Consider the following 72,089-nt stretch of genomic DNA (forward strand, 5'->3'; position numbering starts at 1 on the left):
TCCCCTAATCTGAGGAAATACATTCTTGCCATAGAGGGAGTACAAAGAAGGTTCATGAGGTTGATTCCCGGGATGGCAGGTCTTTCATATGAAGAAAAACTGGATCGACTGGGCTTATACTCGCTGGAATTTAGAAGATTGAGGGGGATCTTATTGAAACATATAAAACTCTAACGGGTTTGGAAAGGCTAGATGCAGAAAGATTGTTCCCGATGTTGGGGAAGTACAGAACGAGGGGTCACAGTTTAAGGATAAAGTGGAAGTCTTTTAGGACCGAGATGAGGAGAAACGTCTTCACACAGAGAGTGCTCAATCTGTGGAGTTCTCTGCCACAGGAAACAGTTGAGGACAGTTCATTGGCTATATTTAAGAGGGAATAAGATATGGCCCTTGTCGCTAAACGGTTCCGGGGGTATGGAGAGAAGGCAGGTACAGGGTTCTGAGTTGGATGTTCAGCCAGAATCATACTGAATGGCGGTGCAGGCTCGAAGGGCGGAAAAGCCTAACCCTGCACCTATTTTCTATGTTTCTATGTTTTTAGTCCCTGCCGAACGCTTACTCCCACCTAGTCCCTCTGACCCGCACTGAGCCAATAACCCACGATTAGAGTATTGTCCATATACCTATCCAATCTCGCTTTAAATGACAATACCGACTCTGCCTCTACCACTTCTACCGGAAGCTAATTCCACACAGCTACCTCTCTCTGGTAAAGTAACACGCTCTCATGTTTCCCTTAAACATTTGCCCCCTAACTCTCAACTCATGTCCTCTTTTTTGAACCTTCCCTACTCTCAATGGAAAAAAGCCTATCCACGTTAACTCTATCTATCGCCCTGACTATTTTAAATACCTCTTTCAAGTCCCCCGTCAACCTTCTACGCTCCAAAGAATAAACAACTAACTTTTTCAATCTTTCCCTGTAACTTAGGAGCTGAAACCCAGGTAATATTCTAGTAAATCTTCTCTGTACTCTCTCTATTTTGTTGACATCTTTCCTATAATTCGGTGACCAGAACTATACACAATACTCCAAATTCGGCCTTACCAATGCCTTGTACAATTTTATTATTACATCCCTACTCCTATACTCAGAGCTCTGATTTAGGAAAGCATTCTTCACCAACCTATCTGTCCCTCATGAGCTAAAATAAATTCCATGAAAAAATGGCAGATGAGGCGGAAGAGTCGATTTGGGGTATATTATTTGTGTAAGCTATTAGATTGCGTTCCCTATGGTGCACACCTTCAGAACGTAAGATGGACTGGGATCGAGTGAAACCTGGCTGCATAGCTTCAGAACTGGGTAAGCAAGGAAGGCCGATGAGGTAATCAATAGAGTGTCTCTGCCTGGAGGACAGTGATGTTTCTCAAGGTAGGTATAATCTTTAGTTCACTTTACAACTATATCTAGATTCTGCTCTCACAGTGTTCTGAGTGACCCGAGTTTGTCCATTCTGCAGGACTTGGATATTTCATTGAGGTAGGGCCGATTTTGAAAGCAAACTACTAAATTCGGACTGAAACTACACGCTATCTAAACTGAAATCATGTTTACTTACTAAAGGCAGATAGTACTGTTGCTTCCGAACATGCTATTTTCCCAGGGAAACCCTTCAACACATGATCAGCATTTGAAAACATTCCCCAGCATCCTTTGTTGCTTTCCAAATGAACCAGTCTCCCAGAATGCGAACTTCAGATTTCCAATTCCAGTAAACACGAATTTGTTTTATGTCAATTTACCTTTGAACAGCGGCTTTATCTTACCCGGAATTGATACACTCACATCTCAATCTATTTAACGTTGATTTTACGTGTCCAGTGTGGAATCCGTATCTCCCTCTGAAATCAAAACCAGAGCAAACAAACGCAAGAACTCACTCGGAATACACAGGTATGGCAAAACAATAATCTAAGCTCCAACGTTTCTTCCTTCAAACCTCTGTCGCTGGTAACTGCCGTATGTAGAATAAACAGTTAAAACCTAGAGCGAAAATACTTACCAAACATTCTGAAGAACAATGGGAACCCAGAAGTGTGTGATTGCGGCCCCCGTACACTACGACTTTATACAATTTCAGAAAAGGAAGCAGTCCCTGATATTCAAATGATCCTGCAAATTTATTTCAAGTAATAAAGCAGACATTTGGAGACAGTGAAATCCTCTTTTAAAAGGAAAGATTAATTCGAACATCTTTTCAATACAATATTAACAATCACACGATTGCCTTCCGTTCATTCACTCACGCATTACCTCTGTTTCCCTTTCAACTGAACTCACAAATTTCCAGTCGTTGTGCAGTATTTTGCATTCTCAATTCGGATTTGTCCTCTATCATTGTATTTTTGGAAAAGCCAAATGTTACGAATGTAATTCTGAGGCTTTATAATACTGCTATGAGTTGTGATTTTTTGATGTGTTCACACAGCAACAGAGTACAACCAATTTATTTTCTTCCGCCGTACCTGGACATTACGCTGCTCTCTGGTGATCAGTTGCCTGTAACAACTCACCATGATTATCCGCGGGCAGTATTGACCGATATCCTGATCGATATTTCTCAAATGATAAGGTACCTTTTCTTCCATTGCGAATTTATCTCTGGTCGCAGTTGGGGAAGGGAGACGGAGCAGTCACAAGAGTACTGGGTTCTTTGCTTTTTGCTGGCAGGAGATGTCTGGAAATAGTCTGAGATATTTCATCGTCATAACGACACGGATCTGCGTCTCCACGTCCACCACCAACTTCCTGTTTCAAATCCTGACCCTGTTTATTATTTCTCTGTGAATGGGGATATTAGACCAGCAATTCTCCTTTCGGCTGCAGACACTTAATTTGATCTCCAGTGTTACATACAAACATAGAAACATAGAAAACTTACAGCACCATAAAGTTGTGCTGAACATGTCCCTACCTTAGTACTTATTCGGCTTACCCATATCCCTCTGTCTTACTAAGCACCATGTACTTATTTAAAAGTCTCTTAAAAGACCCTATCGTATCCGCCTCTATCACCGTTGAATGGCAGTACATTGCACGCATTAACCACACTCTGAGTAAAAAACGTACCCTTGATATCTGCTCTATACCTACTCCCCAGCACCTTAAACCTTTGTCCTCCAGTGGCAGCCATTTCCGCCTTGGGAAAAAGCCTCTGAATGTCCACACGATCAGTGCCTTTTGTCATCTTATTCACGTCTATCAGGTTACCCTCATCCTCCGTCTATCCAAGGAGAAAAGGCCGAGTTCAATCAGCCTGTTTTCTTAAGGCATGCCCCCAATCCGAGCAACATCCCTGTAAATCTCCTCTGCACACTGTTCATGTTTTCTACAGTCTTCCTGTAGTGAGGCGACCAGAACTGTGCACTGTACTCCAAGTGGAATCTGATCAGGTTCTTATATAGACCCAGCATTACCTCTCGGCTCAAACTCAATTCCACGATTAATAAAGGCCAACGCACCAAACGCCATCTTAAGGACAGCTTCAAAGAGCGCAGCTGCTTTGAGCGTCCTATGGACTCGGACAGCAAGATCGCTCTAATCTTCCACACTGCAAGAAGAGTTACTATTAATACCATCATATTCTGCTATCATATTTGACCTACCAAAATGAACCACTTCACTCTTATCTGGGTTGAACTCCATCTGCCACTTCTCAACACAGTTTTGCATCCTATCAACTTTTCGCTGCAAACTCTGACCGACTTCCACACTATCCACATCACCTACATTTGTGTCATCAGAAAAAATCAGACCATGTTAATTTCCGAATACCAAATCAAGTACAGCCTCTCCTCTTGAAGTCTTATCTACATATTGTGCCCGGAAATGTTGCTGAACACACCTAACAAACGGCCCCCTTCTAAACCCCTAGCTCTAGGGCGATTCCAATTAATATTTGGGAAATTAAAATCTCCCATTATGACAACTCTGTCATTATTATACCTTTCCAGGATCTGGTTCCCTATCTGCTCCTGGATATCCCTGTTACTTTTGCACAGCCTTTAAAAAAACACCCAGTAAAGTCATTAATCATTTCCTGTTCCTAACCTGCACCCACAGAGACTCCATAGAGATTTTCATTTTTTTTAACTTTTAAAATCTTTTTATTAACCATATTCTTCTATAGCTAAAAGTGATAGAAAACTTCAAGTTGATATATATACAATCAATAAAGCTGAAGAAAAAAAGTTTATCAAAAAGAATAATGTATGATAATGAAAAAAAAAATCTTATTTTATAAAGAAAAGGGGGAAAACATAGAGACCACCAACTAACTTAAAAAAACCACTAACTACAAGAGAAAGAAGAAGAAAAAAGAAAAAAAACATAAATGAAAAAAGAAAAAAAATGATGAACTCCCTGAGCAATTTGTCTTACCATCATCTATACATTAAAATAAGAGAAATGATCAACCGTCAATTCACATTGATATAAAATAAAAATGGAAGTAAACCATATAAACTAATTCAAGTGAAATGATAATATCTGTCCATCATCTGTCAAAATTGAATCGAGGATTACAAGTTCTACTGCTAATTTCTCTTCACATAGCATTACTTGAGAAAACCATTGAATTAATGTAGGGATAGAGGTATCTTCCTATTTCAATAAAATAGCCCTTCTTGCCAGAAATGTAACAATTCCAATTACATGTTGGCCTGATAATCAAATACCCTGAATATGATGCAAAACTCTTTCAAATAGAACAGTCAATGTATTAGGTCGTAAATTAATTTTCAGAGCTTTTGCAATTGTAGAAAATGAAGATTTCTAAAAAGATTATAATCATTAACATGACGAGAACATATGTGACAAAGTGGCTACTTTAGTTTTATACCTATCACAATTATTGTCTATGTAAGGAAACATTTTGGATTTTCTCTTGCTTGTTAACTCATAACGGTGAATAATTTTGAATCAAATTAAACAGTGACTGGCATGTATCGAAGAAGAATTCACCATTGTTAGAACTCGCAACCAATCTTCATTAACAAAGGTTCTCTCTCCCAATCCTGTTTAATCTTTAGAGAGTTTATCTTCTTGTAGTAAAAATAAATATTAAATTCTACAATTGCAACCTCTTACTAAAGGACTCATATTCAAAATAGTATCCAACAAATAATATTATTGCATATATGGATACAGATAAGTATTTTTTGTAAAATATGTCTAACCTGAAGATATTGCAAAAAGTGTGTATGAGAGAGAGAATATCTCTGAATAACTGTCCCAAAGCCATCAATCGACCATCACAAAATTAGTCTGCAAAAAAAAAGCAGATCCATTCATTTCTCCATAAGTAAAAATGGGATCGTTTATTGAAGGTTTTAAATTTTAAAAAATCAAAATAAAATGCTAGAAAATTTAAATTATTTATCATTCTTAAAAAATTGCGAAACTGAAACCAAATCCCTGAGGACTGTTTAATAATAGGGTAGAGATTTAAATTTGGAATTTTAGAGAGTTGCAAAGGTAATAGAGCTCCTAATAATGAGGTTAAATGTTTTATAGCTTTCAGTTATAAATCAAACTCAGCTGGGTTTTGGCTCTGATGGAGCCAATATAGACAAAAATGTAATTGTAGAATATTACCAGCCCAACAATACAAATTTAAATTAGGAAGTGGAAGTCCGCCATCTTTTTTTTGATTTTTGTAAATTATATTTATTATTTATTGGTCTTTCATTGCTCCAAAGAAAGGACGAAATGATAGAGACAATTTGATTTTTTTAGATAAAAAGGTAGCTATACGTTGACAAATATATAACAATCTAGATAAAATCATCATTTTCAAGGCATGGATACGACCTATTAAAGAAATTGTAAGTCGGTTCCATCTAGAAAATAATTGTTTCATAGAGTTCATTAAAGGAACTACATTAGCTTTATAATGATCTTTGTAGCTTTAATAAATTTAATACATAAATATTTAAAATAATTAATAATTCTAAATGGAATATCATTGTATATAAAAACAGGAGCTTTTAATCGAAACAAATCAATTTTATTTAAGTTAAGATTATATCCTGAAAATTTTCCAGAATCATTTAGTATTTCCAAAAGATTAGGAATAGATTCTTCAGGGTCTCAAATACAAACCAAATATCATCTGCGTAAAGACAAATCTTATGTATTCTTCTATTTATAGGGATCACTGGACATTTTTAGCTTCAAGGAGTATTATAGCAAAGACTCCGGTACAAGATTAAATAATAATGGGCTTAATGGACATCCTTGTCTAGAAACTCGTGAAATTAAAGAAAGGTGGACCTAAAATTATTAGTAATAACAGTAGCAATAGGATTCTTATATATCATTTTAATCCACCTATTGAAATTGTTACCAAAGCCATTGTTTTCTAATACCTTAAACAGATGTGCCCAATCAACTCTTTCAAATGCCTTTTCTGCGTTTAGAGAAATGACACATTGCGGTATCTTAGATAGTAATGAATATATAATGTTCATCAATTCAGAATATCGGAGAACGAGTAACGGTCTTTAATAAAGCCTGTTTGATCTATTGAGAATATTTTTAGTAAAAATTTTCCAAATGTCCTGCCATTATCTTAGAAAGAACTTTTGCGTACGCATCTAAAACGATATAGGTTTATATGATGAACATTCAGAAGGATCTTTATCTTTCTTAAGGATTAAGGAAACAGATGATTCATAAAAAAGGAGGTAAACTACCCTTCTCAAAAGATTCATGAAATATTTCCAAAAGATATTCAGAAAGTAATTTCTCAATTATTTTGTAAACTCTTACCGAATAACCATCAAGTCCAGGAGCTTTACCTGATTGCATGGACAACAAAACATTCTGAATTTCATGCTCAGCAACTGGAGCATCAAGCATCTGTTGATCTTCAGCAGTAATTTGAGGAAATGTTATCTTATTTAAAAAAGCCTTCATGTTGGAGGAATCTGAAGGGAAGTGAGATTTTTCAAGATCAGAATAAAAATCCTGAAAGATATTATTAATGTATTTATGTTTACTTAATGTATTTCCATTATCGTTACGAATCTTTAATACTTCTCTTTTATTTCTAGCTACCCGTAATTGGGAAGCTAAGAGTCGATTAGTTTTATCCCCAAAAATATAAAACTGACTTTTTAATTTAAGCAAACATCCTTCAATAGGACAAATTAATAATAAATTATATTATGTTTGTAATTCCACTTTTCTTTAAAATAAATCAACATTTGGAGATGTTGCACTGATATTATCTAATTATTTAATTTGTTTAGAAATTTTATCTAAATCCTTTCTTATCTGCTTCTTCAGCTTAATTGTATACAAAATAAGGTGACCACGTAAATAAGCTTTTAACTTATCCCAAATTACTAACTTTGAGGCGTTTCCTGTATTAGAAAGTGAAACATAACTCTATCTGATTTTCAATATACTCAGCAAATCCTGAAGTTTGCAACAAGTGTTCTGGAATACACCAAACTGGTCTTGTCGATGCAACATAATTCAGCTCAAATATTCGGTTTAAGGGAGCGTAATCAGAGATAACAATTGCATCATAGTCACATTTCTTAACATTAAATAGAGGTCGAGGGTCGACTCTAAACAAGTCGATTCTCGAGTATTTATTACTGAGAAAAATGAATATTCTCTAACAATAGGATGCATATGTCTCCAAATCTCATTTAAGCCATAATCAAATAAAAAGGAATTAATAAGTGATGCAGAACGATTAGGGTGTTTAAGTTTGGATGATGACTTATCCATTAACAAGTATTACTATCACCACCCACTAATAACATATATTAATTCAGATCAGGTAACAGAGCAAAAACAACCTTAAAGAATGAGGGATCATCAATATATATATATATATATTAAGCCGAACAATTTCCTGTTGTAAATTGTTCCTGCAGCAATCAAAAATCTACCACTAATATCATCTATAATATCCTCTTGGTTAAAAGGGATATTGCTGTCAATAAAAATTAAGACCTCTAATTTTAGTTTGAGAATTTCAATGAAACTGAGTATCCTTCCAAAATTTTAAAATATCGATTTTTATCACATAACCTGATATGCCTGATATGAGCCTCAATGGACAGTCCCTCCAAGGCGTCCACCTTTTCTACATCTACCAAAGCTCGATCCCATCCTCTCAAACAATCACATTCACTCTGGTTACTCTGCGTCATACTACATATGACCTCAATCTGTCTTCAAAAGAACATGAGATGTCTGGAAATTCAAAGGTCTGACCGTGTCCCACTAAGGCAGTAACTGTCGATATACTAAAATAATACTCGATTAACTATTCTAAATTCTACCGACACAGACGTAACTCAAAGTTAAATTGATCTGCTGTTGAGAAACCGCGCCCAGTAAATTGACTAACGTAATACCATTCAAAATCGTTTTCAGGACTACGTTCCAATCAGTGGAGAAAGTTCATTTTTGATCGATTGCCTAACAATGAAATTGCCTAATCGTCCAATTCGTGATTTTTGGAAAAATAATGTATAGTTCAAAACTGCAATACCACTTTTTAAGCATTCTGTAATTAACAAGTTGTTTCTATTCACTGAATTGTCGGAATGGTCTCACATATGGTAAGCCACTTTGTTTTATTTTGGCCTGTCCTAAAAAAACATCACAAAAAACGTGCGTGTTTGATATAATTTATCTTTAGTTATCCCTATTAAAATGTTTAAAACTTAATGTGCACTTTGAGTCGGAATTCCCTTCTAATTTTAGCATGAATGGGTAATTGAATATTGCTTTTACATGCCGTCAAGTTAATATGCCTGCAGACATGAAGAACGTTTTAACTCAGACCTCTCAGTCACTGTTTCCCGGAGAGCTGCTTCTCCCCAGCACAAGTATAGCTCTGGGCAAGGTGCCACTAAAGACAAGAACAATATCGAGTGGATCCCGTGAGTTAGAGGAAGAGGAGATTCAATTTCGTTAGTCGGAAAATGGGAACTACCGAAAGTTGAAATGACAGAAAGGAACCATGCGAAAGAAGAGGACATTTGTTCAAATTATGCCCCGTCGTGAACTTAAACAAGTCTCCTTGTACTTGCCCGATTATGTTGCCACGCCTTATAAAAGAGCGCGACCATTATCCTGGCAGGCAGTTTTACTTCAGCCGAATGAAGTGATTTAAACTAACATGCCAGGGAACGGAAATAAATATGACAAAACTGTGGACGAGCCAGCTGGTTGACAGGTAGACGATGGGTGTTGTGAATGTAAGTAAGGCCAAGCCATGAATGGGAAGAAATGCAGACAATGAAAGGAAGCAAATTGTATCACATAGGCAATATTCAAAAGGAAGAACTGTGCAGGAATTAGGGTGCTCCTTTTAAATGCACGTAGTATTCTAAGGTGGATGAAATTGTTGGAGCTTAGTTGGTTTGACGTCGTTGGCATCACTGCGTCGTGGCTGATAGAAGGTCACATTTAGAGCTTAATATAAAAGAATGCACGTTTTACCGAATGGACTGGCAGGAAGGCATAGACAGTGCTATGAGGGTTGGCGTTACATCTCTAGAAAAAGGTGACATCGTGTCAGAGAATTTCGTATCTTTCTAGGTGGAATTCAGTAAAATAAAACAACATTATGGGATTCATAAAATAACAAAAAATAACCAAGCTATGCGGTTGCGATCGTAAAGTGAGCGAGAAAGGGCATTTAATAAGGAAAATGTCAAATTTGTGATGAGGGATTTCAATATGCAAGGGATTTGGGAAAATCTCTCATTACCCTCAGTTGAACTTTTTCTTTTTGTGTGTTTCCCCTAGATGTTAGTCTGTGGTTTTCTATTGCGATCTGCTCCTGTCCCTGCTCCTGCTCTACTCCGACCCCTGTATCTGTGAGTACCCCGTTTCTCATCTGCTTCTTATTGTTACCTGCATCGCTGCCACCTGTGTATCATTGTGCTCCTCCTATTATCTGCCTGACTGCTGATTGCTCAGTGCATTTCTGTCCTGTGTTGCCAGTTTGTGCCAATGAATTTTCCTGAGCCTTTCCAGTCATCGTATCTATTCTCTGTAGGTCTGAATATTTACTCTGCTTGTTTCCTGTATCTGATTTTTGGATTTCTCTGGATGTTTTGATCTCTGCCTGATCTTTGATGTCGACTCTGTTGCGTCCCCCTCTCTCCCCCCCCCCCCCCAACGCACCGGATTCTCTACTCTCTAAATATCACAATGCGCACAGTACTTGGTCTGCAACTGAGTGCCTGCCTCAGCGACCTGACAAAATCAGTATAGTGTCGGATCGCAAGAGAGGGAATTTGTTGCATGCCACCGAGATTTTAGAGTAGCCGGTGCTTAAATCTACTGGGGAAAGACGATCTTAGATTGGATCTTGTGTAGTAATCCAGATCATATTATGGGTATTAATGTTAAGGAATCCTAAGGGGATACAGTAATCATAACATGATTGAATTCATACTACCATTTCCGAGGAAAAGCACAGGTCCAATGTATCAGCATTGCAAGGGAATACAGGGAATTACGGAAGCACGAGCGAGCAGCCTGCCTAGTTTAACTGAAAGTAGATACTGGCGTGGATAACAGCATAGCAGAGGTGGCTGAGTTTCTGGCAATAGTTCAAAAGGCGCACGTTAGATATGCCCCACATAAGAAAGCAAAGATGGGCAACCATTTCTGACAAGGGATGTTAAGGACAACATAAAAACAGGAAAGTGCTTATCATGTATCTAAAGTGAGTGGGAATTCGGATGATTGGAATGCTTTTAAAATCCAACCAAAGGCATCCAAAAAAAAAAAACAAAAACAAAAGAAGGAAAAAGATGAAAGGTGTGTGTAAACTAGGAAACGTGCAAAACAGGATTCTTTGTTTTCGAGTAATATATAGAAGAACAGGGAGTTGAAAGTTGATATTGGAACACTGGGAAATGATGATGCTGAGGTAGCAATGGTAGACAAACAAATGGCGGCTGAAATAAATAAGTACTTTACATTAGCCATCACTGTAGAACGCACCAGCTGTGCGCCAGATGTCCGTGAGTATCATAAATCAGGACTGAGTGCCATTGGAATTGCAAGGGAAAACGTGCCAGGCAAAGTGAAAGGTCTTAAGATGGATTAGTAACCAGAACCAGATGGACTATACGTCAGAGTTTTCAAAAAGTTTTATGAAGATATAGAAGATGCATTGGTTGTGACCTTTCAAGAATTACTTAATTCTGGCATGGCACTCTTTAACAATTGGGAAAGATAAAATAAATAAATTATAGGCTAGTTAGCCTCAGTGGTTGGGAAGGGTTGCAGTCCATTATTAATGAAGAAGTTTTCAAGTAATTGCAGAGTAATGATCAAAATAAGAACAGTCATCATGATTTCTGTCGAGGAAAATCTTGCCTGCCTAATCTGTTTGCGCTCTTCGAGGGGATTTCAAAAGCGGTGGACAATGGAAAGGCGGCGAATTACTTGGATTTTCAGAAGGCCTTTGATACGGTGACACACATGAGGTTGCTTAACAAGATGAAATCCTGTGGCATTCAAGGAAAAATACTGTCATGGGTAGAGGAAAGGCTGACAGGCAGAAAGCAGTGATTGTGTATAAAAGGTGCCTTTTCCGGTTGGCTACCAGTGCCTAGTGGTGATCCTCAGGGGTCAGAATTAAGACTGCTACTTTTCACATTGTTTGTCAATTATTTGGATAATGGAATTGAAGGCTTTGTGGTAAAGTTTGCGGATGATACGAAGATAAGTGGAGGAGAAGGTAGTGCTGAGGAGCCAATGCAATTGCACCAGCAATTGCCATATTTTTCAGTTACTGCTTCTACACAGCTGTCCCGCACCCCACCGCCGCCCCACGTAGCTCAAGAGGGAGCGGAGAGAAAGGGGTAGTAGAAGGATATCTGGTCCCTGTACTGCAATCGCTGCAGTCAGGGGTTGAGCCGTAGAATAAAACATGTTACAGTTCCTGGCAGTGAGCTCGTTCGTTCGCCCGCCAGCATTCAGAGCAGTGTGGTTTCGCTAACCACTGCTACCATTGCGTAAGTTTACTCCAATGGGCCAATATAACAACGACGTCACACTTCCATTACATGCTATCTCATCTGAAATCAATCGGCGACTTGAAGCCTCAATGTAAAATACCACCCCGTAGACGTTTGTCAATATGGTTAGCGTTTTATTTTATTTATTTATTTATTTATTTATTTTTCTGAAGGCATGTTTGACTGGCGCTGAGATGAAAACATTCACCCTGAGCGATGTCTGAGTTCCGCCGCAAGTTCCAATTGTATAGAACTGGACCAATGTCCCTTCAGCGATTCAATGTTAGTGATAGCCTCGCCAGTTGGAATAGTCATCTAATAGTAATAGAATTTGCCCTGCATTTGTCTCTGTCTGTCCGACCCAGTACCTTTATTACACCGTTATTCAGAGCTCTCGTGTACAACTTAGCGAGTTCCATATAACTTCTGGGCTTCGCTTCTGGAGCATCACCCGTTGATCTCTAGTTATTGAATTGGCTCCCACATGGCGCTGAGAATATGGGTTCGGTGTAACACTGAAATATTCCAAGAAGTAAGTGCGCTTCCAACTAGCTGGTGTGTTGTCAATGGCCCCATTTAAATTGAAACTATGGAAACATAGTTAAACATAAAAACGTAGTATCCCACTATGGAAACATATTTAAACATGCTTACGTTTTTATTATTAACAGCATCTGAAGTTAAGGGAAAAAGGCAGGAGAATGTGTATAACAGGGGTAATTAATCCGCCATGACGGAATGATGAAACAGACGAAGTTGACTGAGTGGACTTTCCGAAGATCTTTTATTTTCTTCTGAATTTTGTCACAGCTTCTCTTTCATCCATAATCATCGGACTCTGCTTTGGACTTTATATTCTACTTGCCAACATCCATCTGTAAAGCAGCGTTCCCCGTTACAGCTGAACCTCTCGTGTGCAGGGTTTGTCAAATTTGTCATGATCGCCTCCCACCCAGTGGTGACAGAATCAGTCCTATCTATAAACTTCTATTTCATCACTTCCCTACATGTGAAGACAGCGAGTCTTCCCAGCGCTCTCATTCACCCTTTTAACCTCAGCTACAAATTTCTGCTGATACGCGTCTAACGAGTTTTGATCTGTAGTTGTAACACTGCTTCTCTTTCCACAGAGGGCGCCTCACCTGAGAAAACTGTAACAAGCTCGGACTCATTTCCGATTCCCAGAATCGGATGTGCGTTTGTGTTTATATAACTCTGTTCTTAAATCAGGCATTCATCTGTTCTCAAAAACATCAAATTTCTTTGGGATGTGAAGTGGGTGATGCAAAGTTGTCAGGGTGGCCGAGCGGTCTAAGGCGCCAGACTCAGGGAATGAAAGTCCTTCCTACAAATGCGAGGTTTCTGGTCTCCATCTTGGGGCGTGGGTTCGAATCCCACCCCTGACATTATTTGTCTTAAACTTTCAACCGAGTTAATGCTATTACTGCGAAGCAAGCGTCGGTTGTTTGCGAGGATTAGGCAAACACGTAAGTAAGAAAAGATGATGTATTTGAGAAACTTGTAATACCCACCAATTTTAAGTTACGTGCGCTCTCCACCACCAATCATCCAATGAGAACTGGCTCATGGACCTCTATTTTTCCCTCTCCTGAACACCACAATCACTTCATTGGTTTTGCCGACATTGAGTGACGGTATATTGTCATATCTTCTTTAAAATTATCTCTTCTTAGGTGAAATGTATCCCTGATGGAATAAGCCGTGTCTACCCTGGGATGGAGATAATCTCTGCCATGATTATCTATGTCATCTATGCCATACCTTTATCTATGTCTCTCAAAATCTGAGAAACATCTATCAGATTTTTGCTCACCCTCCGCTACTTCAGAGAAATCATCCCAAGCTTGTCCAAAGTCTCGTTATCGCCCAAATCGTCCAATTCAGGAAGCATCTTGGTAAAGCTTTTCTGCTCTCTCGAAAGCCTCGTCAACCTTTCTATGACGGATGGCCTGAACTGTATGCACGACATGTTCCAGTGCTGTGCTGCTGTATTTTTTTTTAATTTCGGACATGCTTGGCAAGTCCGAAATGCAACGTCTATTTTAATGTCAAATCCCAGGATATCCTGTCTGTTTGTATGTGTACTCCCACACCAGAGCAGTCATTCAGACTATACTGAAATGCAGCTTTTTATGCTCAATATGAAGAGAGTACTGCAGGGCTGTCAGGGTGGCCGAGTGGTCTAAGGCGCTAGACTTAAGGCGAGAAAGCCTCTTCCTTGAAAACCCGAGTGTTGGTATCCAACTGGAGGCGTAGTCTCGAATCTCACTCCTGACAACATCTATGATTTACACGCTCATAATTCAATCACTGTAATGTTTATTGCAGCGATCAGTGTTTTGGGAGGATGGGAAAGATAAAAAAAAATTGTTTTCGTTACATTAGGCAGCAGTACAAAGTGTCACATGACATCGGACTCGGGCTGCGGAGTTTGATGAGAAGGAAGCCTCGGTGAAGAGTGCTGTGCCACCTTCTCAACCGTGGCTATTGTTTGACACAACAACACCGGGGCCATTCAGACACTCTGCTGGTCTCTATATTGAAACGGCATTTTTACATTGTCGTTCTTAAGTGTACATCTGCCGCGGAGCTCCGTAACGTGCGTTTAACACCATTCTGGACTCGGGAATATCGGATGGATCATTGCGGACTGGGTTTTATTCGCTTTCTGTGGTTTACTAGACCACTCTTCCTTTTTTTATTTGCAATCCAGGTGTTCTAAGGCGGACAGTACGGAAAATTGCCTTCGGCCCAACTGGTTCAAAGTCCAAAGCAGAAAGTAAATTTGTCATGACATATATCACCATGTAAACAACGAGATTCACTTGCTCACGGACATCCAAGAAACGCAATAACATCCACAATGGACCGCAATAACACGGCAACGTAAAATGAAATGATAGTGATCACAACAATATTACTTATTACTTTGTGTAATAATCCAGGGCGACTACGAAGCGCACTATAGTTTTTAGAGCTTAAAACCCTCTCTCAGACACAACTAAATGAATTTTACACCTTGACACAGGCTTGAACATGGTCCATGCGAAACTACTCACGTCTTTATCAGTAAAACCTTTTCCACAGTTGCAAAATGAAACACCGATCACTTCTCTGATCTAGAAGACTGTGTGTTGTATCTGCCACTGCTACGCCCGCTCTCCTACTCTGTCGAAGTTTCTGAGTAGCCACTCTTCTTCTTCTAGTTTCCCGTCACGTCATCGGCAGTCTGGATTAAAACGCCTTGAATCAACCGTTATTGCAAAAATCAAAGGAAGATGGAGGGCTTGTGTTACCAAACTTACGATTTTATTATTGGGCAATTAATATTCGTTTGGGATTCAGGGTATAGATAAACAGGACTGTTCTTCCTGTTTAGGCCTGGAGGAGAATTCGGTAACGGGGTTTTCTTTGGCTTCCTTACTGGGAGCTCCTCTTCCCATTTTCTGTTCTCTGGGATAGACAGACAAGCTCTTGGTCCTGTTTTTAAACATACATTAATTTTTTTTGATTTCAGTTTCGCAGGTTTGTTGACTTCAATAACTTTGTTCTCTCTAGTAATATCCATTTTACCTTTATTTTAAGCCATCAATTCTCGATACGGTTTTTCTAACATGGAAATCTAAGGGAATAAAAACTTGTTTTTAGATTTGTTCATAGAGGATTGTTGAATGTCCTTTTCGCATTTAAAGGATAAATATGATATATCTAAAGCACAATTCTTTGAATACTTAGAAGTTAGGAATTTTTTACGTGATTTCTTACCGAATTATCAATTTTTTCATTGACCAAACATGACAGATGCTATTTTTCAGCTAAAACCATTTCAAAGAGGATTGACAGCTATTATATATAAACGCTTAATGAATGCACGTATAATACCTGAATGATAAGGCTAAATGTGCTTGGGTATTGGATTTTCAGGACTTACTTTCAGTTGATCAATGGAATAAAATTTATTATTTAGTTAATAATAAATTAATTATCGCCCGTCGCTCCTTCATTCAGTTCAAGGAAGTGCACAGGGCACGGATGTCAAAAGAAAAATGAGTGCATATTTTTTTCTCAAATAAATCACAACTGCGACAGATGCAAAGCTAAGATGGCTTCTCTAACTCGTATGTTTTGGTCTTGTATAAAGTTAAATAGGCTTGGGAGAGGTGTTTTTAGAACGTTATCAAAAGTTATACGTGTGGACGTACAACCTGATTTACTTAAGGAAATCTTTGGGATTACTGCAAAGGAAGCGGGAAATGTTCCAACTTCCGCTCAACATATGATAACCTTTTCAACTTTATTGGCTAGGAGAGATATTTCGTTACATTGTAAAGATCCTAATCCACCTTTTTTTTTCTGACTCTCCTCCATTATGTCAAAACTTAAGCTTGAAGAAAATTAGAAGTTGGACGTTTGATACATTTTTCAAATTTGAGCAAACCTGGCGAACTTTTATTCTATATTTTCATATGATTTTTTTTTCCTTTTTTTTAATCTGTCTCTTTATATATCTCGTTTTTTTTTGTAAGTTTTCCTTCAAATAAACTGCCCATCTTTTTGGTTAGTTTAGAGTTTTTTTTTCTTTCTTCTTATAAATAGAAATTTACAATCTTTTTTTTTGTTTGAATAATTGTCAGGGGGCGTTGTGGTTCTCTGTTTATATATACTATACTAATATTATATTATACATGAATTTGACGGTGTATTTCCGTTTCTTTGTTTGTACTTTTATTGTAAAAGATTTTTTATATCTATATAAACAGATAAAAAAAAAAAACACCTTTGTCCGTTGTTTGGTGTCAAACTGCCGTGCGCTGATGTACTTTTTTCTACTATTTGCAGTAAATTAAACACTTAAACAACAAATCACCTGGGCTCTTCTTCAGGCATTTTGATCTAGTCCATCCAAAGTGGATGGAGCGGTTCTGCTCTCATTGTGGAAGGTCAGCACTGGGTGAATACAAAGTATATTCCTCCAGCAACTGCGAATAATATAAACGATTTACATGATGAAATAGATGGCATTGTTGCCAATCTTGCAGTAGATACGATGATTGGTAGAGCGGCAGGTAGTATTGCGGAAACAGTAAAATGCAGAATGACTTATACAGTTAGAAGAATGGGCAAGAAAGTGGGAAATAAAATGCAATTTTCGAAAATGTATGTCATGTACTTTGATAGTAGAAATAAAATTGCAGATTATTTTCTAAACGAGGATAAAGACCAAAAGTCTGAGATGCAATGGGACTTACAGATGTTAACTACTGGGTCGAGTCAGTGGTGAGGAAGGCAAATGCCATGTTAGCATTCATTTCAGAAGGTCTAGAATATAAGAGCAATGATGTAATGCTGAGGCTGTATAAAGCATTGGTGAGGCCTCACCTTGAGTATTCTGAACATCTTTGGGCCTCTCATTTAGAAGAGATTTGCTGGCATTAGAGAGAGTACAGAGGAGTTTAGCAAAGATGATTCCAGGAATGAAATGTTTATCATACGAAGAAGCTTGATGGTTCTGCTTCTGTACTCTCTGAAATTCAGTCTGAAACTCCCCAATTCCAAATCCTACCCCCCTGGATAAACTCATGGAGATGGTCCACCTCACCACTGTCAGGATGAAATTGTTTAATATTAGATATTCGTTAGACCATGATGCTGCGCCATAACAGATTGTGTCTCGCTCATTTTAACGGGGCATTATACAAATAGAATTATAAAAGGCACAGCGGGATACCCAGCAGCATTCGGAAGCTTCAGAATTTCGAGAATGTCTGCCTTAGCAACACAATACTGATATACAGCTTTGTCTGACAGAGCCACACCTCTCACGTTAGGACATAAATGGGAAAATGCATCTGCCTATATTTTAAGTCAATCATGATACATTTGTTGAATCTAAAGTTAGAAGTGAATTCTGGATTTTGATCCACATTTTAGTGGGGTTAACACAACTGAAACTGCGCCGTACCGACCAGATGAGCAAACTTTGTTTAGAGACGGTTATTGTGAAACAAATTGGCACAGGAAGTTGGAAAATTTCGAGACGACTCTGATAACTCATTCATTGGAAATGACCTGTTAATAAATGACTGTTTTAATAGTGATGCAGCATTTCTGGATTGTATAGTATTAAAAAAAATCCAGAAACAACGAAGGGCAATGTCAACTGCAATCACTCACTCAAAATATGAGGTTGTTGCTCTGATAGCGCAATTTTCTAAATAGTGATTTTGAATGGTAATAAGTTTTTTTCGATAAGCAGGGCAGTTTATTATCTACAAGTTATGTTTATTTTGAGTTAATTTATAACTATGCTTAAGTAACAGGAAACGGGGGATATCGTCACAGAGATGGGTACAGAAGGGTGTGGATACGAAGAGGGGTTAAGGAAAAGAAGATAGTGGATACGATGTAGGAAGGTGTGGTATCATGGAGACGTCGCCGAAGGGGGCCAATTTAGACTGGTTGTTCTACAATCCCAGAACATCCTGAGTGAAAGAATGTCCTTAACATAAGCCTTTTACTTGGCTGTCTCTTCCCCAGCTCATCACAATGTCTATCTCCCAACGCCCTGTGTCCTTCCCCCAATCTTTTTTTCACCCATCTCTCTAAACCCCCAGTCTTCCTCCCAGTCACTAGATTCAAAAGTGATCTCTCTCCCTCAGTCAATCTTCCCTGACTCATCTCCCCAATTCTATCTCTCTCCCCAGTCAATTTCCTCAACACCGGTCTCTTCCTCCGTCGTGTTTCTCTCCCTCTAATACCAGCCCCGATCACGCTTTCCCATTAAACCTCTCGCTCAGTCTCTTTCTCACTCCAGTCACTCGCTACGTCCCCAGTCTCTCTCTCTGCAGTCTCTGTTTCCTATGTTTCTCTCTTGCCTCATCTTTCTAACGTCCCCGCCTGTCTCTTCATCCCTGTCTCTCCCATTCCGGGTCTCTCCAAATCTCGCTCCTCAGTCCGATCTCTATTCATATCCCGAATATCTTCCCACCCCAGAACTCTTGATTCAAAATGCCCCCCCCTAAATCATTCTCTACACCATCTGTTCGGTTTTTCTCTGCCTCACGGGTCTCTCTGCCCATCTTCCCACCCATTGTCTCTCTCCTCAGCACTGCAATCTCTCTCTCCTCCCGTCTTCCTCCAGTATCTCCCTCCCACTCCTCTTCCCCGCCTTCTCTATCTGCCTGGACACGTTCTAACTCAGACCCTATCTCTGTCTCTGACTACGTTCTTCTACCCGTTTCCATCTCTCCCCGTTTCTCTCTCTCGGTTCTCTAGCACATCTCCACGACTGTTTCCCTCTCCTTCTCTTTCCCTGCAGTATCTCATCCACCAGTGTCTCTCTCGCCTCCGACTCTGTCTTGCCGCATCTTCTCTTCCCCGAGACTATCTACTCTGTCATTTTCGCTCCCAGTCTTACTGTCTGTCCTTTTATCTGCCCACATCTGCCGCTTTACGTCCCCTAGTCTCTCTCCTCTCTCTCGTCAGCCTTCTCTCCCACGTCCAGCCTTCTCTCAAACTCTTTCCCTCTCTCTCTCCCCACACTCTCTGCTTTCAAACTCTCTCCACAATCTGTGCCTCTACATTTACTCTCCACACTTTTCTTCCACAATCTTTTTCTCCACACTGTCTGCCTTCACACTGCCTCCCTCCTCACTCTTTACCAGTCTCTTTACCCCCAGTCACTCTCTCCCCTCTGTGTTTACCTCCCATTTCTCTACCCCGGCCCTCTCTCCTTCTTCGACGTTCTCTACCCTAGTCCCGCTCAGCCCATTCGCCCCTCGCTCTCTCGTTTCACAAAGCTTCTCTCCCGTCTCTCTCCTTCTACACATTATCCTCACCGTGCCTCTCACTGCTACTCTACCTATCCTTCTCTCCCGACTTTCTCCCCGTCTCTCTCTCTTTATCGTGTTTCTCCCCTTCCCCCAACACTGCGTGACACTTTTCTCTTCGATTTTCTTTGCTCCAGTCTCTAGCCTCCCCCGTCTCTCTCTCTCTCTCTCTCTCTCTCTCTCTCTCTCTCTCTCTCTCTCTCTCTCTCTCTCTCTCTCTCTCTCTCTCTCTCTCTCTCTCTCTCTCTCTCTCTCTCCTGCTCCTCTTTGCTTCAGCCAGCTCTGAATGTTTCTATGTTCCAAACTCCAAGCACCACACTCAGGTTGCTTACCTTATAGAAAACAGTCTCACTCTGCACTGCACAATGAAATGGATGTGCTGACATGCTGGAATGGACACGGGGAGAGCTTCAGTGTCGGTCCGTGAAGGGGGCGGTTGCGGACAGAAATGGGTGAAGTGAGAGGTAGAGGATATGGGGGCAATGAGAGTTAGAGCGGAGGGCAGCATTAGTGTGAGAGGGGAAGGGAGGAGTGCGACTGAAAGAGTAGAGTGTCCTGAGGGGTCAGAGGATTGTGAGCGTTTGGGAGGAATGTGAATACGGAGAAAGTGAGAGCACTGTGGAGAAAGGAAGGAAGAAAATGGTGAGGCAGCTGGGCACATTCAGGCAGGGTGTTGGAAGAATTCGATTCCCCCTGTCCCACTCACGATAAATATTCTAAGGATACATGGTCATCAACGAAGTCAGGATTCACACTCGTTACGGGCGTATGCACTTCTGGGAAGAAATACGCACCACCAAACAGAAAAGAAATCTCAACTCAGAAATACCACATTAGAGGAAAAACAAATAATGGTTGAGCATGACCTTCTGCATGTTCTGAGCACGCTATGTGCCGACAAGGTCGAGGGCTATGCCTGGATGAAAGTTGGGGACGCAGAAACAAAAACAGACCAGAATCACAGACTTCCCAGAAACAGACTGGTTCCTTGTCAGTACCAAGCAAGTGGCTAAAAAAATCAAAAATACCCAACAAATTACCAATAAATTAAAGACGATAAAGGCAGAAAATGCCATGTGAGACCAAAAACTATCCAATACATTACAGGGTCCGCAGCAGTTTAACTTAATCTGATTACTTACATAAGCACAGTCTAGTGGTAAACATTATTCACCAAAAATCTGGCCTTAAAATACAAACTCATGAAAGATACTATACAGTAAATGGTACGTTTTCAGAGTCAATGTCCAACCATTACATTGAAATCGATCCATTATTAGACATAGGGCAATGCACGATAGTGGTCCGGATATAATTTCAGAGGATGAACAAGGAAAAACATCTGGGTTAATAGACATGGCCAGTACGAAAACATACAACCTTCGGCAATCAATAAGTGAAAATGATCAGAGAAGTGCTGAATTGACAGTGGAAAATGGAACACTATGGTACATGAACGGGGAATGCACTGTCTCGATTGTTATATCTACAAAGGTTTACACCCCAAAATCACTACGCAATAACATTAAACTATTTGGCCGACCGGGTAATATTTTTGCAAATCTGCAGAAAGTCACAATAATGTACACCACTAGAATAGTCCGAAAGTTCCTATCAATTGACAATCAGTGTGCTTGCCTTTGTCCTAACCGCAGGTTTTACCAGATTTAGCCGAGAACAAAGACAAACATTAACAGACTTGCGATTGTAGTGGAGCCATTGAAGAAGAGATGAAGAAGAGATGAAGAGATGAAGAAGAGATGAAGTTTGCTTAGATGTAAGTTTATCAGAGATCAGGAAGTGAGGTGTCATGCTTTTCTTGGAGCATGAGGTGGTCGAGAGAAATTTACTGAGTTATAAACCGAATGGGGTTCTGTAGAGCTAATCATTCATCTAATCATTTATCTAATGCGATAGACCTCTGCAAAGTTTACACCTTACATTAAAATGTGTCACCGCTCTCCTTTGACCCAATACCGAGTGCGAGTATTAACTGTGTTGTGTTTATACTGATGGTGTTAAATGGATGAGAAATTTGCTGCTTTTTTTTTGCTTTAGACCTTAGGGTATGAAGGCAAGTAACTGGTTGGTAGTTGCTGCAATGTGCCGACGTTTAGAAACATGGGAATAATGTTACCGTGTTTTTAGCTGCGGAAGGCGGAAGGTAATTATTAGCTTATATTTATGATGCTTTACCTTCTGCTCATTTCGTAAATTCTTTGAAAAATATATAATGTTCTGTAACCAGGCTTATGACGATTGCTAATATGGTACAATGTTAATCAAAGGCGTCTTTGACAAATGCACTTCTCACCTGACAAGAAAAGTATTAACGCGAGAACTAAGAAAGAGACGGACGTTTGCTCAGCAAAGTTATGTGCTCCGGTTAAGCTTGAGCCCAAAGAAAATAAAACGATTTCTATGGATACGTCACGTTGGAATCATCAGTTAGAAAACAGGGCTTATGCACTGGAATCTGAAATTGTGAGTTGTAATCGGGAAATTAAACAGAGTGTTGCATGAATCGAGGTGGAAGAAGTTCCCAATGGGATCGAAAAGGAGCGGAGGATACTTGCTGTCCAGGTGTTGGATCGTAACAAGAGTGACGCTGTCTATATCTAATGAACAATTTCAGGTTGGCAGACATCCGGAAAGAATCAAGCCATCCTGTCCATTCTAACATGGCTAATTCATGATCTCTCTCAAATCCATCCTCCTGTCCTCTCTCCGTAACTTCTGTGTTTCGCTTGGGCTCGAAACCAGATTTCTTCTCCCGGCTGCCACGTTCTCCTATTACCGCCGGTTCTGTACAGTCAAGATGGAGAACATTTCGACCGCCGCCGAGAAAAACTTAGATATATTGTTTATTAATTAGTTGAACAATTGATGTGAGCGGATATTTCGCTGCGTTGATGAACTGGTCTCTGAACTTGGACTGTGTTACCCCATAAATAAACGTGTTTGTGCAGCAACTTAATACCATCAGCATGTATCCCGACTGTTGAAATATTATTTCAGAAGCGCTGTAATTATTTGGATCCAAGCGGGAAATGGTGTAATAAAGGACGTCAGCAGCAGCCACTGACCACAGGATGATGAAGCTTCCGGAGATGGTGAGAAGTAAGATGACAGACCTCCTCCTGTTCTCCATCTCCGGGTCACTGCAGTTCTCCGCCTTGCTTTGTCCCCTCAGCCCCTTACGGACGCGACTTGTCACTAAAATATGTCTGACTGTCAGAGCGTTGAACAGCAGTATTAACACGAACGTGAGTAACGGCATTAGAATGATAGAAAACCATCGATACCCCACCCAGCCGGGATCCGTAAAGTAGCTCGTCTTTGGAATACAGTCCCAGGGTATATTGGCAATCATTTTCAATGGATGATATCTAAAAAAGACAGGAACATTTTTAAAAAAGAGGAGACATCCAGTTGTGGTCAGAACCATAGTCGCAGTTTTCCCGGTGCAATAGTTTGCTTTCCGCTTCTGGCAGCAGATGGCGACAAACCGATCAAAGGTAAAAGTGACGGTGAACCAGACAGAACAGTCAGTGGCTGCCAGTCCCAGCGCAGAAATCGCGCTACACACGGGGGTGATATCCAGGAAAGTCCCGGGGAAGTAATAATAACTGATCTGCCACAGCGTTACATCAAAGATAATGGTGAGTAGATCCGCCGTTGCCATGGCCACCAGGTAGCTAGTAGTGCAAGTGGAGAGTCCACACTTTCCCCTGGACAGAATCACAATCGCCAGTAAATTCACTGGGGGAGCAACAAAAAGAATGGGTTAATCACTGTCTCGCTGCTCTGTGGGTCTCAGGAAAGAGATAAGCTGGAAATTGAGAACAATGAAACTTTGCAGACAGCTCATTTCAGGAAGTTTTAAAGGTGTAAACAGGGAGTCGCAGAAATCTCTCACGTGTGTACGCTTGGTGAAAGTTATGGTACACGGTACCAGAAGTTATCGGTGCTCGGGAAGCAGGCATTGCCAACTGATCGCCCAGGCCGTTTTGAACAAATTAATTAAAAACTCCTACCATCAGATTTTCAACTGATGTGTAAAACTTGATGCTACGGCAAATTTCTCAGCGATGGTGAGTGACGCCTTCCTGTCAATTTGTTCTGGAATCGCCCCACACAGCAAAACGCTGCACCCACTGCTTCAGTCAATTTACAAAGTTCAAATCAAATGCATTTCCCGCGTTCGCATGTCTTCGTCCCTTTCCCAACTCCAGTTTATTATCTCCGTACAGCAGCCTCCCTTGGCTCGCTTCTTTCAAAACCTGCAACTACGCTTGGCTGCAGTATGTCAAGGAATCAGACTGCAAAATTTGAATTTTCCTTTTGAAAGATGTTGTCTGACACGCTCAGTGAGTATCTTGGACGGTCGTGCTTAAACCATCCAATTTCCAAGGAAAAGACAATATTGCTGCAGAATTACTCTAAATGCTTTGATACTTATTGTTTCAGAGCCGGATATCGGATAAACCTTACCACGTCTGAACTCTATCGGACACTGTAGGGTTGGCTCTTAATTCTATCGACGCATGACGGATAATCGAGCGTTGAAACAAACCCTTTTACTCGAAAAGGCGCACAAAATCTTATTTCAAATTGCGAAACTCGGAGTGTCTCACAGAAGTTATGATTATAACTCGCTCCTGAATTTCGCCGACGTTTCGCTTCCGGCGACGCCTGCAGACTTGCAGAAATTTCATGAAACCTAGTGCAATACCATTACATTTGAATTTAAAGCCCGATACGCTATTGATACGGAAGTACACCAAGTAGCCCGAAAAGGTGCCGAAAGCGTTGTATTATCGGCGTTTTCTTTCACAATGACTCTGCCTTTTGATATATCAAAACATGAGTTTGTGACATGAATCCATCTCCTCGATCTTCTACTCTATATCTGTTTCATCCGTCGGTTTATTTTCATCCTAGGCCATTGATTACATAGCATGATAACTTCTGAACGTACACAAGAGTTTTGTCACAATTTCTGAACCGCACTCACTGATCTACCGAAATCACAACGCTGTCCGTAACAGAACGAGTCCAAAGGCCGCGCATACAGAACCGCAAATATTAGATCGTCTATGCTCTTACCGGGAACACCAATAACGGCAATGATCAAGTACCATGACTTTCTCACACGGTAAAATATTTCAAGCATGCTGTCTGATTTCCAGTCTGTCTCCAGCTGCCCGCGATCTCGCTGAAGAAACTCTGAGCAGATGAATCTCCACGGTCTTTCATTTATACTCGCGCCAGCACACTGTATATTCAATGCTACACAAGGCTGACGTATCTTCCAACAGCTGGGGTAAAAATAAACATGATTTCATTTGATTAAATCCCAGTTGTGATGAGGTATGGATTGCTTGACACGAAATTGCATAATCTTAAATATGAAGAAATGTCGATTGGAGAAGTCAGTGAATATTGATGTGAAACAGTCTCCAGCTCGACTCTTGGTTTCTTGATTGTTATTTTTATCGTGTCTATTCCTTGAACCCATAAACTTTGTCGATATAAACCAATGCCATACTGTCATTGCGCTACTCTGTCTCAGTCTGAGTATTGTCTCGGTTATAGATCACAGCAATAGAAATATTAACAAGATAATGTTGTTTTCAAGTTCCTGTAATGTAGTGAACAAGCGTAAATTAAAGTTTTATCATGACTTACGAAGATACTGAACGCAGGTAAATCTTGAACCAAATTAATTGGAACACACCAAAATGCTGGAAATAACAGGTCAGGCAGCATCTTTGAAAATGAATAAACAGTCGACGTTTCCGGCTGGGGCCCTTCTTCAAGTTCATTAAGGCTTCGTCGAGTATTGAGCTGAATCAACATGAGCGGAATTCCCAGTGTCCAGTCATTGCAATTCCTGTCCCCATTCCCGGTGCGATATGTCGGTACATGAGCTCCTCTTGTGCCACAATGAAGCTACTTACAGGCGGCCGGAGTAACCACTTATATTCCGCCTTGCTAACCTCAAATCGTGTGGCATGAACATGGATATCTTTGTTTTCCAGTTTTTCCTTCCTTCCTTTTCCATTTTCCTCATTTCCCCACTGGCCTTTTACTCTCCTCCTCATTTGCCTACCTTTTCCCCCGATGCTCCTCCTCCTTCCCCTTCTTCCATGATCCTCTTTCTTCTCATATCTGATTCATCTATCCCGAGCTCTTTGCGTTTTCCACTTATCTCTTCCCAGGAGCTTATTTCGTCCTTCTTCTACAACCACCTGGCTTCAACTATCCCTTTCCAAATTTCTTCTTCCCCCTCCCCTAACGGTCTTATTCTGGCATCTCCCCCCCCCCCTTGCTTTCGGCTCCTGCTGAAGGTCGCTGCCGGAACAGTCAACTGTTTATTCATTTCCAAATATTCATGGCTGAAGATTTCAATTTCCGGCCTGACATAACGTTCCATAGCCTACTCGTCTGCCAGGATAAGACCAATCTCAAGTTGGTGGAGTACCACTTTTTATTCTGTCAAAAGTAACGTCGAATGTTCTGGCTTGATCACAGATACGTTGAAAGGATTAGATAGAGTGGATATGGAGAGGATGTTTTTTTGTGGTGGACGAATCTAGAACTAAAGGGCACAGCTTATAAATTGAGGAGAACTTTTTAGAACTAAGGTGAGGAGGATTTTTTTTTAGCCAGAGAATAATCAACATGCAGAATATTCTTCCACAGACTGCGGTGAGGACAGCGTGTGTATATTCAATGTGGAAGTTGATGGTTTCCTGATCGGTCGGGCATCAAATTATATATTTCGAGAAGTCAGCTTGCAGGTGTCTGGAATTGAGTGGGATCCGGGAGCAGCGATAATGGAATGGCAGAGCGGACTCGATGGGCTGAATGAACTATCCTGCTCTCACCGTTTTATGGTCTAATCTTCAACTGATTATTCATTTCCATAGATGCTGCCTGACCTACTGAGCCGTCCGGCATTCCATCTTGTCCCCTTCCGCCTCCAACCGAACCTGTTGTTCTGGCATCCCCCTCCTTCGTTTTTCAGCCTGAACCTGGGTCGCGGCCTGAATGCTCAACTGCTTATTCATTTCGATTGATGCCGCCTGGTCTGCTGAGTTCTTCCAGCATTGTGTGCGTCAATGAAATTTATGCGTTCCGAAACATGGTAAAACAGCTCATATTGAAGTTTGCACCAGGATGAAGCGAAGAATCTTCCAATCAGTGCAAATGAATGAAGTTACAGAGTGCCTGAATTCGTTAGATGTGATCAAACAGTGACAATTGCTTTGCAGATAACGGTCAATCTGTAGTGTTGTTGATAGTGAGGTAGATAGTCGAGTTTTCTTGTTTAACTGGTTTAACTTGTTTAACAATCTGAACTGCAACTTCTCTGGAAATATAACACGGCATTGTATTTTATTTTTTGTTTTTTACTTAACTTTCTACCTCGATGTCTTTGAATGATCCGAAACGAATGCAACAAAAGAAGAGCCTTTCACTGTGTCTGGACATTCCTCGCAGTAATAAAGCAATAGTCTGTCAGTTATAGAATGTGATTTATCAGTCTGTCACATGATCAGCGCAGGGCACACAGGGGTCAATATTGAGGTACGTGGTGAATACCTTCCATTGGTGATTAGGGCTGGGATATTCCCAAAGGTTGACGGGGTTCTCCAGGGTGCTGCTGTACTGATGGAGAGGGAAATGGAAGGTCCATCATTAATGAAAATAGGTCTGCTGATTGATAATACGGGGTTCAACATATTGCAAATATCTGCCTTCACTGACGCAAAAGGTCCTGACGCAATGATACATAATATTTGTCAGATTCGAGTTTCTCTTCTCCATCAGTAAGGGATGCGATTCCAGTGGAAGCCCCAAGAGCTTGTCAAACGGAATGTTTCAGATATCAGCACAGCATTTGTCATTTTCTAATTAAACCGGTTGGGGAATAGTTGTTTCACACAGGAGTTTTATAATTGTGAGCGGCTTGCCTGTGTTCCTCAGTGAAACCTTTTCTCCATGTCATGCGCATCCAATAAGGAGGATGTTTTCGCATATGTTAACTTAACGTGTTGACTTACTTCGTTTCGTTTTGGTTTAAGGAATTGGCGCAGTGATTTAGTTGCCTATCTGCACTTAGAGAGAGTGAGAGAGGGGGAGAGCACTCTCTGGTTTATCACACTATAAATCTTTATCAAATATTATTCCATTGGTTATTGGTATGTTTTCGCTGAATGTAGCCTTCTCCACCGCCATCGTCATCGTGAGGTAAAGCATAAATGGGAGTAACGGCATTTCAGCAACCAACTGGACGCCCTCTAACAATCGTAAATGAGCTGTTATAATTTTATTTCTTTCAGCGTATGAACTGCTCTCTCGTTGATTCCATCGTGATGCACATGCCACATTCTCGTCCCGGTACGACATAATCCTAAAGAATGGGCAATAGTTCATAATTCAAGGAGGCTGAATAAAGTTCCACAGTCTAATTTATCTTTCACTGACCCACAATCACCATGTTGGAGATTGAGACACAGACACTCTTGTCCTAGTGCCGAGGGTGAGTTTAACAGTTTTCTCTTTACACGCAGTCTGTTCACTGGGCGAGTTCTTCGGGTTTTTGTTTCTGTATTAGACCATGAAACACGGAACTCATGCAAAGGCAAATGGGAATGAAAGCGAGGAATTAGTTGATATGGTGTAATGTCAGGTGAATCTCGTTTAAAAAATGCGAGAAAATTAAACGACATGGTTGAAAGCGGCGGTGTTATAACAGTAGAGTAAACACATCTGCACCCCCCCCCCCCCCCTAGGTATTCCTTACACTCCACAAACAGTCAAAGAAAAGTAACGGTTACACCCGGAAATTGAGTCTAAGCTGTCTAGCCGTTTCTATTGCTCCTGGTAGCATCTTTATGTTTCCGACTTAGGGTCATCCACTTCTGCGATGGTCGGTCCCCTCGGAATTTCGCTACCTGTACCCCTGAAATACTCTGTTCCTATTTTTGTCATAATAGGGAACTATTCACGACAATTTCCAGATGCAGCTTGAAAAAAAAAAATAAATCAAAATGGTTGCGCTGAAACGTCTTTAAATTTCTTTCTAATACTTTTCCCAAAAGAATTTAAATGAATACGCCAATGGGTGTGTTTCTGAGGGCTGTGGAACAGATGAGGGTCAGTGCAACTAGGCCTACGGTGCCGAGCTGCACCAAAGGGCACATTTTTCTCATAATGCTCCATAACTCTCACAATAGCGCAACTTTTGATTTCCAAACTATCCTCTGCTGCTCAGAAAGTTGTCAGTCGCACAAAGTCCGAATTTGTGTATTTTAGCAGATGAGAATTACTTAACATGCTTTTCTGCACTGTGGACCTGAACTGACCGCTTAATGTCACTCACTTGGTTTGACTGTATCCTACTAAAGCTTCTGGAAGTGATCATCATACGAAGTACAATCAAGTTGAGTCACTAACTCAATTGGAGATGTTGCATTGGCCACGTCGTTGATAAGGATTACGATCACTTACAACCTGTGACCGGCAGAGGGCGCCTACGGCTTCAGCACATGGCTTCGTGGAGCCCCGTGGGACCTTTCATCTCTCCTTTCACCCTTGATTACTTTTGGCTCCCAACTCAAGACCGTCACTCCGCCTTGTCATCCGAGACCCTGCTGAGTTGGGAACCCAGCTGTTGGGCCAGCTGCCTAGACCCTCAGTTTTTCTCATCCGATAAATCGATGGACACGGGGGAGACCCTCACCTCACCAAGCTCATACGGGAGTCATGCAAAGCAGCCATCGCCTTCAGTTAAATAAGTTAAGCACCATGTCAACCCACAGACATCACTGTTCAATCAACCACCTGTTGAGCACCAACATTCACCAAGACACTATGTTCTCCGTCTCTCCTTCTGAGACCAAACCATCAATGGCGACATCGTAGAAGTGCTCAAGCAAAGCTTAATTCGCCCATCCAGATCTCTAGCCAGTGCAGGACATGCGCCCCTACGTACCTACGTCCCTCTGTAGGTTCAACAAAATCATCATTAAGAAATTCTACCCTCAGCTCTTTATAGAAAACAAATTGGAAACAATCCACGGGTCAATATGTTCACATAACTGGTACTACAGAGTACCTACAAATTGATCAACACCTCTCGCAGTTGGGGGGAGAGGTAGTGAATGGAAGACAACGTTTATAACATCCATTGGCCACAAGGAAATTTTGGAATATTTACTGATGTATGTCGAACCTTCCAACATCCCAGTTGTTTCTTAAGGCTTCTTTGATGAAATCTTCCAAGACATGCTGCACAGGTAAGTATACGTGTTCACCAAAAACATCCTCATCTTCGCCAATAAGGATAAAAACAAGTTTGTTCAGTCGCTTCATTTGTTCAGCTTCTCATCAACACCCGTTGATCAATTCGAAAACCATCTTTTAAGTGAAATGTTGGAATAAGAATCGTTTGTGTTGTGGTCCAAAATGCACAAGATGTTGCGATAGCATCTCATTGCAAAGCCTGTATCTTTTTCTGTAGCTCTGCTGTGATGGTCCATGACTCGCATGCGTACAGGAAATGGAGAATACCAATGCACGCAGGAGTCTGATCATGGAGCTGTTGCTGTTGCTGTTGCTGTCCCTTCGTATTGTCTTGAGGTTGGATTGTGCGGACATTGTCTTTGCGGTTCGTCCCAAGAATTCTGGCCTTGATCCTTCATCACAGATCATTGCCCCTAGGTATTTGAACTGCTGCACTGTCTCAAGTTTCTGACCAAGGAGACTAAGATCTCTGTTGTGCTGACACCATTGTCATTTGCTTTGAGCTTGGTTTTCTCGGCACTTATTTCCATTCCAGACTGTGTGGAGACTCAGTCAAGATGTCTGACCAGATTGGCGAGATCATCGTCTTTTATGCAAGTCATTCAATGTCGTCAGCAAATCTCAGTTTTGTGATGTTCCTTTCTCCGATGCTGACTGTGCTCACATGCTCTTCCAGGGAAACACTCATGATCCCTTCCAGGATGATGTTGAAGATAGTGGGGGAGAGGAGGTAAACTTGACAGACACCGACAGGATTATGGAACCATTCCCCGATTTATAGAGTGCATTGAATTAAAACAACTGCGGTGTAGAATAAGTTGTAACAGCTGAAGTTGAACAATAATACTACAACGAAATACATTGTGGGGTCAAGGATCAACCTTATCTACACTCCGATTGCGACAATAATAGAGGTGAACAGAGGGTTCAACTCACTGTAAACAACTCCGTGTCAGATAAAACTTGAAAACGCAAATGCTGTAGGCATCGTTCAGACTCGGCAACACAGAAAGCAAAATAAAAGAAGTTTTAGCAAGGAAGTCAGTAAAAGTATCACCCCGCCACAATAATAATGCGAAGTTGTACTTCAAGGGCTTTAACAGCACTGACGTTCCTGCAATGTTTCACATGCAAACCTTTGGACATTAAGTGAATACACCGGTGCTCCGATTGTGAGGCCTCCTCCGCATTGGTTGGAACAGACGCTAGCTTATTAACCACATCATTCAGCTCTTTAGAACTGTCCTTGCGGTCACCTGGAACACCAGTTCCCAGCACGATTTAATTACCCTTTTATTTCCCAAGCTACGTATCTATTCTAGGAATCCTCCGCCGCCAAGATGTTCGGACATGAACAGTCCGCTAGCGCCGTCTCCAATATCACGACAAGAACATCGATTACTCAAGATTGCGGTAATTTGTGGCGGCAAAGGGCATCTGCATTATTTAACATCTTGTCAGCGATAGGCGGCACAGTCCATAATGTCCAGTTTGATGCTGGGAAATGAGTTGATTGGCCGTTGAATGGGACAGATTAAAAAAAAAGTTCTGCAGATAATTGAATTCATGACCAAAGCAAACAAATTACAGGAGGAACCAACATGTCAGGCAGCATGGATGGATAGAAATGGGAGGTCAATATTTCTGACCGAGACTCTCCATTAGGTTTGGAAAAGACATGGGCAGAAGCCAAGTAGAAAGCAAATGTTCCGGTGAAGGGGAGAAAATAATCTGAGGGAGAAACATGAGTTCAGCTGATTGGAGTGTCAGCCCAGTAGAGCACGGAATAAAGGACAGAGATTGGAAACGAGCGGATCTTGATAAACAGGTAATGAGGGCGTGGTGGCCGAGAATGCACGAGAAGCGCAGCTGACAGCTGGAAAATAAAGGGGAGAGTGGTGAGAGAATCGCTGAGATTTTTCTTTCCCCGGTGGTAAGAGAAATGGATTTGCAAAGCATGTGGTTCAAGAATACTAGAGGCATTATAAGCTCTTATTTCTTTAAGCTGAGTTGGACTACCCGTTGCAGAATTGAAAGCTATGGGCCAACGTGCCGGCGCCGAGATCTGAAGTGTTACTGAAATAAATGGACACCTCCAAGTCCTGAGTAGGAAGGCGAATAGAGCAAATGATCCAGAAGAAGCCTTCCCTCAATCTCCGTCGGATCCTACTAAGGTAGAACAGACCGTACGGGGAGCATGGATTTCAAAACATGATCAGAGCGTTTCGCAGCTGGAAATGTCAGCAGAAAGGACGGCTTAGAGTAGTGGTGCCGGTGGAGAGGTGGAGTACGGGCCGATGTGGTGTTAAACAAGGTAGCAGGGAGACGGGAGACCTGTGGAGTGCTACACGGAAACAATAGAATCGCACAGAGAGAGATATGCAAAAGCGGAGATGGAGTGCATGGTGGCGATATGGCTTTTGATGTGACAGAGGTTATGATATTTATCTTTCATGCGGAGTCACGTGGTGTGTTATCTGAGTACAAGAAGACCCAATCTCAATTATTATTTGGGTTTTGATCCAGTAATGGTACCCTTTATGAAAATAGAGCAGATAATGTTTGATGTCATCGCCGATCATGATGGAACAGAATTTCTGTTTACTGTAAAATATCGGACTCTCCCTCTGCATCCCACCCGTAACGTTCATGAGGAACTGCTCATCCAAAGAAATTACAGGATCAGTGGCATTGCAAACGATGTCGGTAGACAATCTGTCGCTGGAGTTCGAAAGGAGAGGTATACAGTCAAGGCAGGTGTCAGAATGGAACCAAACATATCTGAAGGCGGTCGGGAAAGTTTTCGGCTTCGTTGACAAATTTGATGAGCTGAGCGTCAATGTAAGGGTTGAACGGATGGGCTCGGGAACACAGACTCAGGACCACATTCTCGTAGCTGCACCGATGTACGAGGGCGGGCAATAGGACAAGGATTGCTCCGGCCCAGTCGGACAGAAGGTGCATGCAATGTTGGTTAGGTCCGGCTGGGTGAGGCCGCTGACTCAGAAACTCCGCGCAACAATGAGGGCAAACGAAGGTTTTACTACATGTGTTAGCTGCTCCCTTAACTTGGTCTGTGCAACGGCGTAAAGGGCCGTGATTTTTTTTACAACAGCTCAGAAGCTGCAGAAGGATGCCCAGCTGTCGCAGCGAATCTGGTGGAAACACACATTTGGTAAGATCAGACACCGGATCCCACGCAGAGTACACAGTAAAAGGTGCCCACAGCAGGATGAAACTTCCCAAGACGATCAGCAATCAAACGAGCGATTTCCTGCATTTCTCCATCTCCGGGTCTCTGGCACAGTGTATATCTCCGGGAACCCGCGAGCTCTGTTAGTGACTAAGACGTGCTTGACGGTGAGGCCGTTTGTCAGCAGAACTAGCGGAAATGGGAGTATAGGGATGAGGAAGTAATAAAATTGGTCAATTTGGATTTAGGTATTTAAATCAAATATCTCTCCATACAAATAAATGGATAGATTACCTGCCAGTATTACTCTGAGAGCCGAAAATACCAGTAAATGTTCTTCAATCAGCAGATCGCTGTCACTGTCCCCAAAACGACAGCCGCAGTTTTCCCGTTGCAATATTTTGCTTTCAGCTTCTGGCAACAAATGGCGACAAACCGATCGAAGGTGAAAGTGACGGTGAAACAGACCGAACAGTCGGTTACGGTGTAAATCAGAGCCGCGTGGATATTGCACACCTTGGGCATTGAGCGGACGGAAACGCAGATTGCCGTGTACATAAGTAGAATCTTGCTCAATATCAGGTCCAGAATAAACACCAGAAGATCCGCCACTGCCATGGCAACCAGGTAGCAAGTGACAACTCTGGAGAGGCCGCACTTTCCCCGAGACAGGATGAATATGGTCACCATGTTCACTGCGAACAAAGGAAACAATCAGAACACACAAAATCAGGAAGGGTTCTCCTAAAGCAAACATATGCTGTAGACCACTTCCCTGTCGGTAACAATGTTAGGAATGATTGTAGAAGACGGCTGAATATAATTATAGCGTTACCATTCAATAAACCTTAACGCAATCATATACTGTAGACAACAAGCCAGTGGAATATTATCACACAGATTACCATTCTGTAAACTTCTACCATTTTGCAAATTACTGTAAACAATACAATCTGTTAGATCAACAGATAACGATGGCTGATGATTAGGGAATTTCGTACGTTTTGAGGGAAAACAGCTGAATGATGGATCATCTATTCACTCTGCATAACTTCAGCTGTCGTGAAATAAGTGCTCTTGACTTTCTCGCCCCCCAATTTTAGCTGAGGCACAAATGGCTTGCAGAGAGAGCAGCGACCCAAAGCCCTATTATTGCATCTCTCTTCCTGCTGTCAACATTGAGTGAGTGATTATCAGCTTCAAATCATGACAGAAGCCCATCGTCTCCTTGTACTTTTTCCTTCATATTTGTATGCTATTCATGAAAGTACTGATAATGCGTTATGTTTTCAGCACCATTGAAACTGTCAGAGACTCCGAGTGACAATTGATCAATAACAAAAGAAGGTTAACTGCTCACGTACGTGGATACAGAACAGGCGAGCACAATCCTGGACAGAAGCGGAATCAATTTGAGAGATGTTCACAATTAGGCAACGTGCACGGCATGCTATTATGGAACTACAGTCAATGCGGCAACTTGAAGAATGCTCTTAGGATATCCCGAGAGATTAGAAGAGGGAAAGTAGTTCTGTTTTGAGCCGAAATGCGATTAACCTTTTTGATAATATGTTAGGCACGTCCGAATATCCTAATAGCGGAAGGACCTGTATAATGCTCAGGAACAGCCTGACTTGCAAACTATAGTCACACCGATTAGCCTTGAAAACACTGGGAAGTGGGACCCAGGTTAATTGCAAAAGAATCCTGTCGAAATGTAAAGTTTCAACTCTCTTTGACAGGCTGCTGTGTGCGACAATCTTCTGTAAGTTTACTCATCAGAAATATGAACCTTCCCTCAGGAGCATTACCTTTCTTTAGCAATAAAGTTTATTTACAACACACGAACACAAGATAATAAATATTTACAAAACAGTAGCTACATCCAAAATTTCTATATGGCTGCTGCCGTCTTTAAAACAGTCGTTCCGCCGCCGTGACCACCGGCATGGAAATCCAACAATGCGTCCGCAACGACCCCGTGCTCCCTCTCGAAGGAGAGCCAGGCACGGTCGTGTGCTCAGAAAAGGGGCAGGCCTTCGGCTCCGGCAGCGCCCTTTCATCTTCCGTCACCTAGACCCGTGAACGGCCATCTTGACCACGACCGGGAACAAGCCGACCCGGAGATCCTCTTCTCGACTCGCCCCCTTCCGGACTGGGAGCGCGGAGATGAGGAGCGCGGGACTAACATGCAGCCGGAAACTCAGCAGCAGCCCTTCAGAGCATTAAGTGAGACAGCCTGATCACAGCACAGGGTCATGAGCCATTCGATCATGGCCGATGTATTTCCTACCAACACCGTTCTCCTGACTTCTCCACTTATATTTTGATGTCCCTATCCAGGAGGTACCTATTAACCTCCGCTCTAAATACAGTACATCTGATCCTTTGATGTCAGTAACAGTCTGTGTCAATGAGGTCGTCAGCACATTGCATCTGACAATAGAAATTCCCCCTCAGCTCTGTTCTGAAAGAGGCAGTCATCTATTCTGAGGCTGCACTCTCTGGTCCTGGACTCTCCCACTGTTGGATACATCCTCTGCATGACGGCTCGATCTGAGCGTTTCAATTCCAGGTAAGTTTCCCCTATCCCCCTGCTCCATCCTCCTAAACTCCGGCGAATACAGGCACGGCCTCATGCTTTCAATCGGTTATTCTCCTCAACGTGCTCTGGATGATCACCACTGCCAGAACAGATTTTCTAAAACAGGGGACATCATCACCGTAAATTAACAAAATGCATAGCACAAACATTTGCCTAACTGGTATGTGCGACAGCAGTATTGATTATTACTATCGAAGGTGCACGTGAGAAGGAAAATGTGCAGTTACGTTATCTTTGGAAAGATACTCAGCGGGAAGAGCAATTATATCGAGGATGGGGAAGAAAATCACTTCAATGGCTCTGAAGGCATGTGAGACTCGATCATCTAACGTTATCTAATTAATATCTATAAAAATATATGGAACCTTCCAGAAGATATTTTTCCCATCTCCTGTTATATTCCAAGTTGACTTTCCAAGATTCTGATGCATCACAGAACAAGCCAGTCTGCCCTCACACTCCTCTTTGTGCAGCTCCTGATCTCTGTCCGTGGCAGGAGAGGCTGCTGTCGCTGAAATTGGGGGAAGTGACTGAAAGGATTAGTAAAGTATTAATAAGAGAGAGAAAAACCCTCCTGTGACGTCAGCAGACTACCTTGCATTTATTTCTGACTGTAATTAATCTGATTTGTGATGTGCAATAATTCTCTCTGTTGTTTTACACAGCCTTGTTGAGACAGCACAAATATCAGCACCAATTTGCAGCATTCTTTGAAATATTTTGAGTATTTAAATACGTTAAACGTATGTTTAAATGCATCCATTATATGTAAACAATTGTATTTACTATATTATTCACAACAGCGGACGTCAGAAGAAAATACATCTGTATAAAGCTGTAGATGATGCAGATTGGATATCCTATACTAGGCTCCCCGGCCTCTTTCATTATCTGCAGCTCTGCACACAAGCCGCACATGCTTTCATAGTTCAGTTTCTTTATCCAAAAATCCACTGAAAAATGACAGGAATTACTTTCCTGCAAATAGACCAAGTAAAAGAGATGTAAGCCGCTCCTTTCCTCCGCTCGCCTGCATGTCACTCTTGGGCCCGGATACCCGACCTACTAAGTCCACTACTCCCCCTCCACCCAGCCGATCAGGGTCACGTGTAGCTATGGGAGCTGGTTGAGGATGGCCGCATGAGCAGCAGATGAGTATCACAGGTCCTGGTTAAGTGACCATTGACTCCGGACAGATAATCTCTGAAGAGTGCTAAAGATCGTTAGTGTCTTTGAACGCAGCAAAGATTCATTACCGAGTTGCTCATTGACAATAGAATGAGATTGCGTTTGAGATTGCAGATTGCATCAACAATCCCCCAGATTGCAGATGGAAGCTAGAGGAAAATGTTTTAATTCCTTGCTTTATGTATGCAACATAATTCAGTTACATGTTGCATGTCGAAAGTTCACAGGAAATTGTTAACGCATGTCACTGCATAACGTCGAACAAATTTAATACTTGTTACTGAAAGCTGAGAGGAACGGTGGGCAATGTTTTGTTCTTATTGCTGTGGGGAGGGGCTTCCTCTAGTCATTGTTCAACAACGCTGAGCAATGAGCGCTTTGCACCGTTTCTGTGGTGTAGTGGTTATCACGTTCGCTTCACACGCGAAAGTTCCCCAGTTCAATCCTGGCCAGAAACATTGTTTGGACTTCATTGTTGGGGATGAACTTGCGACTCAAATTTTCATTTCGTGCTCAAGTTCATTGTCATGAGCATTCAGGTCATAAATGTCAGGAGGAATAACCGTGTGCTGCAAAATTTCTAAACTACTTAACAATGTTAAATTGCTTGCTTTGTCTTTACCTGTGTATTGCTTTGCTTCCTAGTCACATTACAGACTGTCTGTTCAAATTCTCCACCACAATATTCTCGTTCCCCTCTGTCACTCGTTCCCTTCCTTCTCCCTCTCACACACACTCAAACACACAGACGCTCTCTCTCTCTCTCTCTCTCTCTGTCTCACACACACACAACACACACATGCATTTCGCTGTATACGTCGCACAAATTTAATACTTGTTACTGAAAGCTGAGAGGAACGGTGGACAATGTTTTGTTCTTATTGCTCTGGGGAGGGGCTGCCTCTGGTCATTGTTCAATAGCGCTGAGCAATGAGCGCTTTGCACCGTTCCTGTGGTGTAGTGGTTATCACGTTCGCTTCACACGCGAAAGGTCCACAGTTCAATCCTGGGCAGTAACATTGTTTGGGCTCCAGTGTTTGAGATGAACTTGAGACTCAATTTTCCAATTCGTGTTCAAGTTTACAGTCATGAGCATTTTTGTGTAAATGTCAAGAACATTCGCCTTTCTAGCAGCAGCACATTATACTTCAAACCTGGCAAAGTAGACTAAGGAAAGAATTAGCAGAAATGAAACATAATTTTCAGGGGAAAATAAGCGGATTTAAACATAGGACGGTTTGTGGATGAAACAGACTGCGCAACGGAAGAAATTTAAGTTCTAAGCTCCTGTCGCCGAGCTGAGGATGGGTTGTTTCTTTATTCAGCGGAGATGAAATCTCAATTGTTTCCATCCAGACAAACGTCAGGAGGAATAACCGTGCGCTGCAAAATTTCTAAACTACTTTATAATGTTAAATTGATTGCTTTGTCTTTCCTTGTGTATTACTCTCCTTCCTAGATTCACACTACAGATTGTCTGTTCAAATTCTCCACCACAATATTCTCGTTCCCCTCTGTCACTCGTTCCCACCCTTCTCCCTCTCCCACACACACGCACACTGCTTCTCTCACACACACAATCTTTCAGATACACCACCACAGGCATTTCCCCTTCCTTCCCGCCCTGTAAGTGGAGCAAATATTTATTCTTCATACAGTTTGTGCCGCGGTGAAAACAGTTGGGTACATCGACACATAAAATTTTGCGACTGAAATCTGAGATCTTCTGGTGATGTTGGATTGAAGACAGAAGTCAATTATCTTGCCATTGTATCGCACATTCCATTCCTATTACAACTCCAAGAGGGGAGGACTGATAAAAATGCGAACTTCGTGGTTCTGCGGGAATGTTCAAAACGATGGTTAAAAACTCCTTGTTTAATGTCGGTTATGTAGAGCAGGGAAACTGGCTACCGTTTGGTTTTCAGACGAGCTGACGGTGGGTGATCGGATATCGGTACAGATTTGTGATCACCTTCCTTTTCAATATATCGAAGTTGCCCAGAATCCAGGCAAAACATAAACATGGGGGAAAATATTCCAAGCGTGCTTTAGGGTCAGTAACTGACTGCTGACTTTCTTCCTCGACGTTAACGTAAGGAATAAATATTTATCTCCGAATATATTCCGTCCCGGAATCAACGCACAGCCTAATAGTTCTACTCCTAAATAACTCTCGACCTTTCCCTGGTTACGCGCTCAACTCTAAAACCTTAATAAATCCTTACGACCGTTCTTTCTAATCAAACTGGCCACAATTATAATCCGGCAATTCGGCAATGTATTTAACAGTGATATTTCTTTTTTCCTCAGTATCCCCACAGTGGACATGAAATATCTGTCACTGGTAAATCCTCGGTAAATGCTTGTCCGGTGATATCAGGGAAACCAGGTGAAAAAATGACACGGTGTCATGGGAAGCTGAGGAACAAATCGATCGTAAATTGGCGGTGGTCATTGCTCTTGTTCTGCAGTCGTCAGTTTATGTGGAAAATTCCTTTTAAGGTATTGCACTGCTTCGGTTGGGACATTGTGGCCCCTTTCTGCAGTCTCATGCATCTCATGTCGAGATCATGCTTGGCAATGAAGTCCCGGATGTAATGTAGTGTCGGTAATTGAATAGATATGCACTTTGTTAGCGTGGACTGTTTCCGAAACGGGCAGCAAGTTGTGAAATCGAAGGTACAAATGGAACTGTGCAACCCAGTGCAGGATTCCCGAAAGGGTAAATGCTGGCCGAGTTTGTAATAATGACGACAAATGCAATGGCAACAGTCATTTGACCAGAACTAGAAAATAAAGCCTTTTGAATAAGCCTTTTGCCAAATAAGAACTTGAAACTGAAGATTTCTATCGAAATAGATGCGGAGAATCTCAATGAAAACATGCAAACACATTTGAATTTTCCTCATTTATTCCTGTTCCTCTGAGGACTTGGTCCTACCACTGTTAAGAGGTGGCACTATTCTCAGTTCACTTTGTAACTTAAAAAGTATTTTGGGAATGAAAATTAAGGAGTGTTTGCCGGCAGCGAATACAGAGAATTATTTTTGCAAAGCAACAGTAAATTATGGGCAAGTTCTCGGGAAGTTGCGAGCGAGGGTGGAGCATTGGCTGTTCGGGAGAAAGGAGTGTGAATAAAGAGATCCTTTATTCCGATGCGACACGCCAATATTCATAGGCCTCCAGTGAGTGAGGCAAGCGTCTACAACCATTCTGTTTTCTCCAACGAAGCGGGAAATCAAATTTATTACCTGGTAATGAATGCAAAATGAATGAATCCTTCGAACAAGCTATCATGAGGAACTTTGTCAGAACTCTTGTTGAAGTCCATGTGAAATCCGTCAACTGGCTTTGCCTTCATTAACTTCCATGGTTCAGGGCGCTGGCTTCAGTTTTGTTGTCAAGTTTCCGTCTACATCAGATCAATTTACTGAACGTTTGAGCCACTTAGTTTTCTTCTGAAAAAAAATGAGATATCAGAAAATTTAAAGCAACATACACAAAATGCTAGAGGAACTCAGCAGGCCAGTCAGGCAGTAACTCAAGCATTACTCATGTAGACTTCGCAGTCGTAGTAGTGTTACAAGGAGTTCTCTCTCTCTGTCTATCTCTCTCTCTCTCTCTCTCTCTCTCTCTCTCTCTCTCTCTCTCTCTCTCTCTCTCTCTCTCTCTCTCTCTCTCTCTCTCTCTTCTACTCCTTCGATTGCCCATTTAAATTCGATGACGACGTCCACTCCTTTAATGGTGAGATCTTTGATGACTATGCAATCCTATCCTGGATCTACAAGCTCTATTGCAGGGTGGGCATGTATACGTAGTAGTCTTGGTAGTGATAGCAACCATGGCTGCATTTCTCCTGGCTCTCTTCTACTGTCATCCGGTTCTTCTTTCCATCTCCAGAATACGAACCCAATCCCTACAGAGCTGTCGCCAGGTCATACGGTCAGCAGCAGCATCCTGCAGGTCTGCAGGTCTGATCTTTCAGTTTCATAAAGCATTCTTTATCTGATCCTCATAGCGCTTCATCCGCCCTCCAGCTGAGCGTCGACTATGATGTAGCTGGCTGTATAACACTCTGCGGGCTAGCCGACATGTGGGCATCCTGATCACGTGCCCCAGAAACTGCAGCTGACGCTGAGTAATCATGGCCTGAAATACTTCTGCCTTTTGTCTTCACATGTATTTCAGTGTGAGGCACCCGCTCACGCCAGGTAATTCCCAGGATGCGCCGAAGGCAGCTTATGTGCAAGCGCTCCAAGGACCTGATGTGACGGCTGTAGGTTACCCAAGCTTCACAGACATAAATGTGGGTGGTGACACAGATCGCTTGGTATACGGCAACCTTTGTGGACGAAGGTTCCTGTTCTGAACGACTCTACGCCGAGGTCTCTCAAAGGCAGCTGATGCCTGTTTAATGCGGCTCCGGATGCCGTTGTCAATGCCGCCATCCTCAGAGAGAATGCTCCCCAGATACTTAAAAGATGGCACTACTGACAGCTTTTTATCACCAGCAGTGAAGGCAGGTAGAGTGGGTGAGACACTGGTACTCCACTGGCAAACCAGCTCTGTTAACAATATTCTTTTAATAGTAACAATATGTGATACGAGTTTTATTTTTCAGTTCAACTCAGCTGCTGATGCGAGAACAGCTCAATCCTGTGATGCTCAATTTATTTATCTCAGGACACTGCCTGTCTGTGCAGGTATATTCATTCATTCCATCATGAAACAAATCCTCTTCATTGGAAGACTTCTATCCAACGGTCCCGATAAATTTCACGCAATTGCCTTGCCCCACAGTGTTGGATTTTTAACCAAATTTCTCACTTTGTTGTTCTGGAATTTCGACGAACTTTATACATTTTAATATGACATTGTGTTCAACATATTTTTCTCTGTAATACGAGTGAATCTGCAGATACTGGAAATAAATGAAAACACAAAATCCTGGCAGAACTCATCAGGCCAGACAGCAAATATGGGAGGAGGTAGGACTCCTGATGAAGGGTTTCGGCCCGAAACGTCGTCACTACCTTTCTTGAGAAGATAGCTTAGAACTGTTCCAGGAAGAGTATTTGCTTTCTGAGATATCTAACCGTACCAAGCTCATCAATAAAAAAAACAGATTTCATTAAGAAATAAAGTTATGAAATTTATATAAAATTATCTGATCATATCCGGTTTGATATATCTGATCGCTATATATGATTAATCAGTTTCCGAATTAGGATTGGAATCCGAAACAGAATGGAAAACTGCTTAACTATCTCTGGCATATGACACGGACATTGTTTTCTTTGGCGGCAGCACGACTCAACTATGTTCAAATTGGGATCGAACAGAAACGATTACTCATTTCTTTTTCCACACATGCAGTCTTACTAGCAGATTTTCTGAATTAAAAAAAAAACAGACATTGAAATAAACCTATGAATGTTTTGTAGCATCGGATAATATTGTTCTACTTCCTTCCTCTCCGCTAACCTGCTGTCGATCGTAGACCTATCCCGTGGAAAATGCGGTCTCTCCAAATGCATTACTCGCTACCTGGTGGCCATGGCTGTGAATCATCTGCTGTTCGTTATCCTGGACCTGATATGGAGACAGATTCCCATTGTTTATTACCGAGAATATCAATTCGTGGCCAGAATCCGCATATGTGATATACACGCCGTCCTTCTGTTCGCAGCCACACATTGCTTCGTCTGGTTCACCGTCTCTTTCACCCTTGATCGCTTCGTCGCTATTTGTTGCCAGAAACTGAGAGCAACGTATTGCACCGCGCAGAAGGCGATTGTGGCTTTGGGGACGGTCACTGTTGTGAGCTGTCTGAAGAATATCTTCTAGTATTTTATGTTCACTGGTAATTATATACTCTGGAATTTCCCGTGGCTTTGTAACACAAGGTACGGTATTTAGAATTCGTCTGCCTGGGGATCGGTAGAACTCCTTCATTATATCCTGACCCCTGGGGCAGCAATTTCTCTGATCCTGCTTTTCAACACCTTGACCGTCAGGCAGATTATAGTGGCGAGCAGGGCCCGGAGGCGGCTCCGTGGTCAGAGTACTGCAGATACTCCACAAGATTCCGAGATGGCGAGCAGAATGAAATCCATCGTTTTATTGTTTGCCATTTCTGGTAATTTTATCTTGCTATGGGCACTGTTCATGTTCTCCTCTATCAACACACGGCTCCGCTTTATGGGGTTGAGGCCAGCGTACTTTCCGGATTTTCTTCAAGAATTGGGATTCATGTTCCAGCTTTTCAGCTGCTGCATGAACACAGACGAAGTTCAGGGAGCAGGTAAAGAATATGGTGAAATATCCCTTTGTCCTAATTTCAAAATCATTAAATGAGCAAGGGAATGAAGCTTGTCCAACAATAAAAGCCGATTACGATGTCGTCTCTCTTTCGACAACTGCTTCTGATGTTTCGTGTTAAGGCTGTTCTCTTTCAGCTTTTACATGAAATATCTCGTTCAACGTCTTCTGCCAGAAATTATTGCTATTTAAATTCAGCTGCCGCTTGACAAGGATTTGTCATCATACCTTACTCTAACCTTCTTCCTCACTGTTTCTCGATATTTCTCATTTTAATTCCTTCTGTACTCCATCCCTTCGTGCTCAGGCTCAGTCTCGCGCCATTGTTGTTCTTCGCTTTCTATTTGTCATTCTGTATTCCATATGTTCAAGTGCAGTGCATCGTGTAGCAGAGACGTTCAATATCAGCGGAAAAGTAAATAAATATGATTTGAGATAGTACTTCGAAGAAATAGGTCGAAGGGGATAACGTACATGTGTAAGCCAGTCCTGACCATGCTGGCCATCTTACCGGTCCTCTCTAATGCAGATTAACGGCATAAGGAACCTTTCCCTCAACACCTGCATATTTATGTGTCACGCTGAAGTTTAAGTTTATTGTCAATTGACTTTACATAAATACAATCACACCTAACACATTTCCCCTGGACCAACGTACGCTCACCCATCAGAAAACCACTCAGAGGGAATTAAACAAATATTGCCACAAATATGATATTAAAATAAAATTCAAAATATGTGGAATGTTCACCATGGGTACATAGTAATCAGTAAACTATACAATAAACAGCTAGCACCTCGCTGGCCGGGTGACAACAGCTCGGTGGTAGGAAGATATTCATTAATCTCAGAGCCCGATTAAAGAAAATGTTACTCAGTCTGGCAGACCCAGTGCCAGTGCTTCAGTTCATTCGTACTGACGGTGGAGAGGTAAAGAGACTGTTGAACGGGTGTTAGGGATCCTCAACAATGGTTTGCGACCTAAGTCCGCAACGCTCCTGATAAGTGTCATTGTTAGGGGAAGGGAGACCTGCGACTCTGTTGGCGGCTTTCACTTTCAATACATCTGTTTATCTTTCAAAGATTCTATAAAGGAACGGAATTGTTTCTGATTTAGCAACTTTCTCTGGAAGTGCCTATCAAATATCAAACGCGTTTTCAGCAATAAAAAATGCTCAAGCGCTCTGAAAAAAAATTATAAGAACAAGACCAGAAGGCACACCTGCAGAATTAGGCACTTTCCTTATCCTTATCCAGCCTCCTCTGCCATCATGTGATAGTTCAGCTTGTATCCCGCAAAACTCCATCCTCCTGCGTTCTTCTCGTATCCTCTGACACCTTGATTAATCAAGAACACACCAAACTCGGGCTTAAGTTCCAACAATGACCTGTTATGCACAGTTGTCTGTAGCGATTAATTCCACATCTTGAGTTTAAGCAGAGACAACCGTCTGTAGCAAGAAATTCTACCGATCCTGCTCCCTGTGTAAAAGAATTGTTCCTTATGTCTATTCTATTTGGTTATGCCTCAATTCAGAATTTGTGCTCTCTAGCCCTTGACTTATCTATTATAGAAAATATCTTCTCCACATCCAGTCTATCCACACATAAAAATATTTCGCAGGTTGCAATTCCAGAAAATCTATTTGGAAGCATTCTACAATTTATCTCTCTTAGGATCTATCACCTTTATCCTGTTATATTTATCCTAATATTTATATTGATCTATCATCCTGTTCTACATGAATATATACATATATTCAGCCCACAAAGCTGTGCCGAATATTATGTAATCTTGGAACTATCTAGGATTTCCGATAGCCCTCTATATCTCTGAGCCCTGTATACCATTCCAGGAGTTTCTTAAAAGATCATACCGTTTCCGCTTCCAGCCCCGTTGCCGGCCGCCCATTCCACGCACTCACCAAACTCTGCGTAAAAAAAAAAAACTTACCCCTGATATCTGCACTGTACCTACTTCCAAGCACTATGCTCTCTCGTGCTAGCCATTTCAGCCCTGGGAAAAAAGGCTCTGCCTATCAACACGAACAATGCCTCTCATTATCTTGGACAACTGTATCAGATCACTTTTCATCCATCGTCGCTCCAAGGAGAAAAGGCCGAGTTCTCAAAACCCATTCTCATAAGGCATGCCTCCCCAAGGCAGGCAACATCCTTGTAAATTCCCTCTGCACCCTTTCCATTGATTCTACCTCTTTCCTACAGTGAGGCGACCAGAAATGAGCTCAGTACTCCAGGTGGGGTCTGACAAGGTCCTATATAACTGCAACACTACCTCTCGGCTGTTAAATTCAATCCCACGGTTGATGAATGTCAATGCACCGTATGCCTTCTTAACCACAGTGTCCACCTGCATAACGGCTTTGAGTGTCCCATGAACTCTGACCCCAGACTCCCTCGGACATCACACTGCTAAGAGTCCTAGTATGAATTCTATATTCTGCCAACATATTTGATCTACCAAAATGAATCACCTCACAATTATCTGGGTCCAAATCCATCTAACACTTGTCAGCCCAGTTTTGCATCCTCTTAATATCCCGCTGTAACTTTTGACCGCCCTTCACACTATCTGCAACACCCTATCCAGGTCCACTTTCTCATCCAGGTCATTTATAAAAATCACGAACAGTAGGGGTCCCAAAACAGATCCCTGAGGCAAACCAGTGATCACCGACATTCATGCAGAATATGATCCATCTACCACCATCCTTTGCCTTCTGTGGGCAAGCCTGTTCTTTATACACAAAGCATTGTCCCCTTGCATTCCATGTGTCCTTACCTTCTTCATAAGCCTTCACTGGTAGCTCATCAAATGCCTTGCTGAAATCCATATGTACGACGTCTATTGCTCTACCTTCATAAATGTGTTTAGTCATCCTCAAAATTTTCAATCAAGCTCATAAGGCACAACCTGGCTTTGGCATGCTGAATCTTCCGAATCATATTATGCTTCTACAATTTTTCATAATTGCTACCTCTCCTGATCTTCTTCATAAGCTTAGCAACTTTTGAATTAAGAATCACAGGTTTATAATTTCCTGGGCGAGCTCTAACCTGTTCCTTGAATAATGGAACAACATCCACAACCCTACAATCTGGTTAGTTAATATCTACGTTTCCGGTTCAATGCTAGTTAAACCAGATCTTGAGGAAAGTTAACCCGTCAATCCATTTCTTTCTGTATATTAAGAACAAACGAATAACTACGCAGGGCGTATAAAGAACCGTTACATGAGTAGGAAATGAAAACATTCCGTCGACCGCAAGCGGAACTTGCCATTGGCGGATGCACAAAAGGCATTGGGGATACTTTACTGTGACTCACCATGAATACGTTGGAGATAACGATCTACGAAAGGGCCTGGAGAAGAATAATTTCCCGAAGTTTATTGAAAGCTTTACCAATGACGTTAGTCATGCGCTGAAACTTCCCGGGGCCAGACGACTATTTAGTACCAAATCTAGTTGCTGCTCAGGAAAGCAGCATATATTATGGGTAACTGTCTGTGGAAGTGGGGAGTTCCATCGAGCACGGAGTACGTCATCGGGGTCCGTACAATATTGTGGCCCTAAGGCCCGGGCTGTGCTGTATTCGTTTACGTGCTATATGATGCTGAATATCAACTTTAAACACCCGTGATTTTGCTGCGTGAAGCATTGATATGAACCCATTTGGAGTGCTGCCTGCTGCTCTGTTCGTCTGCATTGCGAGGAGGTTGAGTGCTTGTTGGGTTCAAAGGTGATTCCCTGATATATCGCCAGCTTAAGAAATATGGTGATATGAAAAAATAATTACGCAAACAGGGATTGTTGTTTTCTTTTTTTCAGCATTAGGGCTGAAGGGAGAACGTTTAAAGGTGTAAAAATGAATGAAAACTACCAATCAGTCAGATTTTCCCCTCACATGTAACTCATACCCCTTGGAAGGCATCGTTTTATACGACGGGGGAGAATTTTAGAGGATATCGATGGCACATACAGCCCTGCGAAGATGTCGAAGCAGATATGATAAGTAAGTGTAAACAGCACTTCGGCACGTGAACTGGCAGTACCTGTGATATGGACCGTGCAAACTAACATGTAATAGTGGGCAATTAAGATCGTGCTCTGCATACATGTTGTGGGACAAAAGCTCTCAACATGCTTTGTGCGTATACTACATTAGGGGTTTGAAGAAATTTTGCTCGCAACAAATACACTCAAAAATCATCTATAGTTGTACCGTGGAGATCATTCTGACAGGTTGCATCACTGGCTGTTATGGAGGGGCTAGTGCACAGGACCGAAAGAAGCTGCTGAAAGTTGTAGATCTGGTCGTTTATATCTTGGGGAATAGGCCACAAAATACCCAGTACATCTTCAAGAAGTGATGACTCAGAAAGGCAGCGTCCATTATTAAAAAACTCCTGCACCCTGGGCATGCCTTTTTCTCACTGTTCCCAACAGGTAGGAGATTCAGAAGCCTGAAGGCACAAACACAGTGATTCAGGAACAGCTTGCTCCCCTCTGCCATTCGATTCCTAAATGTACATTGAAGCTTTAGACACTTTCTTACTTATTTTAATCTACAGTAGTTCCGATTTTGCATATTAAAAAAAATCTATTCAATATACATAATTGATATACATGTATATTTATTATTATGTTTTATTCGTGGACGTATTGAAAACATTTCTAACACGATTGCCGATATTGAGGGAGTGGCCCTGCCTGTGTGGTCAGTGACCGGTCAGAATACTCAGTGAGAGTACCAGAGTGGTCAGTGATGTGCTACCAACAGTCGCGATCAATCTGTTTGCTCTATGTTCAAATGATGCGTCACTTTGAAGGGATAAGCCCTGCCAGTCATCTCACTCGCTTTCGAGAGGTGCCTTAAAATTGATGGTTTTTTGAAAGATTTTCCAGTGAAGTTAGTCTTGAGCTGGAACTTTTCGTTCTCAGCTGACCAGAGGTAAGGAGCCTTGGACTATTTAGTACCAAACCAAGACACTGCTCAGGAGAGCAGCATATATTATGGGTAACTTTCTGTGGAGATGGGAAGAGTTACACCGAAGGCGGAGTACGTCATATGGTCCTGACAATGTATTGGGGCGAAGGGCCGGTATGTTGTGTTCGGTATAAGTACAAAATGAAGCTGAATATTAACTTCAAACACCCATGATTTTGCTACGTGAAGCATTGATACGATTTCATTTGGAGTGTTGTCTGCGGCTCTGTTCGTCTCTATTCGTCTCTATTTGGAAGTGCTAGAGTGTTTATTGGGTTTAAAGATGATTCTCTGAGATATTGCCCGGGGTAATGAATATTTAATATGGGAAATGGTCACGCAAACAAGAATTGTTGCTTTCTCTCTTCTTTTGCTGCATTATGGGCTGAAGAGAGAATCGGCAGAACTATAAATAGGTATGAGTAATACAGCTCAGACAGAGATATTTTCCCCTTACCTGTAAATCATATCCCTTGGAAGGAATTTGTTTATACCGAGAGGAAAATTTCAGAGGACATTTCGATGGTGCTTTCTCAGGCAGAGCGTACTGCCCCGGGACGAGGTCGAGGTCGAGGCCGATACGGCAAGAAGCACTTTGTTCATGAACCGGCAGTGCTTCTGATGTGCATCATGCAAAGTAACAAGTAATAGAGAAAATTATCATCATGCCCTGCATAAATGTTGTGGGACAAATGTTCTGAACCTGCGTTGAAATAGTCTCCTACACGTTCACCTCCACCTCTGATCTTCAAATATTCTATGTGTTCTAAGTCGGACGATCGTGGGTATACGGCCAAGATTGGCGCTGGGACATGAGACTTGTTTGCTAACGCGCATCAGTTGCATTGATTGGATTTGGAAAGACGGCTAAGTAGAGACAAATCTCCATGAAAGCCAGCTTTATCGTTTGGAACATTAAACCCTTTCCTCCGTCTGAGTCTATAGATCCCTAAAGGTAGCCGCAAAGTTGGAAAGAACAGTTAATAATGTCCTCCGTGTTTCTTCCATTTGCGCAGACCAGAGCAAAAACAGACTGACGATTTTGATATTTCACATAGCTGGAGCCATTGATTTAATAACACCAATCTAAAATTTGCACCGTCACATATAAAAGAACAGCCATGTTTTGTTCTCTTCAGACACACAACAGAAGAACAGAGAGGTGTTTTTTTTTTTACAAATTTATACTTATTCGTTTCTTCTATCATCAGACGTCCCGTTACAGTTCCGGTCGACACAATACCGTGAAGAATTACCGTACCGTAATGGTGCTGAAGAGATTAAGGAACATTTTGATGGAATGGTAATTCAGTATAAAGGAACGACTGGATCAGGTCGAGTGTGTATTCGATGGAGTGGAACACACTGAAGGGGACATGAGGCATAGAATACAAGAGACTAAAATATTGGTACACAAATTTAGAGGGATGGGTTGTTTTCCGGCGAAACTGTATCAGAGGGGAAAATACACCCTTCTTCCTTCACCAAGAGGGATTTTTCTAATCTCTAACATGCTTCCCGATTGATTGGCGAATGCAGAGAATTTCACTGAATTTCGGAATTATCGACAGGAGCACTTGGACAGGGGAGACACATAGAGCTCCTGATCAAATGCACTACTTACATGGTTTACACATTATCCGTGATTCCGACATCACAAATCTATATCCTAGCGAGCGGTCCGGCTCACACTGTTCCAGGAAAAATACTCCTGGCTGCCTGAAGGAATATTTCACCCCACCACACTGGTAGTGGTCAGGATGTTATACATGTGCTCCGTGATACTCCGTAGCCGGATTGGAATTGGATTTATTTTACTATTGTCACAGGTACCATAAAGCAGTGAAATGAATATTCATTAAAACGCTTGTAATGCATAGTGTCCGTGCAGACCAAATCATTATACAGTGCATTGAAGTAAAACAACAACGGTATAGAATAAGGTGTAAAAGCTACAGGTGAATAGTAAGGCACAATACAACAAAACGATTCATTGGAAGTTCGTTTCAGTCTTCCCTGCTCTACTCTCGCTGCAGCAGGAGATAAAACCGTAAAGGAGTCAACTCACTGTAAGCACCTTTAGGGACAGTGAAGGGAAGGAAAACAAGCTGGAAAGTGTAGGCAAGTCAAGCGGAGTGGGAAAGCGGGAGACTAGGGACTCGAAAAGAAAGAGAATCATAAATAATGCCGATGGCTGATAGCAGGAAGTCGTGGAGGTGAGGAAGCGGAAACGGAAAGGACAGAAGTCCATTTAATCAAATAAAGAGTTCTGATGATGGTGGCCAATTCATGAGGGACTGTTTGCCAGAAATGCGCGAGAACCTCACCTGAGTGACGGGAAAGTAAAGGGAGAGCTGTGAGAAAACCGACGACGTTGCTTAGCGGCGGGAAGACAAATGGATGTGCACGTCATGTGGTTGGAGGCTAGCAGAGGGATTGTGAGGTTTTACTACTACAATGAGTTGGGACTCATCGTGGCAGTATTAGACGCTGTCGACCGACATGCCTGTAAGGGGATGTGAAGTGCGACGGAAATGGGTAGACACTTACAATTCCAGAGGGAGGCGGTGAATTGTTGCACAATATTTATCAAACCTCTCTAAGATAGTAAAGGCCGCACTGGGTGCGTGAAATTTAATCAATGACCCCGAATGTTTCGCAGGTGAAAACATCACTTCACCCAAACTGATGGCTTCGTGTCTTAACGCCTGTGAGAGAGATAGCGCACGGACAGCTGTAATATTGAGGGACTTTGTAGGACCAGACGAGTCCTATATGGAGGGACCAGAAACCAGTGAATTTGCGCAGAGAAAGATCTTCAGAAAGCGGAACTGGGGGAGGGAAAATGCGTCTGGTGGAGATCGCGTTGAAGATGGCAGAAGCTAATAAAGTATATTGCCTGCGGAGAGTACTGGAGTAATACTTATGATCAGAGGTACACTGCCTCCATCATTATATTAGGTGGGATAGGCTGCTTCTGGATCGCAGGAAATGCTGGAGAAGATGGTAGTGGAAGCGAATTTCCGTTAACTTTAACAGAGAGCACACCTCGAATGCCTTGGATGGAAATACTCATCAGGCGTAACCATAGAATGAAAGAACACTTTTACAAGTATCGGGGTGGCAAGTGATATATTCAAGAAAGCTCTGGGAGTCAGTGGCTTTGCAAAACATTTCGGTAGATAATCGGTGGCTGGAATTGAGGACACAGAGAAAATAAGACGACAGTGGTGACAGAATGTGACCAAGTTGATCTGAGGGTGGAGCGGAAATGTTCAGGCAACGTTGATGAAATTGGCGAGCTCAGCGTCGAATTCAGTCGTCACTATCGGGATTGAATGGGTAGTGTCGGGAGCACAAACATCCTCGTAGGAGTAAGGCCTGATAACCGAACGCATGTACGTCTGCACGGTGGTAGAAGGAGGAAAGATGTACGAAGATCTGCAGTGAGCTTCGATGCTGCAGAGATGGGGATGAAAGTCGGTGAATGAAGGAAACGCAGCGAGGCTGTGTTAGGGAACTTTGTCTGTAATTGTAGCTTGCGAGGTCTGGGCGGAACAAGCATAGAGTGGGACCGAAGGTGCCCGCAATTTATTGAAAAACACTTGTGCCGGGTAGGACATTCCGCTAGTTCACAGCTTCCTCGCAACATTGAGCGCGAGCGGAGATTTTACCACAATCTTTAGCTGCTGCCTGAACTTGTTCTGTGTAACAGTGTAAAGGTCCGTGTTCGTACAACAGCTCAGAAGCTGCAGAATGATGCCCAGCTCTCGTAGGGAATCGGGCGGACGCACAGACGTGGTAAAGTACAGCCGATTCCACGCGGAATACACCGTGAAAGGTGCCCATAGCAGGATGAAATTTCCGGAGATAACCAAGAGTAAAATAAGGGACTTCTTGCGAGTTTCCATCTCCGGGTCTTTGGCACTTTGTCCGCTGCCGGAAGAGCGAAGTCTCCTGCGGGCCCTGCTGGCGAGTAAGACATGTCTGACAGTTAAGCAATTCATCAGGAGAACCAGCACAAATGGGATAACAGGGTTGAGGAAGTAATAAAAGAGATCAATTTGCATCCCGATATATGAATTCAAATAATGCACCCTGTTCGGACAAATGAATGGAGCAATTATCCACGGGTAAGATCCGGAGAGCCTAAAATACCAGTAAAGATCCTTTAAATGGCTGATCACTGCCACTGCCCCCAAGACCACGGCTGCAGTTTTCCAGGTGCAATATTTCCTTTTCAGCTTCTGGCAACATATTGCGATAAATCGATCAAACGTGAAAGCAACTGTGAACCAGACCGAAGAGTCGGTGACGCTGTAAAGCAAAACAGCGTGGATATTACAGACCGGCATGCGGAATGACCAGACGACAACTTCCATTGGCAAGTACGCAATCAGAATCTTGCTGAGTATCAGGTCCAGGATAAGAAACAGAAGATCCGCCGCTGCCATGGCAACCAGGTAGCAAGTGACAGCTCTGGAGAGGCCGCACTTTCCCCGAGACAGGATGAATATGGTCACCGTGTTCACTGCGAACAAAGGAAACAATCTGGGTAAAGACATTAGCAAGAGTTTTCTTAAAGCAAACATGCAGTGTGTGCCAACGATAGGAATTAGTGTACGTGGGATTAGTACAATGGTAGCGATGACCAATCAGGAAGAGATCCCTTAAAGCAAGCACATAAAGCAGACTGATCTTTTTTTTTTGTCTGTAGAAATGTTAGAAATGATTGTACGAGATGGTGGAAAGTAACGGCAGTGAATACCATTCAATAAAACTAAACCATTTTGCAAACTAGCGTAAACTCGGTGCAATCTGTTGGATGGAACGTCTGTAAAGTGACAGAAAGTGCAGAACACTGATAACTATAAGAACGTAAGAAATAGGAGCAGGAGTAGGCAATTCACCCTGTCGAGACTGACCCCCCATCCGATAGATCTTCGTTGATCTGTCCGTAAACTCAGCTCCATTCATCTGACCATTCCTCATAACCCTTAATTCCCCCACTATCTAAAATTCTATATAACTGTACCTTAAACATATTTAGTTAGGAAGCCTCAACTGGTTCCCTGGGCGGAAAATTCCACAGATTCGCCACTCACAGTTTCTCCTCATCTCCGTCCTAAATTTTATCCGCTGAATCTTGAGGCAATATCTCACAGTTCGAGTCTCACCTAACAAGGGAAACAACGTTCCTACTTCTAATTTATCTAAACCCTTTCAAAATCTTATATGTCTCTATATGTTCACCTCTCATTCTTCTGAATTCCAGAGAATATAATCACAGGCGACTCAAACTTTTCATCTCTAGGATTAGGGTTAGAGTCAGGGTATGGGTGAACGTCTATTGCGCTGTCTCCATAGCCAGTGTATTGTTCTTCCGGTATGGAGACAGGAACTGCACTCAGTGCTCCAGGTGCCCTCTCACCAGTACCCTGTATCGTTGTGGCATGATATCCCTGCTCTTGAGCTCAATCCCTCCAGCAATGAGCGCCAACATTCATTTGCCTTCTGAATAAACTTTTGTGCCTGGAAGCCAACTTTGGCTTGACGATTGTCAGATTTTGTACGGGCTGCGGAAAAAAAAAGATCTGAATCCAGACCCTCAACTGTCATGAAATAAGTGTCCTTGACACCCAATACGTGTACCTGAAGCACAGGTTCCCGTCCCTGATTCTTACCGAGGGAATCTGGATCGCAGATCGAGCAGGAGCCCGGAGACTTAGCACTAACCCTTCTTTCTGTTTGCCCACATTGAGTGAGTGAGTATCAGTTTCCAATCATATGTCGCAAATTGCCTCTGGCAATAGAAATTCCTCCTCTGCTCAGTTCTGAAGGCGGTATACGTCTATTGCGAGGCTGCGCTCTCTGGTCCAGGCCTCTCCAACTTTGGATGCAGACGCTGCATGACAGATCTGTCTGAGCGTTTCAATTACAGGTAAGCTTCCCCAGTTGCCACAGCGCATCCTCCTACACTCCAGTGAACCGTTTATTCTCCTAAACCTGCTCTGGATCATCGCCACTGCGAGCACATATTTTCTTAAACAGATGTCCGCGGTTTTGTCAATTACCAAAATGCACATAGCAAAGATTTGCTTAATTATGAATTGGTATGTGCCAAAGCATTGAACATTATTATGAGATTTTCGCGTGAGAAGGAAAATGTGCTGTTATATTCTGTTTCATATGTTTTCTTTGGAATAACTCACCGGGAAGAGCAATGATGGCGAGGACAGGAAAGAAAATAACTTGAATGGCGACTAAAACATACGTGACCCGATGATCTATCGTTACCGAATCATCATCTCGGAAAATATATGGAACCATCCAGAAGATATTTTTCCCATTTCCTGTTATATCCCACGCTTCTCTACTCAGATTTTGATCCATGACAGAACGAACCAGTCTCTCCTTACTCTGCCTCACACTGCAGCTCCGGAACTCCTTTCGTGACAGGAGGTGATGTTCTCTCTGAATCTGGAGCAACTGACGGACAGGACCCCTTATTAATAAGGAAGAGAAACTCAACGCTGACGTCATCAACCTACATGGAATAGACGCTAATTATTTTAGATGAAATCATACGAAGGGTTAACCCTTGGATTTTCTCTTAGCAGAGCATCAAGTGTGTAGATAAGTGCTGGTGTCATTGCGTATTTTGGAGTTGTAACAAATAAATTAAAAAAAAAACTAAATAATACCTAACAATAAATAAACATTTTGGACGACTGAAGTAAGTTTATAGTAGAACAAAATGGCACTTATTTATTCAACAAATATATGCATTTTCTGTAAACATATATGTATCCCGTGTAAGGAAGGAGGTAAATTAATCAACAATCACAGAGTCAGAGTATGATGGAAGTAGCTGGTCAGCAAAAGGGTTTCCTCTAGTACAATATAGATTAAATCACTTACTAATCGATAACTAGTCTTGGCACATTATCTGTCTATGGCTTGCCCAGCGGCTGATTGGGATTTCTCATGTATTCCGGTATAGCAGATACAATAGTAGCAACAAAGTGGCAGATGCAGTTCAACCCAGATAAGTGTGAGGTGGTTCATTATGGTAGGTCAAATATAAAAGATGAATAAAATACAAATGGTAAGGTTCTTGGCAGTGTGCCTGAACAGGAGGATGTTGGGGTCCGAGTTGCAACTGCATAGGACCCTGGTCAGAAACCGCTTAGAGCACTGTGCTCTGTTCAGGTCGCCTCACTACAGGTAGGATGTGAAAACCATAGAAAGGGTGCAGAGGAATGATATTTCCTGGATTGGGGAGCATGCCGTATGAGAATAGATTGAGTGAACTCGGCCTTTTCTCCTTGGAGCGACGGAGTATGAGACATGAACTGATTGAGTTGTACAAGACGGTGAGAGGCATTGAAGTTGTGGATGCTCAGAGGCTTCTGTCCCCAGGGTTGAAATGGCTAGCACGAGAGCGCACAGTTTTCAGAAGCTTGGTAATAGTTACAGAGGAGTTCCCAGGTGTAAGTTTTTTATGCAGAGGGTGTTGAGTGCTTGGAGACGCCGGGCTGCCGGCGACAGTGGTGAAGGTATATAGGATAGGATCTTTTAAGAGACTCCTGTACAGGTGCTCAGAAGAATAAAAGGCTATGGGTGAGCCTGGGTACTTTCCAAATTAAGTGGATGTTCGGCACAGCTTCGCTGGCCGAAGGGACTGTATTGTGCTGTAGTATATTTTATGTTTCTGTGCTTATGTATGTACAGTGCCTCACTTCCTTGTGAATTCCTGATGCTGTTGAATCAGAAATGAAAAATGAAAAAAAATGTATTCCTTCCAGTCGTTTCCTGTTGAAGGGGCTACGCCGCAGTCATACAGACATTATCACTGTATTGCAGCTAATGTATTTACGCTGCGTGAAAAGAGCCGGTTATATTCCAAGCTCTTCTCGCCGTATTCTGATAAATGACCGAATGGGCATCTGCATCTTTCTGCAAAATTTATTTATTTTCTTGGCAGGCAAAGGGAAAAATCGGTAACTCTCTGCAATTTACCCTCCATTGAAGATCACACTAAAAATGAACAACTAAGTGTGATCTAAGTCGGTCATTCGGGTAATTTTTTTTATTCTGTTACTTGAGCAGCATCCACATTCATGTTATTTGAAAGGCGATGGAAGCTGCGCTTGTTTTCTGTTTACGAAGTCTGAAAACATGGTATATCTGTGAGTCAGCAAAGATAGAACGGGAATTGGTGAAGCTAATTTCTTCTCGGCTGGTACTAATCAATTCCTGGGAATCAACGAAACGGGCATTTAATTCGTAATTTCCATCGCAATAAATTTGAAAGAAATGTGTTAAAGCTGTTGAACGTTTGTTTAGGAGTACATAGGTCACATCAAAACATATTTCTTCGTCAGACAAAACCTCATACAAGCACTGTTGTGTATTGCATGCTAGCTAGTGAAATAAAGATATTATTAGATTCTCCTCTCGGCACCATTACGTCAATATACTGAATACAAGCCGTACATGATTATGGAACTCAGTCTGTTATCAATTCAACGGTGATCATATTTAGTACATATAGATCACAAATTTGTTTGGTATAAAGGTAACAAATTCCTTTAGCTTTACAAATGTGTAAACCTATGCGACCCACGCTCAACGTGTAAACACTCACTTTCTACGCTCTTCTCGGAGTGTAACTACAGTCGACTAAATTAAAACACAGTGAGCATTCCTCACCAATAATTTGTGTTTACTGATATTCTTTTAAACATATGATCTTAATCATTTCATGCAAGAAATCCCATCAATGATGGCAAATACAACTGACAGCAGTTATATTTGCTGGCATGTGAGCGGGTATTGACAATTCAATATGTTACGAATGTGGTCCGACCTGCCCTCCGTAATCCGTGACAATGGGATCAATGATAATTGGGAATTATTTTTGATGTACGGTTCTATTGAGTGACATGTTTAAAGACAGTCCTTTGCATTGTCAGCTATGCTGTTGTGGCAGCGACATTGCTAGTGTGGAACATAATTGGACTGGACAAGCAGCTTAGTTCTTCTTGTGGATAATAATGGGACTGGAAATGCAGTGAACGTATCAGTGCAATCACATGCTACTGATATTAAACAACAATCTGCTATGATTTTGTATAGTTAGTTGCTCGCTTGTAAGATCCACAGCTTGCTTGCTTTATTCATTCATTCATTCAATCGTTTATTAATTAATTTATTTATCTTTCTTTGTTTCCGTCTGTCTGTTTGTCTGTCTATCTATCTATCTATTTATACATTTATGTGCTTGCTTGCTAACTTACATGCCTATTTATTTATTCATTTATCTATCTATCTATCTATCTATCTATCTATCTATCTATCTATCTATCTATCTATCTATCTATCTATCTATCTATCTATCTATCGTTCTATCTATTTGTTTGTTTGTTAGTTTGTTTATTCATTCATTGTTGAGTGTGTTCATTTTAACAAATAAGTTATGTATGTGATAGCTGTCACTCTCCAGAGTCGAATGAATTTGAATTTGTACTCGATTGTCTGAATAGTGCCCTGATTCCCAGGTTGAGATAGCTGTACAATTTTGATTATATCACCACTAGAAGTAATGCAGAAGTTGCTGATTATGGCTTATCCTGTGTATAAGTTTATACTACACACGTGGAGTTCGGATCATTGACTGCGCAGAAGCTAAATTTGAAATGAGCAAAGTTTTTGCCACCAAATTATATTACTGCGTTGTTCAGTCGTTTCGCTCCGTTGTCGGAGATATTAAAAAAAAAGTTTATTTCTGTTTGTGTTCATTCCATATAATTTCCAATCAGTGATGCAGTGGTTGGAAGCGACATCGGATGTACGGCAGCCTGGACAGGGTTTGCAAGACATTACTTTCCCCAAAGAGAAACCCAACAGCATAAATTGCAGCGGTACTTCACTACCATATGATCTCAACGCCTTATATTCTCACTTTAAAGGGAGAACACATCTACAGCTGTGACGATCGCTGCTGTACCTGACAACCCTGTGATCCTTGTCTCAGAGCCCAAAGTTAAGCTGCTGCAAACAGCGCGAAACCTCGCAAGGGGGAAGGCCAGTGAGAGTAACTGGTAAGGCGCTGAAAACCTATGCCAGCCAATTAGCTCATGGAAACTTTCCACCTCTCACTGCAAAGGGCAGAAGTTCCTACTTGCTTCAAAAAGTCAACAATTATACCAATGCCAATAAGAATAATATGACCTGCCTTAATGGTTATTGCCCGGTAGTAATCACATCTACGGTGCTGAAACGTACGGATCGGAAGGCGTTGAATCATTGTTGATAGAGCTAAGGAGCAGGAATGATAAAATACGGTGAACTTATTCATGAAAAGACTGAACTGCTGTCTCAACAAGGATCCAGACCCATTGTAATTTTCCTATCGCCTCAATAGGTCCACGGCAGACGAAATCTCAATGGCTCCTCCACATGGATTTAGACCACCAGGACAACTCAAGCCCCTATGCCAGGATGTTGTTCATCGACTGGAGGTCAGCATTTGATGCCATTATTCCCACAATCCTGAATGAGAATTTGCAGAACCTGGGCCTCTGATCACATTGAGCATTGTGAAGCTCCAGCTAAGCGCACCACCCGCCTGCAACCCCTCTCAACACTTCCCATCGGCAACCCCACTCTCCACCCCCCGCCGATCAGTGTGACGTGCAGCCATGGTAGCGGGTGGAAGATGATCCTATGAACCGGCGGTCTATTTTACAAGTCATGGCTTTGCCACCAGTGAAGCCAGGCGGACAAAATCTGTTGATTATTTCTGGGGTCCTCGAACACATTGTTGCATTTTTACTCATCGGCAGTAACGGTGTGAAGGAGATTTGCAGTTGAGATTTTGGAGAAGATCCTGGGGAGTTACGACCTGTGCAAAAGGGCCGCGTTACAACTGAACCAGTGGGGTCCATTGTCCTTGCGGGAAGGTTGGCTCCAGTTGTTCGGGTGGGCTTCAATTAATCTGTTAGGTGAATGGGCTCGGCTTGATAATGCTGAAGATACGGTAGTTGGTTGACACACAGAATCAGCATGTAATGAGACTCCTACAGAGGAAAGGCTGAATATAGGGCAACAGATCAGTCAAGAAGTTGATTTGAATCTTAAAAGTCAGGCAAAAACGGAATGGGACAGGACTGAATATACTGGATTTGGTTCGAAGTAGCTTTTGCGCAGTTAATGATCAGCATACGTGTATATGCATCACTGAATCATAGTTGAAAGATTATAGCTGGGAGCTTCATGTCAAAGATACACATTGTATCGAATGAACAGGCAAGGAAGTATAGGGACGGCGTTGCTCTGTTAGTTAAAGATAAAATCTATTGCTGGGAAAGAGGTGATATAGGATCGGAAGGTGCTGAATCATTGTTGATAGAGCTAAGGAGTAAGAATGATAAAATACCCTGATGTGAAATATTTACAGACACCACCATCCGCAACCACCCCCGCCAAAAGAAAGTAGAAAGGATGTGGTCTACAAATTACTCCCGGAGATAGAATATGCGTGCGGAAATGACGAGGAGAAATGTCCGATTTCAGCATGCATGGAGAATGGAAAAATCACGTTGGTGCTGGATTCCAAGAGGTAGGGATATCGAAAATGCTTGCAAAGTGGCTTAAAAGGGCAGCTGTTGGTTCGACCCACTGGGCGATAAGCTATTCTGGATTGCGTGGGGTGTAAAAATGCAGAAGTGATCAGAGAGCTTGGTAAAATAACGCTTTGGGGAAAAATATCGTATATGATCGAATTCATCATGAAATTTGAGAAGAAGAATCTAAACTCATATCTATCTGAATTAGAGGGGTAAAGTGAATTACTTAGGTCTGCGAGAGGAGTTCGCCAGAACTGAGTGGGGGAAAAAAAACTAAAACATGAGCAGCATGACAGCAGAGAGGGAATGGCTGCAATTTCCGAAAGGAATTTAGAAGGCACAGTGTGCAAGCATGAAAAAGAGGAACATGAATTTAGAAGGAAATCTGACACTACCATGTCAAACAAGAGAAGTCAATGCCAACACAATAACCATAGCGAAGGCATTTCGTAGAATAGAAATTACTGGGGATATAGAATTGAAACTTTTATAAAAAGACAACAACGGCAGGAGGCAGCATAAATGTAATTAAGAATGCAATGAAGTGATACGGAATTACGATAGCCAATAATATTAAAGACGATACCCGAAGTTTTTAAGCATCAAGTGACAAGATAGATATTGGACCGCTGGGAAACCATGTTGGATGTATAGGAATAGAGGGCAATGGAGTGGTGGAAGAACTAATAAAGTGTTTTGCATCATTTGACACTGTGCATGATACGACCAGTATGTGGAAATTCCAGATGTCAGGACTCATGAAATGAAACAAGGACTGCACCCAATAAACGCAAATCAGAGTTGCAAAGTGGATAAAGTTCTACGCACCTACGAATACATTTCTTGTCATAGTACAAATCCTTCAAAGCTACATGAGCCATCATTGCAACAGTCGTTCAGTAGTCTCTTTATTATAGTGTTACGTACTCGTGACACATGTCAGTGGAGCCCTTGTCATGTGACTGGGGTTGAAGCTGTACTGGACTTGAGGTGATGGTCTTGTGATGGTGGTGACGTCATTTTCCCGCCAGTAGAGATCATGTGACGGTTTTTTTTTTACGGGTTATAAAAGGTAGACCCCACCCTGTGAGGAGGGGCAGTTCGAGGCTGGATTTGCCAGGTTGTCTTCATGCCACTGCGTGTTTTATGAAATGACGCAGTTTAGTTGAAGGATGAAGTTTTTATTTAATGCCTAAAGTTTAAAAGGTTATTGCCAGCAGGTTCTTTATGATTCTGTTAGTTCGAGGAAATTAGAGGAGTGAAGATTCGAAGTTGGAAGTTAAAGATCGAGGAGAATCGCCTTCTACGGTGAAACGGGGGCGACCTTTGTTTGATCCTTATTTGGAAGGATTTCGTTGACTATCTTCGTGTTAATCCCTAGGTTTACCTAGAAAGGATTGAAGGTAGTGGAGAAGGAAAGGTCAGTGCCTTTAAGCCGTTCTGTTTCGTGAATTCTTCGTGGGAATTTCGATGTCGGGGATCAAAGTCTCTCCTTTTAAATGGACTGTGAGCATATCGAACTTTTGGCAATACCACTTTAAAGAACTGTTTTTGGAATATCACTTTACGAACTGTTTGAACAGCCGCTCAGCAGCTGTTTCCGGTTACGGTAGTGTTTGTTTACTTTTGGGGGGTTTGTTTTCGGTGTTTAATAAACGTGTTGTTTGTTATAAGAAACCCTTGCCGAACTCATATATTTATTGTTGCCTGAATACGTAACAATAGTAGTTCATTAGCTGGTGTACAGCGTTTTAAAGGTGCGCATGTTTTGTAAATTTAACAGAAAGGAGGACATTGTATACAACACTAGACAGGCCATTCTGTTCACGGTGTTTTGCCAACGTTGACAAAATATACTGCCGTTTAAGAATTACCAATTAGATAGAGAAGTGTTCAGCTACAGCTTCCCGGAGTACCCCACCCCCTCCAATAGGCAACGAAATAATAGAAACGGTAATACCTGTGACAGGTGTCCTCAATGGTCAGGTGTTTTTCGTTGTCCTGCGCTCGTCTCCACGTGTCCGGCCTGGGGTTATTTACTTCAACGTTCTGCGTTGGTTTACGTGATCAGAGTCGTTCATTTGCATTCAAAGCCTCACATTGGAAAATACACTCACCGGTGACTGAAGATGAATGTGACATGCCACCAGCGGAATCCCATTTTGTTTGTCCTATTCTGCAAGGAGGTTCGCCTTCGCGGCTGGTTAAATAAGAGCACAAATAACTAGATACAGTGGCATGCAAAAATTTGGGCACCTCGTTCAATTTTTCCGTTAGTGTGAATAGTTAAATGAACAGAAGATGAAATTATCTCCAAAAGTCATAAATTAAAGAGGAGAGATTTTTTTCAACATTTTACGCAAGATTATTGTCTTAATCCTGTTCTGTACAATCTTAGCGTAAATAAAAAAGAAAGGAGCACCAAGCAAAAGTATAGGTAGCCCAAGAGATTTGAGCTCTCAGTTAACTTTTAACAAGGTCTCAGGCCTTAATTAGATTGTTAGCGCTATGGCTTGTTCACAGTTATCGTTCGGAATGACCAGGTCATGCATATTTCAAAGCTTTATAAATAAACTGCCTGCTCAAATCTTTTCGCATCAATCATCAGCCATGGGCTCCTCTCAGCAGTTGCCAAGAACTCCGAAAATTAAAATATATCATGTCCACAAAGCAGTTGAAGGATATAAGAAGATAACAAGGCTTTTTAATGTAGCCGTTTCCTCAGTTCGTAATGTAATTAAAACATGGCAGTAAACAGAAACGGTGGGGGTCACGTTCAGTTCTGGAAGATGAAGAAATCATTCCAAGAGAACTGTTCGCAGGAATGCTAAAATAACAAATCTAAATCCCTGCATGACTACAAAAGATCTTCAGGAAGATTTACAAGCTCTGGAGTGTTCTACTGTGCTGTGGCACCTGCATCAGTATAACCCTCATGGAACAGTCATTAGAAGAAAACCTTTCCTGCGTCGTTACCGAAAGTTTAGCGTCGGACGTTTGCAAAAGAACATCTAAACGAGCGTGACGCATTTTGAAAACAACTCCTGTGGACTAATGTCGTTAAATTAGAACTTTTTGGCCGCAATGGGCAAAGGTGTGTTTGGAGAAAAAAGGGTGCATAATTTCATGAATAGAGCAGCTCTCCAACTGTTGAGCATGGGGGTGGATCGTTCATGCTTTGGGCAAGTGTTGCAGCCATTGGCATGGGGAACATTCCATGAGTAGAGGGAAGAATGAATTTATTTAAACTCCAGCAAATTCTGGAAGTTAACATCACGCCGTCTGTAAGATAGCTGAAGATCAGAAAAGGATTGATTCTACAACAGGACAATGACCCTACACACCTCTAGATCCGCAATGGACAATTTCAGGAGGCGCAAGCTGAAGGTTTTCCATGCTTTCAAGTCCCCCGCCCTACACAACATTGCAAATCTGTGGATCGACCTCAAAACAGCAGTGCCCAAGAATCTAACAGAACAAGAAGACTTTTGCAAGGAAGAATTGGCGAAAATCTCCCAAAACAAAAATTTAAAGACACACAGCTGTCTTCAGAAAATGTTTACCAGCTGTGATACTTGCCAAAGGCGGTGTTACTATTGTCCATGCAGGGTCCCCAAACCTTTGCTGCAGGCCCTTTTCCTTGTATTTGTTTTTTTTTTAATGTAAAAGATTGAAATAAAAAAAAAACAAGTTCTCTTGCTTAACGTATTACATAAGTGTGTCATCTTTAAATGTATGCCTTCTGGATATCAGGTAATCTTTTACTCGCTTAGATATTCACAGTAACAGACATTTTGACCAGTGATTCCCAAAACTTTGCATACCACTGTATATCTGCCAAATGGTTGGCCGTCACTCGCCACTGGTAATTGCATCCTCCTAGTGTCTGTATTACATCTCCGCTCAACGCCACCGCCACCAAACCCCCAACCCCAACCCGACCTCCGGCCACTTCCTAACAGTTAGTCCTTGGCCCAATGGCGAATATTACCGAGTCTAATCAAGATGACAACTTTGTCTACTCATACTGTTGGTAGACACTGTCTTGGAAACAATGATTCTTGTTGATAGCTGTATTTTTGTCAGTTCTATGCATTGCGCTGAAGTAAGTATTCGGACATGTGACGTGAGAACCGTAAACGTTACGCTAATTCGACGACTGCATCGGCACTGCTTCCTGCACCCGTGCTGAACTGATGGATTTCATCCACTTTCACCCTGTCCTCAAATTAACCTGGCCCATTTCCGATATCTTCCATCCTTTTTTCGATCTCACAGCGGAGACGGCTTATCCATCGACATCTATTATAAACCCACGGAGTCTCACAGCTATCCAGACTTCCACTTCCACCGATTCCTCCGTCTCCACTGTATCTACTCTCATGCTGATGCTTTTTATTCTGGAACGAAGGGGGCGTCCTCCATTTTTCAATAAAAGGCTTCCCTTCTTCTGTTTTTAATGCTGTCCTCAGTCTCGTCTCTTCAATCTGAATCAAGTCTGCTGTTACCTCATCCTTCCGTCACGTTTCCAGGGATAGGGTTCCCCACTGGCATTGGTGTCCAGCATATAATTCTCCAAGAAATCGCCACCTCCAACTGGATCCCTCCTTCCCACTTTCTGCTTTCCACATGGATCGGTCCCTTTTGCATTCTTCCCTCCCCGCTGATCTCCCTCCTGGCATTTATCCTCGCAAGCAGCGGGAGCGCTACAACTGCCCCGACACCTCCTACGTCACTACCATTTAGAGCCCCAAACAGTTCTTCCAGCTGAGTCGGCATTTCACCTGTGAGTCTCTTTGTGTCATGTCCTATGTTTGTTGCTCCCGGTGTGGCCTTTTGTATATCGGCGAGAGCCGAAGTAGATTGGGTGGCCGTTTCGCCGAACTCCGTCCGCCAGAACAACCACTTCCCAGCGGCTGTCTATTTTAATTCCAATAACCATTTCCATTCCGATATGTCCATCCGTTCCGTCCTGCGCTGTCGGATAAGGCCAAACTTCGGTTGAGGTAACAACTACTTATATTCCGTTTGGGTAGCTTCCAACCTGATAGCATGGACATGAATTTCTCGAAATTCCAGAAATGACTTCTATACCACGTCAGCATTTACTACACGTTGTCCCTTTCCCATGTTACCTCATTGTCCGCCCATTATCTCCCTCTGGTGTTCCACATCAACCCCCAACTCCCTCACATTATTTTTTCTTCAATGGCCTTCCGACTCGTCCACAATTCACATCATATAATTGTCAATGAGCTGTGCAGTGGCTTATCTATGTTGGATCCGAACCAAATGCATTTTAACAAATTGCTCTCTGTTGGATTTATAATAACGACATACAGGTTGCACATTTAAGATCATAGCCGATACATGGGGTAGGCCGTGATCCTGCATCTGAGATTGGTCCTGAAACTGCAGGATCGTAGATGGAGTAGTAATGTAGAGCATTTATTGATGCTTTTATTACATGCAATCGCGATCATCTGACTGCAGGAATCACAATTGATAGTTCCCAAACTGAGTTCTACGCAGAGGGGAGGAATTTGAAATATGGCTCCCTTGGGAATGACGATGGCAGGTTGATATATTACTACTCAGATCAGTGTTAAGGGTCCAGGCACAACAATATTATCACCATGGTCAATAGTGGGGGTGGAAAAACAATGACGTCGGCAGTTTGTACTTCAGTGACATCATCTTCTCAGCTCAGCTGTGTTCCAGAGAAGCAATGACAACATCAGAGTGTTCAGTATCTTGCTTTGACAGTGCAGACCATTCTACATATTCAATGTAAGAGTCCGTGATGGTTCTAATGTTCCAACACTGCATCCAATGTGTCTGCATCCTGTCTGCTGTAATGCAATTCCAATGCAAGGAGTGGCTCTCCAGGAGGTCGCAGAGATGAGTCTGGTTATGATTAGCGGACACTTCGGGCAGATTCATCAAGGCTGTGTTTCACATCCGTCCTCATCTGCAGAGACTCATTCCTTGGAATGTTTACTCCCATAGGAACAAACGTTAAATTATTGCAATATATTCAATGATAACGTGTCGTATTTTATTTTATACCAAAATCTGACGTATTCCTTAATTCTGAAAGTGCTGAGCTACAGCGGGTTAACGACATCTATTTCTGACTGTAATTAATCCGATTTGCGATGTGCAATAATTCTCTGTGCTGTTGAACACAGCCTGGTTGGAACAACACAAACCTGAACATTTATTTGCAGCATTCTTCACAATATGTTGAATTATTAGAATATATGTACACGCATACAGGATAGGATAACAATTTTATTTACTATGTTATTTTCAGTATGAGAGATCAGCAAAAAGAAGCAGCTGTATAACGCTGAAAGTGATGTAGACTCGATGATTTTCGGTTCCCCGGTGAGTTCCACTATCCGCACCACTGAACACAAGCTGCACCCCTTTTCATTCTTAATGTGCTTTATCCACTAATCCACAGAAAAGATATTGGAATCATTTTTGTGCAGGTAGACGGAATAAAAGAGATGTATGTGGTTCCCTCCCACTCTAGACTGCAGATTTTACTTGAGCATGGTTAGCTCTCCTGCTCAGAAAATTGCTCTGCTTAGCCCCTCCAACCCACGGATCAGGGACTCCTGCAGCCATGGGATTGTTAGAGTATGGTCGTGTGAACAGTTGGTGTATATCATAGGTCCGGGTTATGCGACCACTAAGACCAGGCAGACGATCTCTGAGGAGTGTAGGTTATGCCTCGGGTCCTTCGTCACAGGGACGATTTGTTGCTTTTTCGGTCATCGGTGTTAATGTTGAGAATCAGTTGGTTGTTGCGACTTTGGAGGAGATGCTGGGGAAGGTATGACCGGTACGAAAGTGATGGGTTGCAACTGAACCCGAGGGAACCAACATCCTCGCGGGCAGGTTGGCCTGCGTTGTTCGGGTGGGTTTAAATTCATTTGTTACGGGAATAGAAGCCTGCTGGATGGTGCAGACGTTCGTTTACTAGCAGAGACAATGTTTAAAGAGGCTCCTTGATAAGAAAGGCTGTTGACAGGGCAACCTTTCAGTTAGGAGGACGAGTTGCAATGTAAATGCGTGAAAAATTGAAATGTCTGAACCCAGGACACAAGGTGTTACATTGAATGGACGTAGTACACTAGAGATGGTAGATGAACTTGTAGCACACTTACATATTGGCATACAACTAAATCATAGTTGAAAGAAGGTTATAGCTTAGAGTTAATGTCAAGATACACATTTTATCAAGGGACAGGCAAGAAGCTAGAGGGGACGGCTTTGCTCTGTTGTGTAAAGATTAAAGCAACTCATTAGAAAGAAGTTCGATAGAAATAAAGGAAAAACGAATGTCAGGTATATCAGAATTTCAGTGGAGTAAATGAAATTACAGTGGCAAGAGAGAGGAACTGGATAGATTTCTTTCCTCCGCCCGGATCATACTTTTGCTATTCGTTGACTATCCAGGAGAGTCAGGGGTACTTAGCAGGTGTGCGCACAAGGTATTTAGTGTATGAAATCACATATTTGTTAGTTTGAACAATAACTCCACATTGGTGGGTCCCAATATAAATTCAGCGACCGTATTGTGGAACACTGTCGCTTCGCATTCACCCTCTAAAATCCATGCTTTCTGCATTAGCGTATGAACGTGTGAACGTGCTCTGCTGTTCCTATCAAGGTGGATCTGCGTCAGGTTTATAAAAATGGAACCAAGTGAATTCCAGGTAGATTGACAGAATAAGGTTCATACTGCCTTGCAAAAAGATGCACAGATTCACGTCGAAGAATTGCTCTATGACTTGCCTCCTAAAATATCCTACTTTGTGTCCACAGATGACGCCGAACAAGAGCATGATGGAATATTCCACATTTAAATCATCAGCAAGTCAATAGGAATGTTGATGTCATCCATTGAGGATCCCACTTCATCACATTTCATTCTGCAGTGTGTACGTGGACAGTGCTCGTTCAGGCAGCACCTCCAGCGTCTGAGCATTGACCACATTTGCCGGGAAAATCACCACCTCAGAGTCCCCGTGAGTGTCAGAAACCTGCTTTGCCGAGAAATGCATCTCAGTCTGTGACTGTTCTTCTCTTCCTCTTCCCGTTCGCGACTTGAAAGGCTGCAATACTAAAAATCATTGCCATCGGAGGCGCAACTGGAGACAGATAACAAATGACGCCTTGGTAAGAACACAAATATCACATAAATCAACAAATCAAACCATTATACGAGCGTTGATGTATTGATGAAGGAAACGGATGTATTGATTACTGGCACAGTTGACAATAAAATGTCGGAGTTGGAATTGAACTGAATTGCTGACGCAAAAAAATGGTGCTGTTTCCGAACTACTAATAAAAAAAATAAAATAAAAGGTGAATCATACGGTGAGGATAGCGCAGTGAGCGCAATCGTATTCGAAGTGTGAAAGTGGAAAAGCGTTTGATCAGCGCTGAGATCCTCTAAAATAAGCCCAGAGCCACGCATCAGTACGAGTTCCACAATGGATACAGAATGGTGAGTCAGCCCACGGTGATAATAACAGTCCCGCACATCGCACATCAATACCAGTTCCACGATGGATACAGAGTGGTGAGTCAGCCTCCGGTGATAATAACAGTCCCGCACATCGCACATCGATACCAGTTCCACGATGGATACAGAGTGGTGAGTCAGCCCACGGTGATAATAACAGTCCCGCACATCAAACGTCAATACCAGTTCCACGATGGATACAGAGTGGTGAGTCAGCCTCCGGTGATAATAACAGTCCCGCACATCAAACGTCAATACCAGTTCCACGATGGATACAGAGTGGTGAGTCAGCCCACGGTGATAATAACAGTCCCGCATATCGTGCATCGATACCAGTTCCACGATAGATACGGAGTGGTGTGTCAGTCCACGGTGATAATAACAGTCCCGCACATCAAACGTCAATACCAGTTCCACGATGGGTACAGAGTGGTGAGTCAGCCCACGGTGATAATAACAGTCCCGCACATCGCACATCGATACCAGTTCCACGATGGATACAGAGTGGTGAGTCAGCCCACGGTGATAATAACAGTCCCGCATATCGTGCATCGATACCAGTTCCACGATAGATACGGAGTGGTGTGTCAGTCCACGGTGATAATAACAGTCCCGCACATCAAACGTCAATACCAGTTCCACAATGGGTACAGAGTGGTGAGTCAGTCCACGGTGATAATAACAGTCCCGCACATCGCACATCGATACCCGTTCCACGATGCGTACAGAGAGGCGAGCCATCCTCCAGTGAACCGTGGGCCGCAACATCGACACCAGTTGCAGGATAGATACACACGTGAAGTTCCAGGCACCCGAGGGCTACACATTGGTACAAGTTCCACACTGAATGCAGAATGGTGAGACTTTGTTCTTCCAATAAGCCGCGGACCGCCCATTGGTCCGAGTTACACAAATGACATGGAGAAGATTGTTCCACAAAAGCAGAAGAAAATGGGATTGAAATGTGAGTTTTAACACACCCTCTGTTCTGCACATACGTAACCGTTGTCGAGGCGGAAAATGAGAAGACACTGAATGGAGAAATGGAACAGAGATAGTCATGAAGTCACAGATTATTACTACAGATAAATAGGCTATTTGGTGCATCTACCTCATCCCTCTATGGTCTTCAGCTTTGCCCTATTCATCTGCTTCCTCCGCTCTCTCTCATCCACGTACCGACACAACCTTAACTGAAATGATACAATTGTATCCGAATCTACCAGTTATGCTTGCAGTTCCTTCCACACGCACTCGACCCTCGGAGTGAGTAACTACATAGACTTGTAAATGCTTTTTTTTCTTTTTTCTTTGTACTGTGTATGTAATCAAAATGGCTTCTTCTTTTGTTAAAAGCAGGAATGCTTCTTTGTTGCGAGTGAGTGCTGGAAGCTTGTTTGGGTTAAAATTTACTGATAAGGAGAATTGTATTCCTTTGTTAACCAATTGGGATTAATGTTGTTCTTTCTTCTGAATCTGTAAGCTATTGTTGGGGGCTTTTGGGGAGATGGGCGCGAGGGTGTGTGAGAGAGAGAGAGGACGCGATGCTGTAAGTAGGGCGAGGAACGGACCCCAAGAGGGGGTCCAAGGCCAGGAGGTTCTCCGAGGAGAGGAGATGAAGCTAGATGTGCTTAGTTGACCACTTCGGATGGTCCTAAGCTGCCAGTCGAGGAGTTCGGAGGGGATCGAATGGTGGCCAGAAGACTTCGGTAATTGAGCTTCAACGGTTATGCACGAAGTGGTTTGGACTTTGATAAGTTTGGCGCCTTTTCTTTACTTTTTTCTTCATATATACTGTATCGTTATTAATCACTTAGTGATAGTAACCTTGATAAATTTTACTCATTTAATCGCATATGGTGTACTGCCTGTTTTTGGGCGAGGCGGGGACATCACACAGCATCCACCCCAGCTGATTACCCAGTTTGGCGGGGACGAAGGCTGCTCCCCCTAGACGGGAACGAGCTGTGCGAGGCGACCCAGGGGGTTACAGACTACAGACTACTTGCATATTTTAATTTGCTCCCCAAGCCAATGAACTCTAGTTGTAGATTCACTCAAAGGATAAACAGAGAACATAGAAATTTACAGCTTATTAACGGTCCTTCAGTCCGCAGTTCTGTACCGAATATGTAACCCACTCTAGGGACTCCCTAGACTTTTAAGAGCGCCTCGCCCTCTATTTTTGTAAGCTCCAGGTACCTGTTTAAAATGCTTTGTAAAGACCCTATTCTATCCGCTTTCACCACCGCTGCCGGCAGTGCATTCCTTGCACACACCACTCTCTTTGTCAAAAACGTACCCCTGGTATATTATCTGCACATATGTCCAAGCACCTTAAAACTCTACCCCCTTGTGTTACCCATTTCAGCCCTGAGGAAATAAAAAGAACATCTGACTATACACACGATCGATGCTTATCATCATCTTATACACCTCTTTCAGGTCAATTCTTATCCTCCGTTACTACATGGAGAAAACTCCAAGTACACACAACCTGTTCACCTAAGGTACGCCCTCTAATCCAGGAAACATCCTTGTAAATCTCCTCTTTACTGTCTGTCTAGTATCAACACACCCTCTCTATAGCGTCTGTAGTACGACAATGTGGAGACCATTGTGGACAATGTGGAGACCAATGTACAACCATTGTCCCTGGTTGGGGAAAATCTGCCGCATTCACCCTGTTTATTTCCCGAACTCTTCCTTGCAAATTACTGAAGCTTATTGGTATTTCAAAACTGTAAGTAACTGGACAGAGGCGTCCACGATATTCAGTCTGTGGCCTTACCAACGTGTTGTGCAGATTCAACATAACGTCCCAACTCTTGTACTCAGTGATCTAATTGTGAAGGCCAATGGGATGACAGCTCAATACGAGCCAATGTGCTCGTGTCGCCGATTTGCTGTAATCATCGATCTCTATCGCCAGGTCTCTTTTTTAAATGCAGCGCACTATAGTCTGCACATTGAATACGTGTTTCGAAATCTGTTCTACCATTCCGCACAACGCAGATTATCTCACACTTGCGGATATTAAATGCCACCTGCTATTTTCAGTCCATTTCCTAGCCAGCCACATCAAGCTACAAGCTTGGATAGAGTTCCCGGCTGGAACAGTGCTCCCAACATAGGGGTTGTCATAAAATTATTCTGACTCTGATATCTTCGTCGACATCTAAGTCATTAGCATACATGATAATTAACAACCGGCCTAACACCAATCCCTGCTGTAGAATTCTCAGATTCAAAGTATCAACTATTGACTCTCTGCTATTCCAGAAAAGAACTTTCATCAAACCGTCCTGAAGCCGTAACTAAATTCGCGTGGGATCAAAACTTCTTCTTAGAAAGGTCCCTGGAATATTACTTCGATCTCTTTTATATGTTCAGAAGAACATATGTGCA

The 72,089-nt window shown here is 42.3% G+C and overlaps 3 non-coding genes across 3 annotated transcripts; all 3 read left to right on the forward strand.

Moving 5' to 3' along the window:
• The first annotated feature begins 13,307 nt into the window (after positions 1–13,307).
• Positions 13,308–13,421, forward strand: trnal-cag (transfer RNA leucine (anticodon CAG)). Its single transcript has 2 exons — positions 13,308–13,345; positions 13,387–13,421. It is a non-coding gene; the product is annotated as a tRNA-Leu (tRNA).
• A 24,132-nt stretch (positions 13,422–37,553) lies between these two features.
• trnav-cac (transfer RNA valine (anticodon CAC)) lies at positions 37,554–37,626 on the forward strand. Its single transcript has one exon. It is a non-coding gene; the product is annotated as a tRNA-Val (tRNA).
• A 488-nt stretch (positions 37,627–38,114) lies between these two features.
• Positions 38,115–38,187, forward strand: trnav-cac (transfer RNA valine (anticodon CAC)). Its single transcript has one exon. It is a non-coding gene; the product is annotated as a tRNA-Val (tRNA).
• Positions 38,188–72,089: the final 33,902 nt, after the last annotated feature.

Source organism: Hypanus sabinus, unplaced genomic scaffold, assembly GCF_030144855.1.
Source record: "Hypanus sabinus isolate sHypSab1 unplaced genomic scaffold, sHypSab1.hap1 scaffold_551, whole genome shotgun sequence".
NCBI classification, from domain to species: Eukaryota; Metazoa; Chordata; class Chondrichthyes; order Myliobatiformes; family Dasyatidae; genus Hypanus; species Hypanus sabinus.